The sequence below is a fragment of the Protopterus annectens genome, chromosome 3.part1 (assembly GCF_019279795.1).
Source record: "Protopterus annectens isolate FY-2018-M chromosome 3.part1, PAN1.0, whole genome shotgun sequence".
In the NCBI taxonomy this organism is placed as follows: domain Eukaryota; kingdom Metazoa; phylum Chordata; order Ceratodontiformes; family Protopteridae; genus Protopterus; species Protopterus annectens.
Window position 1 is genome coordinate 1,124,085,577 of NC_056732.1, and position 72,089 is coordinate 1,124,157,665.

Consider the following 72,089-nt stretch of genomic DNA (forward strand, 5'->3'; position numbering starts at 1 on the left):
CAGTGCTAACTTTACACCCCTCTCACACCCTAAAGGGCCCATATCTATACAGGAATGATGCAGAGTCCCTGCGATCACAACTACGTAGTTCAAAGCTGCACTCTCTAAAGCCAGGAACACAGCATCCATGTGACCGTACAACATCCCAGGCTGCGATTTCCATGAACTTCAGAACTAAATGGTTCCCCACTTGGGTACCATATTCACTAATAGCCTTGCATCAGGCATTGTGGCCCCTGAATGGCACACAGCAACAGTTATCACACTCCACAAAGGTGGCGCCACAATGGACCAGGGGAACTATTGCCCTATACGCCTGACTAGACTGTTCTGCAAGGCTATGGAGCACATCATCATGGATCTCATTCACAGAGACATTGATGGCCTCCAAACCTTTGATCCCACCGAGTTTGGATTTGTTAGGGCCAGACCATGCCTCCTTAACCTGGTGGAGACCTTTCAGACAGTTACCAAGGCAGCAGATGAGGGTAAGAAGGTCCACACAGCCTACCTTGACCTCTCAAAAGCTTTCAACATCATTCCCCATTCTGGTATTATTGTCATCATACACATCCACCTGCACATTAACCCCTACATCATGTGATGTTTTGCAAAGTGGCTCATGGACAGAACCCACACAGTGAGGGTAGCATACCCTAGTTCCTACTGTAAATCAGTTACAATTGGCGTCTCCCAGTCCTCGGTCATAGGGCCCCTCATGTTCGGTATATGCTTCTCTGAAGTACAGGCTAGCACAGGAGGACTTACCCTGAATAGGTTTGCAGACGACTGCAAACTAGGGGCCATGATTGATTCCCCAGCTGATACAGACACCCTGCATAAGGGTGTCACTGGGATGGATACCTGGTGTCAATAACATGGCCTCAAGCTGCATGCCACAAGGTGCATAGACATCCCCTTTGGATTACACCAATCACCCACAGACTATCACATAGGTGGTAGTCCCCTACATACATAAGACATAATAAGGGATCTTAGAACCCAAGTAGATAGCATTCACTCCTTTGATAACCATATTGCCAAGGTGGTGTGGATATCCTTCTATGTGGCCACCCTAATCTCTAATGGGTTTGTAGCCAGAACAAAGGCAGCCATTGTGCCTCTCTACTCATGACTTATGAAACACATTAAAGGGTACAACACCCCATTTGGGATGTACCTTATGAGACAACAGCAACGGCTTTAAATACCACAACATTACCACACCAAGAGGAATACTGACCTCTGAAGGATGACATATGCAACCCAACTAAAGAAACCCCAACAGTACTCGTTTGCATACCGCATACTCAGAGGTGATCTATGCTGAAAATACAAGGCCATTGTCCAAAACAATACTGATGGATATGCTCCACATAAGCAAAAGCCACTGAGATCCACATGCTCTGGGATATGTACCTAAATGCAGTGATGACTAGGACGTGCTGGAGGGATACATTCCTGACCCGGACACTCACCATGCTTTGGAACATGATTCCTATGTACATCAGGCAGGGACCCTCACTAGCACTCTTCAAGAGATACCTCGATGGGTGGATGGGAGACAGACATGTACACCAGGGATCACTGCAGTGGCTCTGCTGTACAGAGGCACAGGAAACAAATGGCTCTGCTGTTCACAGGCACAGGACACTAACCTAGGGAGGTGCCGCAAGTGAAAACACTGTAGTTAGGCTTACAAATGGCCTTGGCCAGACAGCATAGTACCTAACTATGAACCTATGAAGCTATTACATGTCCTTTGTGCATGGATAATTGACTATCTCTTCCATTTCAATTAGCTATCATGCTGATACACTGTCTGGTGACTACAAGTCATATGTATCCTGTTATTGTGTATTGTACATGCCAATAGACATACCTGATGTTTGCATAACATAACAGTAATGCTGATGTTGAAAAATGTGGTGATGATAGGAACATTTCCTTGTGGAAAATGCTCCATCTGCCAATATATTATGACTAAAATAGATAAGATAAGTACAAAAAAAATTGATACCTTGGGAACATATTCATGTTTAAGCAGGGGAGTAATTTATGTTATAATTTGCCCTTGTAAAAAATGTTATATAGGAGAAACAAAAATGTCTTTGGCTGAAAGAATAAAGGAGCATGTGAGAGATGTTAAAAATAATAAAATTATTAGTCCCATAGCGGAACATTTTAATAAAGAGCATAAAGGGGAAATAGGTAACATGAAAGTAACAGTGTTGGAACAAATTTCATTGCAATATGGAAATGTGGAATTGTTAAAACATGTATTGAGGTATAAGGAATCAATTTTGATTATGAAATATAATGCTTTGTTTCCCTATGGGTTGAACAAAGAATGTAATTGGCAAAGTTTTATATAGCTGTGCTTTACCTTTAACAGGAGATAGAATGTGTTTTATTAATTAATTGATTGATTGAAATGTGTTTAAATGAGATATATAAGGAGAAGTTTTTTAGTAATCAGGTTTTTTACTCTGTAAAGGCTACGGCCGAGGTGCTAGAGAAAGTGTTTTATAATAAACAACTTTTGTTTGGAAAGTAGAGCTGCTATTCACTGGTCTATTTTGATTTGGTCGTTGCTTAATAACAGTAATGCTATTTAAAATGTTAGACATATCTTCCTACAATACTGTACATTTCACATTTTTGCCACAATATCCCACAATGCAAATCATAATTGCACAGCAGGACCACCTTAGACATGTTATTCTCAGTTATATGCCCATACATATGCCTACTGTTACAGTATATCAACATATACTATCCCCTGTTATGGCACGGACTTGTTGGACAAACCCTGCCATTGACAGTGGCTGGACTGAAATTGTTGTGTTTAAAGTCCTTATATAGCATCCCTTGTGGTGTATGAGGTGTTTACCTTGTGGCCCACAGCAGTACTCACAATTTCTACGAGCGTTACTATGCTCAAGAATACATCACTACATAATACCTTTTCCCACTGTATGCATTGCGTACACTTTAATTAATACAGAACAGGTACTACATACACTAACATACTGAGTGTTCTACATACCTTATTAGTATCCCAAGTTGATGATAATATAAGTCCTATTCGTTTTCTGTTGTAACGTTTTTCTTGTATGTACATATGGTTTGAATGTATGACAAGCAATCCTTCTATACTTAGATATCATTAACATGTGGTATCCTGCCACCAACTGGTGTTCCGGAGTAGATGATTACATGCACATCAGCTGTGCAGCTACTCCATTAGCCAATGACATTGGCAACAGTGGGGTATAATTGAATACTCCACTTGGGCATTGTCCCTTTGCCCTACCTTTGAGGAAGACGGCCTGGATGTGTTGTTTGTGATGAATTGCAACAGCTATATGGAGACACACAGAGATATATTAACTTCATGGCCCCTGTGGATTGTGTGTAATGGCTAGAGGATGTAGTTCTACATGTGAGTCTAGCTGTTATATCAGCCGTCTAATACAGGATTATTGCAACCAACCCTGTAACATCGGTGTCTGTTCCATTGTACAACAGCAACAATTTCGCATAGGGCCATTATAGTGTGTCTCTCACAAGGTATGTTAAGGCTTCTGCAGATGTCATAGAGTGAGTGGATGTTTGTGATGTGATTACAGTCTGTATTGCTTTCGGGTGTGGGGGAGATGTAAGTGGGTGTACATAGCTGATGCAGGTGTGTAGGAACTGCATTTATACATATTCGATATGTGTGTGAGGGCTCCTTCCCTATTTGAAGACCTATCCTTTAGTAGACTAATACTATGGTAATTGCAGGCTTATTCATTAAGCCATTGTTAGTTGGTTCCTGGATAGCATGCAGGTGATGTTGGTCCTTCAATCCCTTCGGAAATACATCGGTATGTAATGAAATGTTGCTACATGAAAGCTGTCTCGTGTATTTCTGTTACAGATATTTGCACTCATTGGAGTTGTGTTGGTGACTGAACCTCTTTGGTTTGGGTTGCCACCTTTTCAAATGGCCATAGTGGGATATTTTCAGGACACACATCGGATTTTAGAGGCCGACACATACCCACAGTTAGTACAAAGTATAGAACTTTACATATATGCCTATATAAAAGCTTATATTCTTGTAGTGGTTTACTTGCTTATCCTGTTTCTTGTTACATGTAGGTATTTTAGATACAGATGACTACTTTATGCAACCATTACATTAACTATGGAACATGCAGAATGTCTCAAGATTGTAGGACATTAGTATTTGTACTCATTTTGGTCAGGACACTACCGCACATAGAGAGACTGCCCCTTGCAAGGTGGGACAGGTGGTAACCCTATCTTTGGCTCATGTCCATAGCACATATTTGTAGTAGTGTATAGACATGTATATCTCCATATCCTTTGTTCATAACGTTCGGTCGTGGCAGAATGTGTGATTGCTATGGTCCATGTTATGCACATATTTGAAGACTTCAACTGCTGTATACGGCATAACCATGGATTCAGGAATGCACACACTTCCAACGACCACATTACCGTTCCCAGACTCCCAAACCCCTCAATACCGAACAGTCAAATTCGTGACAGTCAAACTCACGGAACTAACACAAACACAGAACACACACATGCACACACAGACACACTGCTACCCATCACATCCAAACAAACCATCCTACACTACGTATGGCCAGGTGGCCATGCCCCCATACACACTCCATGTGGGTTGACTGCACCCCCCACACCACACCCACTGTAATAATCTACCTCCAAGATAGCACAAACAGACACATGAAGCAAACCCACATACACACATTACAGTCCCCCGGAAACACACACCACACTCAGAACCCACACTTACACACACTACAGCAATCAGAAACACACTTAAACACAGTACCTACCTGGACTGCAGCACCAGAAGCACTAACTAAATGTCCCTTAACATTGTGATAATAGTACTCGCAGTTCTAGTGTTCCGGTACTGTGGTCTTTCGGTCTTTAAGCCTCACGATTACGCTTGTTGGTATGTAAAGCATTTGGTATTTGGTAGTATCCTTTTTATATGTACCTGTTGTTAACCTATCTATATATTTTCATATATATGTATATCCATATATATATTGACATATATCTCTCTATCACCTTTTCTCTCTCTATATTTTATATATATATATATATATATATATATATATATATATAGAGAGAGAGAGAGAGAGAGAGAGAATACACCTTTCGTTGGGTACATGGCGGTGTATACTATTTCCTGAACTCCGCCCTTTTGTGTTTTAACCTGTCACAATACACACCTGCCATTGGTATATCTCAGGTAGCTTAGTGGTAGGTTATTGTGAAGATTGTGTACATGGTTGAATGTTATACTCCTGACAGTGGTTGTTTTACCTCTCAGAGCAGGCACTATTAGTACAAGGGTAAATAATGCACATTTCAGCGGTTCTGGGCAGCTTTGCTCGTGATCTGCACAATATTCAGCAAAGGTTAGACCTGTGTTGCGCATATCCATGTAGTCATGTTTAAACGACACTTACTGGCACTTACCGGCGCAAAAACCCGCTAACATGTGCTTAAACGTGCTCTAATGACCTGCATCCAACATCCTTTATTCGGGACATCAGAATTACGTAACAGCCCTTGCAGGTCGTGGAACTGGGACCATGCACGAGACAGTCAGTGGCTTTACCACTGGGGCATCTGGGATATGTACAAGTGTTATGGTGTTTAGTATGTAGACTGTACTATGACTGTTCCTCCATACTGGAAACAAATGTGTAACTCAGTTACTTTACATATGGATGATACCTATTAATGGTATGTCCAAGTGATGCTTAATGGATGTGCTCCAGCTATGGGAATCCATGTCACAGTGAGCCGCACACTGTAATGTGCTACACCCTCCTCAACCATAACTGGAGAATGCTGGGGTGACAGATACCTGTCATGGGTACTCCCCATGCTTCAGAACCACATCCCTGATTACATTATATGGAGCCCCTCATTAACACACCAGGGAATCCTTGCAGAGTGGGTGGGGAACAGTGGTTACACCCCAGGGATCCCACAATTGGCTCTGCTCCACAGAGGGACAGTTAGTTAATCAATGGGGTGGCAACAGCTGGCACATTTTGGCTAGGCTTATGAATGGCCTCTGACAATTAGGCATGTACCTACCGATGTACCTAGGAACCTATACATACAGTATCAACACATGCTGTTAGCTTAATTTACTGTTCGGTTGTTGACTTACATTGTGCCAATAGCAGTTGTGTGTGCAATAGTTGAGGGCTGCCTATGTAGGATGCACACAGTAGACCACCTATACATGACAATTTACAGGTGGTCGTGTGTGTGTGCCATCCATTTTACTGTGTGTACAGGTGGAGCAGTGTGTCAGTCCAGAGGGGCCTACACTGTCAGTGTATGTGATATACGTTCCCTCTTTGCCAAGGCATGGGCATATTGGGCATGCCTCCATCTGCCTAGTGGGGCTGGCACAGGGTGTTCATGGTCTGAATCCCTCTGTGCTTGTGGTGCCCTTGGCAATTGTGGTGGGCTGTGAGGGCCTTCACCATTATGTCTCTGCTGCAGCTGTTTCCGTAGGATCATATTATGTAGCATGCCACATACTATGAAAATGTGGGCACATGTGCCTGGAGAGTACTGCAAGGCTCCACCAGATATGTCCAAGCAATGGAACCATGATTTCAGCATCCCAAACGCACGCTCTATGATGATTGTGTGCCTCATTATGGTGTTCTTGCATGGGTGTGTGTGCATTTCTAATGGGAGTCATCATCCATGGCTCCAGTGCATAGCCAGCATCCCCCATAAGGTGGCCATGTGGGATGTCCCCCCTGACAAATACCTGGTACAGCTGTGAGGCATGCCAGATGTGGGAGTCGTGGTAGCTTTCAGGGCAGCCAGCACACACATCCATGATAATGACCTGGGCATTGCACACAACCTGGCAGTTGATGGAGTGGTATCTCTTGAGGTTTATGTAGCGCCTACCATGCTCACCGGGTGGTGACTTGATATGTATGTGCATGCAGTCTATTGTATCCAGTACCTCTGGGTAGTCTGCCACATGGTGGAAGAGGTGCATATTGCTGGCCAACTCCTCCTGAGTTTGGTGGTAGTATATATGCTCATTGGCATGTGGCAACATGGCATCCAGGAACTGGTGGAGTACCCTGGATGCTGATGCCTGTGAGATCCTCATGATATCTCCAGTTGGCCTTTGAAAGGTACCTGTGGCTAGTATTCTCAAGTGTACACATACCTTCATGTCCACTGGGATGGGTTCCCCTCTGTTGTTTCTGGCTCTGAGGTGTGGCTGGCACAGCTCAACAATTTGCTGTATGATGTCCCTGTCCACCCTGTAACACTCTACTATCTCCAGATCATCTAGCCCCTGGTAGGTTACCCTTGGTCTGAACACTCTTCTCCTCCTCCGGTGTCTGAGGTGGTTGTCAGCATCATCTTCCACACCACCTTCAGTCTCCAACACATGCTGATGAATCACAGCTATGGCAGCTTCCAACATATACATTGTAAAAGTTCCCCATCTGTTTACACCGATGGTGCAGTGTTTGGGAATACACGAGTGTGTACAAAGTGCCTTCACACTTTATACTATTGTGCTTTGGAAGCTGATGATGTCATAGGGTGTGTATGTACAATTCGAGCTGCAGGGTATCTTATTTATGTGTTTTACCACAGGTACTGCTATTGTGGTGCCTTTGGTGTTGAATTGCATTTGGCTGCCATGGATCACCTCTTGCCCTTGCCTTCACTTTTCAAACCGATTCCCCTCACATTGTCAGACATGCATCCAGCAGCCTGCTTTCTTGTTTTGTACTTTCCCAGCCCAGGATTGTGTTGCGAAATGTGTTCTATAGCCGATCTACTGCAGGTTTGCTTTGCTCTGCTGTGACAGTTCTCTTTTCTTTGCAATCCGGCACCTCCCCTTTCCTGTTCTGCAGGTTGCTGCTAGCAGCCTTGTTAGCTACCGTCAATGGCCCACTGTGAGTTAATAGGTGTTAATTACTCAGTTGTACTCCAATTACCCTACTGCAGCATTTCCTTATTGTCTTCCCATAATCTTCCTGTTTCAGCTGTGGTGTGCACCGCGCACAGCCGTTTACCGGGTTTCGAGTGCGTTGTCATCCGCATACACATGCGCTTTTGGTCACCTTGTGTGCTCTCAGCTAAGCAAAGCTATGGCTACATCCACACCCCTATCCTGTGGCTTTGCTTAGCAACAGGCAACCTGGATTAGCAATGCTCCAATGTGCTTACAGCTACTGTGGCACACCCCTCTGCTGATGTCATGTATACCTCCAGGCCACTCCTCGCTGTTATACTGCTACACCGTGTGGTACAGCCTTATGCCGGAAAGGCGTTTGTGACTCAGCATTACTTGCCTCATTTGCATGGCAATGACTACTAATTCATAGTTACTGCGCCAAACACTGTCACAGACCCTTAGCAACCCTTGCACCTTGGTTGTGGTGTAGCATGCATACCATTGACTATTATGGCGAAATCATGATTTGTGTTACATTGCAATTTTATGACATCTATATATATTTTCCTTGTGTTCCCATTTGCACACACATGCCCTGCGGTTGTACTTTGAATTAGTGTGGCCATGAAATTAAATGTTATTTTTTATGTGTTGTGCATGTTTTTTATGCCATTGGCTGTATATTTAGCCATTGGCATATGTTAACTTTGTAATACATAAGTTTGGTCCGCTTTCATGGCTCCGATGTTCTGTTTGCAAAAATGTAAACCGTTTTTTTGGTTTACATTTCTGTATGCTTATGCTACGCCTGCACCACTTCATGAATCGCTATGTACCTTCATTTGCATGCTGCACTACTGCGCATGGGGTGATTAGCATACATGCACCAAGAGCTGCACAGATCTTGCGTATGCTGGTAGTGCATGTGGAATCGGATCGTACCTGAATTGCTCGGCAGACATATTTGTAGTTAGACCGCCTATGCTATGCCTGCGCCTGGCACAAGCTTCATGAATCCCGGGGACTGTGTTTACTGTGACTTATAAAATTTGGTTTAAGACCTAGAATTTAAAGAATGCTACCACTGTAAAATTAGCTTGTGATGAAGAGTTTGCCATTTATACTTCTTTCATAACCCCTATGGTTCCAGAAATATGAACATTTGTTTGAAATATGAAGACATAATTTGAATCTGTCAAAAGGTTTAGGTGACCCCACCAATTAGAAGCTACAGTGCAAATTTCCTGAGACCCTTAGAGTGAATGAGTTAATTTAAAGGAATGCATACTGTTCTAACACATTTTATGAAAATGTAGTCAGTGCAGAGTGGTGACCAAACCAGACTGCATTAGAAATATGTATTCATAGGAAGTGTATGCACTGAAAAGGGACACACACATGAATTGCAAGAATGAACACAGGGGAAGGAGACAGATGAAATGTGGTAATGTACAGCAGATGAGGCAATGCCAGTGTAAGTACTCCAAAAAGACAAGGCAGTTGTAGCATGAACAGTAATTATATATCTGCATGATACAGTATGTACTGCTGTGTGGGCAAAGTCATATCATTACACAGTTATTGCATAATATGTGACTGTCACTCATGGTGACTTATCAGTGGAGAAAATATTTCATGATATAGGCATCCTGACATGACCACTGTAGAGGACATTTATCAAGGATGGTATATACAATAGGACAATAGGAGGCAGGAGCATATTGTGAAGTTGTGCAAAGTGAGTTGCCTGAATATGAACGTAATGTAAGCATAGGTCTCAACCAAACATGACACATAGCAACTGGGCCATGTACAACAGTAGACAAAAGCATGTACAATCATGAACAATATCAGAATAATACCACCATTAATCTGTGTCATTGACATAACATATGTTATTGTGATTTATTATACATGGTTCTGCAATAACACACTTATACAACTGTCATTTGTTTTTTCAGCAATCTATGAGGGGACACAAACACTCCTTCCTCAAACATTTACATATTTTGGAGGTGTTAAGAGGAACACTGTTACACCTGTAGTTGAAATTATGAACAATCCTGGTTAGTTAACAGGTTTGCATGGCATATATATGCCACAGTCCACACTTTCAAGAAAGTAACCCATGCCATCAAATGTTGTCAATCAGCTATGTATTTACTGCATCACAGAAACACATAACACACATGCATCTTATATAACACATTGAAGGGAGATCTGCACTGCCAACTCCTGATGGTTATGTATCATAAAGAATACATAGGTATGGCCAATGAGTTGTTTGGGAGCTTATTGTGGCAAAAGTGACACACTTGAGTAACTCATCCATGGAAGATGTGTTGAGAGATACATGGAAAATGGTGCATTGTACTTGTATTTATTTATTTATTTTTTACATTTCTTAACCGGGCTAGTCCAGATGGATATATTTACATTTTCAGTAGAGGCCCAGGGAGAAAAGCTGCAATAGTAACACAGCAATATAGTAACACACAAATATGTCATGCAGTATTATACAAAGAAAGGATGTTAAAATAATTAAATACAGAGTATTAATGAGAGGACAATAACATTTGTTACTTCTAATCTAACAGGATAGGGTAAGTCACTTTACAGTATGAAATCTGAGGTAATTATACAGAACATTAAAATTTTCATTCAGGACATAAGTTAATTAATTATCTAGTGATAGCTGCTACTTGTAGAGTGGTATAAAAGTATTGATTGGTGAGAGGAGGCTGTATAGAAGTAGCGGTAGAGAAAGCAGAGAATTAGTCAGGTTTGCAACAGGGGCATAACCAGTGTGTCTTGAGATGTTTCTTGAGCCTTTGTTTAAAGAGCGGCAGGGAGGGTTGTAAAGTTAGATCAGGTGGTAGAAGGTTCCAGTTTTTTCCAGCAGTATTGGAGAACAAGGAGTCACCAGCCAAGTTATTAGACTTGCTTATGCTAGCAAGAAGTTTGCTAGAGGAGTGTAAGTAGTTGAGATTACTATAGGGGGTAATAAGGTTGGAAAGTATTGGGGTGTTGTTTGGTTGGTAAAATATCTTATGAACAATGGTAAGTTGGGAGAGTAGCAAAATGTTTTTTAGTTTGAGCCAGTCTAGTTGCTGAAGGTTCTGACAATGGTGAGTTCTAAATGGGTTCCCAGTGGCGAATCTGGCTGTATTATTATAGGAGTTAGCTAGTTTGACGAGATTACTTTTTTATGTTAGTATATATATGGGTGAAGCATAAAGAAGAGTCAAGATTAAATGGGAGTGGACAACTGTAGTTCTGGATGTAGGAGTTAAGAAGGATTTTATTCTATATAAGGAGCCCATTTTTCTATTTACTGTTTTAATGGAGTTATTAATATGGTTATCAAAGGTGAGGTTATTGTTAATTGTGATTCCTAGCAGTTTGGTGGTAGAGTCTGGGGATATAAGGGTGGCGTTATTGGATATGAGTGAGAAATCTATAGGGGAGGACTTGCTGTTGGGTGTAAAGAGTAAGAGCTTGGTCTTTTTGGTGTTCAAAAGGAGACAACATTTCAAGAACCAAGCTTCAACTGTGCTAAATACTTTCTTTGTTAGAGAATGCAGTTCAGTTATAGAGTTGGCAGAGCAAATGAGCGTAGAGTCATCCGCATATTGTATACAGGTGGCTTGAGGGATTGCTACATGTAGGTCATTGATGAACAATGAGAAAAGAAGAGGTCCTAGAATGAAGCCCTGAGGGACTCCAAGGGAGATGGGCAGGTGGGAAGATAGCTTATTTTCCCAGAGAACTGCCTGTTGTCTATTGTTAAGGTAGGACTTGAACTAGAGTACAGCCTTGGTGTCTAGAGAGAGGGATTCAAGGGTCTGTATGAGTAGGGGGTGGTTTACCATGTCAAAAACTTTTGACAGATCAATAAAGAGTGCTGAAGAGAGGCTATTGTTATTATGGTTACGGTTGATGGAGTCAGTGAAAGAAAGGAGTGCTGTGGTGGAACTATGAAATGGTCTAAAGCCATGTTGGCAGTTAGCTAAGATGTTGTGTTGGGTTAAGTGGTTTATTAGCTGATGGCGAATGCATTTTTCCATAACTTTAGCTAAGGGTGATAAGAGAGCTATGGGTCTGTAATTAGAATAATCATTAGAGTTGCCATCTTTGTGTAAGGGGATTATATGGGAGATTTTCCAGATGTCTGGGACGATTCCCTTGTTTATGGTTCTATTTATAAGGATGGATATAGAATAGGCAACTGATTTAGCTGCTTTTTCCAAGTATTCTGATGGTAGTTGGTCTGCAGAGGGGGTACATGGCTTACATTTTTGGATGATTTTTAGTATGTAAGTAGTAGCAGTATTTATTTATTAGTATGATGAGGGTTGAGAACAATGGGACTATAATGCCCTTTGATGTGGATGTTCTGCATATACTAAGGAGCTGTGCTACTTGCAAGAGATTAGTGACCACTGTGGGCACATGCTGATAGACATTACACATGCCATTTTCCTGAGTACACAGGTCACATACCATTTGTTCTGCTCATAGAGGTGTATCGTCTATATTGTTTTGAGTTTGTGTATTTTCTTTCACAAAGGAAGTAATTCCCCCAAGATTTGTCAACATCTACTGTGTTTCCATGGCTGTGACAACAATTCTTTGTGTGTTAATAATGTCGGCATTATACCAATGCAAGACCTGTATTCTATGATTGTCCACAATTTGCATTTCTCCACAAAGCTGGTTAAACAAAGGTTGTATGAGCCTTGATGTCTGAGACTTAAATACTAAACATGAAAGGGCCTAGTACATAAACCTTATGTACGGACCTGGCACTGGACTCTAGATAGAGATGACTACATATACTTTGACATTATCTGTCATGCATGTGATCCAGTTGTCTTCCCATTTGGTTATGTAGGTGTTTATACCCATTTGAGAATATTTATATGTAACATTTGAGTGTGGTTTTATATCACATGCATTAACCAGGTCAATTTATGCAGGATGATAATGTTTTCCCCATGCATACCCTTGCTGATCTTCTTAAAGACATAAAACCGATGTAATAGGCATGCTATAGCCTTAACAAATAAAACATAGGTTTGGTACACAGTCGGGAGTTTACCTGTGTCTTTTTTGATAAGGTCCATAATGACTAGTTGGTCTACCTCACAGATGAGGAGAGTCAGGAGTAAGTGACTTTAACTCTATGTATCAGGTGATGGTTCATCCTCGGTCAGAAGGATGCATGTTGCTGTACACCTTTATATGAGAACATAGACTGTCTAGAGGCTGTGTTGAATTAGGAATCCAATTGTGTCTGTTCGTGCAAGTGTTAAGTCATGCTATAGTGAACCTGTGATGTCAGGGCCCACTGAGTCTATGTTATTAGCCATAGAGAGTGCAGATGAGCTACCCTCCTGAGAATAAAAACTGAGTAGTGTTTGCATGTGTGTATAAGTTGATGACCAGATGCAACAGTGGCATGAGGTGTGTGACAAACTGTCAGCTAGCAGATTGTCTATATTATCCAGTTGAGTATGTCTGGTGGCATCCACAAACAGCTCTATCATCAATTGCACAACATATGCCCATATGTGCTTCATGTGAAAGCTGTGTTTGAGCAGCCTAATGCCATATAAGGCCACATTACAGATCAGCTGTTTGTGGCCCTGCAGAACATTTTCTGACACAAATGCTAACAGTCACACAATGGTGCTGCTGACCATCTTGATAATCCTTGGGAATAACAACACAGCTGCACATACAATGAATTTCACAAGGTTGCAATTGAAACAAAACATATGATATTGTGTGTATCACAGCATTACAACATGTAGATGAAGCAAGACTTATGGGTGTACCTGATAATATCAAAAGCCAACATCACTGAAGATGGATTCATTGAGATGACATCCACGAAAACCCACTTCATTGACAGACCACATGAATGAAATCCTTCCCAGGGTAAGTACTAAGTCATCCAAACAAACAGTAAACCAACACTGGAGCACTCAAAACCCACCCAGGTGGAGGCTATGCCCCCCACACCCCCAATGTGGGGGGTGCATCCCCCAATTAAATATACCAACTCCAAGATCGCACTACAGTTTGGGAAAGGGGAAAGTTCACCTTCACAGATATCAGGTTACTTACCCTAGGAAGGATTTCATTCATGTGGTTTGTCAATGAAGTGGGTTTTATTGGATGTTGTCTCGATGAATCCATCTTCAACGATGTCAGCTTTTGATATTATCAGGTAGACCTGTGCCCAAGTAATCAGTATGAATTTATATTGATGTCTGTCAGAAAGCATTTAAGGATGGTAGGTAGACACATGCACACCTGTGCCATACTGCAAGTTTCTCTGTGATGGTGGAATGAGAATTGTTTAGAATGTTGACCTGCCTCACTACAACACATGCCTTAATAAGCCAATATACCTAACATTTTATCATACCATGTCAACATTTCTCAAGAGGCATATTACAACAGCTCTTATAGAAGGAGCATGTAATGCACTGGCAGCAGTGGACATTGATACATTAGCTCATATCACAGATTGTAATATCTCTTGTAGGCATACTATACATCCATACCTCAACAGAGCACATATCAATGACAGCAACATTGAAATGTCCAATGTTCATAGGGTCATAGGACATTATCAAGCTAACAGCCAGCATCACATACATCCTAGCCATTATTACACAATTAAAAACAAACTCCCTTATATCTATATGATGTAAGATAGTAAGAGTATTGTGCACATGTGTGCATTTGTTGGATTGCATTACATACTGCCACTCTCCACATGGGATATGTGGACCACACCATGATAGACTTAGCAAATATGCATGCAGTTGTCTGGAGAAGGTTTGCAGGGGCTTAGGGAAGGACCCTGCTTCATGATGTGTGTGTATGCATATTTGACATTAGGACATCTTCCTCTGCAGGAAGGATGTCATATGGCCAGAGGAAAAAAGAGGATAGGGGATGCATGGGTCTATGGTAAAGGTTCTCCTAAGTCAAGGTAGAGTGATTCAAAAGATCATACAATGACCATAATATACTAATAAACACACATACACACACCAGTAGACTGGATTTGATTTGAACATTACACCTGCATAGGTATAGAAGACGAATGTGATGAAATGTAACAGTAGCAACACCATATATTACTGACTTTAACACTGTCACATTGCATTTTATGGAGTATGATAGCATCATTCTTTGCTGACAATAACATATTGGGAAGAGTGTCTGACATGTATGTTGAGTTGTATATCTGTGTTAAATTGTCTCAAAAGTGATATTTGGATGCATGCACTCAAGTTTCCAGTTGTCATATTAGAACCCCCATATATCTAGATACAATAGCTTAAAAAACACAGTATTTTATGTTACTGTCACAGCACAGGTTTGACATGAATATTGTCAAAGTGCATGTTATATAGGATGGTGTCATCAATGTGTGTTACAAGAAGATGTTTGGGGCAGCATCTGACATAGCTGTGGACTCACATTTCAATCTAAAATTGGCACTTTACTGATTGTTGAATGCACACACAAACCAGTTGCCAAAGTGACAGTAGAACACCTACCTGACTATCTACAGAGTACTTAATGCAAGCACCATGGCACAAACCTGTCTTTTATAGTGCCAGACAACACTTTATAGCTGATGACATCAGCATTATCTGTTGAGAAGAAGATGGCAGTAGTAGTGTCTCCCACTCTGGTCTAAAATGGTCTCTTCAGTGTCTGCTAAGTGAGCACTAACAGACACACATACAAAAGATGACTGCAGTGAGAGTAGAATCCCTACTTGGCTATTTACAGAGGGCAGTACTGAATGTAGGTGCCACAGCACAAGTCTGGCTTCTGTAGTGTCAGACATCACTTTAGAGCTGATGACATCAGCAGTGTTTGTTGAGAAGAAAATGGTAGTAAGAGTGTCTGACATGCTAGACTAAAGTAGTCTCTTGAATGTCTACCAAGTAAACACTGACTGACACACCAGTTGACTACAGTGAGAGTAGAACCCCTATCTGAATATTTACAGAGCACAATATTTAAAACAAGCACCACAACACAAGACTGGTTTCTTTAGTGTCAGGCATCACTTTATAACTGATGACATCAGTAGTGTCTGGTGAGATGAAGATGGTAGAAGAGTGCTCCACATGTTGGGTGAAAAAGGTCTCTTGAATGTCAATGAAGTGAACTCTACCAGGCACGGATACACCAAATGACTGCAGTGAGAATGGAACCCCTACCTGACTATTTACAGAGCACAGTACTTAACACAAGTGCCATGGCACAATTATGGAATTTACAGTTTCAGAAAACACTTTATAGCTGATGACATCAGCAGTGTCTGTTGAGAAGAAGATGGTAGTAGGGGTGTCTCACATGCTGGTCTAAAACGGTCTCTTGAATGTCAAACAAGTGAACACTCCCAGCCACTGTTATGACTCCATCATAGTCCATGTTAGTGTGAATGACTTGAGGTGTAACTCACTGGGCTATATATAAGAAAGATATGACTGAGCTCTCGGACTATGTGTCTCGGGCAGGTATTCTTAAGCAGCATTTTACCTTCCCCTAGAATGATGCCTCAATACAAACAGAAAATGATTGACTTCAATAATAAGTTCAGTTTTTGGTGTCATTCTAAGGGTATCCAGTATCTGTCAGCCTTGGATGACATGATCAATAGACCTCAATGCTTTGCCAAAAATGGTCCTCATCTGTCACCCCTGGGATTTTGGCTACTGGCTAAGACTCTTGCCACCCCCATAGTGCCTTTTTAGGCAGTCACGAGGACAAAACCCCTGATGTAAAAATACCAACCAAAAGCAACCACAAGGTCATGCTGCTAAATGCTAGGAGTCTTAACATGAAACTGCACTAACTGGAAGCAGTTTTGGAGACTTGGCTCAAGCCTGGTATGAGCACCTCAGCCATATCGGGTTACACCTCCTTCCACACATTCAGACCACAAACAGAAGGCAAGAAAACTAAAGGAGGTGATGTATCAATATTCATCAAATATAAATGCATCTTTAGATTGGTTAAACAGTATTATGCCCTAAAGATATTTCAGGTGCAATTAACTGTTGATAGGACAGCTGCTCAAGTTACTGACAGCTACAAAACCCCCTCCATGAATCAGGACACCCACTCTGCCTATTTGGATCAACTTGAGTCTATCAAGAGACATCCGAACACCATGCTTTTGGGTGACTTTAACTATCCTAGCACTGACTGAGTGAATTACTCATGCTCAAACTCACCTGCCCAAAGGTTCCTTCACTTTGTCAGCTCCAATAACCTGGAACAGCTAGTTGACACCTCCACTAGGGGTGCCAACTTCCTGCATCTGGTGCTTACAAATATGTAGAGACCAATGTAGCACCACCACTGTGAGTTCATCCCTGGTGAGATCTGACCACAGATTAGTCTCATTTGAAGTAACTATCATGCCATAACCCCTCCCAGCAGCAAATATACTAAAAAACTTCTCCAAAGCAGATTATAATCTCTTACAGGATGGTATAAATAACTTCACTGCACCTCCCTCTTCAAATGTAACCAGTAACTATGCCAAGCTCTACATCATTGCCCTATACAAGCACCTGTATAACTGTATTGACTTGGCAGTACCTGTTAGGACCAAAACATGTTCTTCAAGGAAGAGCAAACCTGCCTGGTGGACAACCACCATAAACAGGCTTTACAATAAAAGGAAGAAACTGCTGTCTAAGAGAAAGAAGGAGCTGGTTTTAAACTAGAGACACTCCTTCCTCAGCTTAAATAAGCAAATAAGATTTCTTATGAAGTCTCCTCCAAGGCAAACTTCGAATCCAACCTAGCTTCCTCAACAAAGGACAACCAAAAGGCATTCATTACATCCATAACCTAAAAGTCAATGCCCAGATTTGTACCGAATTGGTAGCTAATGGTAGCACATATCCTGATCAGATGGACATAGCTAACCTGTTAGCTGACAGGTTTGGTGAAAACTTCATTCACCTGTCCATATCACACATACTTCATGACATCCCTACCACCTGTCCCCTACCTTGTATCTCTAAAGATCAGGTCGTAAAATCCCTCTCCAAGGCCAAAAACACCTCATCAATGGGACCTGATAACATCCCAGGCTGCTTACCTGACTCAAAAAATTAGCATCACCGTAGTTGTTTACTCAATCATCACAGTAAGCAAGCACTGGCATCATCTGTGTATTGGTGAAAACCACTTATATTATCCCTTGCACAAAGGTGGTGTTTCCACTAACCCTGGGAACTACAGACCTATTAGTCTGACTAGTCTTATCTGCAAGGCCATGGAGAGAATCATCATGGACCTTATCAACAAAGATATGGGTAATCTCCAAACAGTAGATCCTACCCAGTTTGGATGTCAGGGGGGAGATAATGCCTGTTAAACATAGTGGACTTCTTCGAGACAGTCACCAGGGCCCCGGATGAAGGGAAATCTATGCATACAGCCTACCTAGACCTAGCCAAGGCATTTAACACTATCCTTCACTCAGGCATCATTTACAAACTCTCCCAGCTAGATGTCAACCCTTATATTGTAAGGTGGGTTGTGAACTGACTCATTGATAAAACCCATACAGTCAGAAAAAGGAATCCACCTCCAACAACAGACTCGTAACCAGTAGCATTCCACAGGGATTGGTCCTGGGACCTCTACTGTTTGGAATCCATTTCTCCGAAGTACAAACTAAAACCAAGGGGTTGTGACTGACAAAGTTTGCTGATGACTGCAAACTGGGTGTGGTCATAGAATCTACAAATGATGTCAATATCCTTCAAGAAGGTCTTACACAAACAAATGACTGGTGCCAAAGTCATGGCCTCAAACTCAATGCAAAAAATGTATTACCATCCCTTTTGGTAAGAGCGATGTGCCTGCAAATTACCACATCGATGTCAAGATCCTAAGTATGCACTCAGTGTTGAGAGATCTGAGCACTCAAGTTGACAGCAACCTTGCCTTTGATCATCATATTTCCACAGTGGTAAGAGGGGGATTCTATATGGCTCATCTCATAGGTAAGGGCATTGCCATGAGAAAAGGAGAAATGATTGCCTCCCTGTGTTCTTCACTCATTAGGCCAATAATGGAGTACAACACCCCTTTTGGTATGTGCCTTTCAAAGCACCTGCAGCAATTGGAGAGACCACAAAGGTTTGTCACATGAAAATTCAAGGTATTCAGCAACTGTATTATGTGGATCTGCTGAGATCACTGTCACTTTTTTCTATTTCATACAGAATACTCAGAAGTGATCTCTGCCTTGCATATAAGGTGATTCCTGAGCCTGCTTTACTGGAAATGCTGCACATCTGCAAGTCAAATGGCACACGGGTTACTCACTCTAATGAGCTAAACCTGGTATGTGACATCAATAGAACCTGCTGGAGGGATGGATATGTCTCCCAGAAGTTACCACACCTTTGGAATAGACTCCTACTTCATGTCAAACAGAACACCTCATTGGCCCTCTTGAGAAGCAATCTGGGTGATTGCATGGGTAACCTTAAATTCAACCCAGGCATTCCACCTGTGCCCCTCTTGGACAGGGGCAATAGGTGCTGATCATGGTAAGAAGGGTAAATTTGGCTAGGCTTGTAATGGCCCTCAGGCCATTAGCTTCATAACTTCTTATGATCCTATGACACAGGCACACCAGTTGACCACAGTGAGAATAGAACCCATACCTAATTAAGTACACTAGCTAGAGAATGCAATATTAATGCAAGCACCATGGCACAAGTTTGACTTTTGCAATGCAGTTGGACAACTTATAGTGCATGACATCATCAATGGATGTTTGAGAGATGTTGAGAGGCCTGCATGAAATGGATGGAAAGCCATATATGACTGTCAAAATATTTGCACTCCAGGGGACTGGCTTGCTGACAGTAGGATACACAGTTATATTCTTTTGAGTGCACACACACACAAACACACCAGTTGACTGTAGTGAGATTAGAACCCCTACCTAACTCAGTATAACACCTAAAGAACAAACCACTTAATGCAAGCACCACAGCACAAGTCTGACTTCTTTCCTACTGCTGGACAATTTATAGTGGATGGCATAATCATCGTTGGATGTTTGAGAAAAGATGCTGAGATGTCTGTATGAAATGGATGGGTAATCATGTATGACGGTCAAAATATTTGCACTTCATAAGACTGAATTGCTCACAGTATGATACAAAGTTATGCTCTTCTGAAGTATGTATTTGTTTTGTCATAGTGGTCTTTATAGATGATGCCATCATCATTATATGATGTGGATAACATATCCTGTTATGAGCGTGGTATACAAAGTGTGTATGTACTGTTTCCTGTTGTGTTTCCAATGTGCAGGCATACTGTAACAGACAGCTTGTCAAACTAGATGAAAACAGCTGTCATGGATGCATGTAGTAGAAATGAGGCATATGCAGTTGTTTCCCAGGATGTTGTGTAGATTACACACTTAAATTGTCATACATATTTTTGTGTTCATATTTGTAAAGAATTGCTTTCAACATTAATACAAGTATAAGACAATTTGAATGTGTACTGTCATTATAAAGGTGTATGTGTTATGCAACAATGCAGTTATTGTATTTATTTCTGTATTGTAGTTGATATTTGGGAACAACTATTGAGATGGACCCAGCTAACAGACACTATGGTGGTCATAAGTAGTTCATATGGAGTGAGTTGTGTCATAAATTGTATAACCTTAAAAAATATTTATACTGCTTTCCCCTTTTTTGCATAGTTAAGTGAGAGTAAAAGCTGGTCTCTGTTTCATTCAGAAAAATAAAGGAGTTGTACTGGTTCACTTTCCTCTGAGCTGATATGCAAGTGAAGAGGGATGGCAGTCAGGACGTTGGACAATATTGAGTGAAAGAAACACCTTCTGCCTACCTGAATCTGTGGCAGCAGGTGTAAGAGCACTGCATTCTTATTTTAAGCCCAGAGCATAAAAGGTTTGAATCCAGCTCTATCTAATATTTTTACATATATATTCAGGATGTCATCAAATAATTACATGTGATAATTATTGAAAATGTCAGAAGCAATGACCACAGTGAAGTATTATGTAAAAACAGATAGTACTCATGTGATTTATGTCAACAGTACACATATGGATTTATATATTTATACAGTCATCCATCTAAATAAATATTTTATATGCAATTTTAATATGAGTGCCTGTATTCTACTTTAACTGTGTGTTTTCTTAGTGCAGGGGTTTAAGCAGCATTGAGCAGAGGTAACGGCATCATGCCATAGGATGTGAAGTGCCATTCATTGTCACTTGGCATTGGTGAGGGAGGCCAAAAACCTAGCAAATGCAGAGGACAAAAAGTGAAGAGTTTCATTGGGGATTTATTATTTATGTGTGGGGTATGTGATTCTATTTTTGATCAGATTAAAGGTGTGAAAATGGGTTAGATAAGAAAGTGGTGAAATGGGGGGCAAGCAGGGAGACACACAAAAGGAAAGCATTATAGGAATCTGCAGAAGAGAGTTAGGCAAGAACCATAGCGATCCACTTCAACAATGTAAAATGAATATGTATAGAATATTGGCTGAATTTGGACTGTCATCTCAATGAAGAAGGGTAACAACAACAGAATCATGTAGTATAGCCAAATGGACTAAATCAAGTGCATTGAGAAAACATGTGCAAAGTGGAGAGCTATGTATGTGACAGTATTTTTTTGGGTGGGGCAGATGCCCATTTTTGAGTTTTTATTTCAGTAAGAGAGTAATGTTGGGTAAGGGACATAGGTATGTGAGGGTCAGGTAAGTAGGGTAGGTAAGGAAGCAGATGCAGACAAACAGGACTAACAAGACATTAGACAGGGATATTGAGGGACAGAACAGGTTGGGGGATGCCATGATTGGGGATAGGGAGGTGACATCGGATGCCCATGCCTTTCAAACATGGGAGCAGTAAGAATCTAGTCCTCATACTCAGAACTGTCATCATCTTCCCCCTTGTCAACTTGCTGTTGGAGTGCTTGACATTTTCATTTGCCCAACATTCTGGTGAGCATATTCTCCATCTAGCTAAGGCGTGCACTAGTGGTCTATACACAACCTCACACACCATGCCTGGCATCTCCTTGTGGGTAACAAAATCACTTGTTGTTTGTCTTTTTGGCTTTTCCTGGTTAGGGGTTGCCACAGCAGAACTCTAGTCCGCTAATGATTGGCAGTAGATTTTTTATGGTGCTGAGTTGCCAGCCCAATGCCCAACCTTCAGCAAAGGCACGCCCATTCATGCATGTCTTTCGGAGGCCACTTGACCATGGGGAGGACATGCAGACTCCACACAGAAAGCACTCCAGCCGAGAATTGAACAGGAGAACCTCTTGCTGTGAGGCAACAATGCTACCGCTATACCACCATGGCATACTCCCAGAGGTGCCACTGCACCAGCTGCTGGGTTAATGCTACCTGATGTGGAGGGCCCAGGTAGTGCAGGAGCTACATAGGCAGTACTGCCAGATTGGGTTTCAGATGTGATGGGTGTTGATGCAGGAGACATTGGAAGGGTGTAGGCTGAGCCACACTGGTCGGCTTGCCTCCCTGTGCTGTAAATCATTTTGTGAATTGACAGAAATTAATAACATCAGAATATTGTGACCACACATAAAAATAAAACAGAGAGATAAGGGGTGGAATAAGAAAAAATAAAGAAGATAATTAGTAGCATCGTATGTGACATAACAATAAATTACTACAATATAAATAAAATAATGTTGCTTTTACAGTAACTATGCTTTTAAACAACTACAAACTATGACTGATAATTGTTCCAGGTAATCCTTCCATTATAAATATATTGCAAATATGCTTGATCAAATGCAATACCTCTAAATTATCATACTATTTTATTTGTTACTGGTGGGATTTGAACCCACAACATCTAAATGTATTATTACAATTGACTCCTGCAGTTGGCTTGATCTAAAAACTGAAGCAGGCATGCTTGATTTTACAGTTAAGATATGCATGCTTAATTTGCTAATATTGTATTCAATAACAATACTTCAGCTAAAATAATTTTATTATTTTGTGCTGCATACATCCTTGCTTCTCAGTCTTTCCAAATGCTCAGCCTGGACATCTCTGTTCACTGCAATCTCCTGCAAGGCTGAAAGAAAAAAGGGGAGAAAAAGACAAGAGTATTATGCATATCAGTCTTGGCTATAGCTGGCTTTCTATCTAATTTTAAGTATTATTATATGTATACTTACACAACTGTAAGATGTCAGCAGTCCTAAACACATCCAGTCACTGCTTGCACATTTGCAGGTCATTATAGTGGTATCTGCATTGTTTTCCCATGCATGGAATGCCTGTTGCATGGAAGACAGACTTGGCCAGACTATTCTAAGCCCCTGATTTGTACTGAGATACAGTATAGTTGCCTGCAGTAGCATATAGCTGTGGTGCTTCATGACAAGTGCAATGAAAGTTCTGGAGTCCTCCACATTCCATGTTTGAGCCCTAAATTGGGCACCTTCCATTCTAGCTCCTGCCATGTCTGTACAGGTCCAACAACAACAGTTAGATTGCTTTCCTGCCAATTTGAGATATTGCATTTTACAGCTAGTGTGTAAATTGGAACAACCATGCCAATCATGTTTGAGCAAGTAAGTGGAGAGCAACAGTGCCAAACAGAGGAAGGCAATTTATGAACTAGGAAGAGTAATGTGGCAGTTGGCATTAGTTTTTGGTTTGGATGCTGCTGTAACTGTTAATTGATTTAACTTTACAAACATGTATCGGTGGTATAAATTATATGACCTGAGACATTTTTTGGTGTCTTTGGCACTGATAAAAGTAAATTGTTAAATGTGGGATTCAAACTTATGTAAAATAGATAAAACGTATTCTTCCATGTAGACTTTTTTCATCTGTGCTACAGAAGTGTTTGCCAGATATCCATATTTTTTATCTATCTATCTATCTATCTATATATATATATATATATATATATATATATACACACACACACACACACACACACACACACACACACACACACACACACACACACACACACACACAGGACAGAGTGTGGGGTTGACCATGCATGTGTGTGACATGACAAGGTCCTGGTTTATACATTCATGTGTGCATGACTATCATTGAAGTATGAAGTCCATCCAAGTCCAGAAAAGATAATTAGAGAAACACAATTGCCAGTATACTGTCAGTCACACATATAATTCATATGAGCTCCAGTGCTGCAAATACTTATTGTTATCTATAATTATGTTGACATTGTTCTTTATTTTTAAAATTGAGTAGACAAGCATTAATAAAATCATGAGTGTGCTAAATTAAAACCCTTGCTTTCCTGTATTGTGAGGATTAACTTATATCATTTGCCACAGGGAAGGCTGGGCTACAAGTATATTTTTTACATTCATTACTGTGCAGACTGCTGATTGCAACTGACACCTTGTTTGTTGGACCTACGCTTTAGTTATGCATATACATTACAGAGTTGAGTGCTTAACCATGTATGTGTGTAACATGAAAGATCAGAAAATAAATGTTTAATTGTACAACCATATTTCTACTGATACATACATTTACTCATTTAACATTATATCTGATATCCCGTGTATGCTCAATGGTCCTGGACATGCAGGTACTGTTGGCCATCGCACAATGCCACTTAACAGGTTTGCATGATGGTAAGCAAAAGCTGAAACAATGTATTCTTTTCGAAATTGTCAAGTGTCTGCCTATTTTCTGTAGATGTTCTGGACCAGCAGTTGTTGCAGACAGTCACACAATGCTGCTTAGGGTGTTTGCGTGATGGAAAGCAAAAGTAGTAACAATGTATCCATTTTGAAATTGACAATGTCTGCTTGTTGTCCTGGATATTAGACCATGTTTGTGCAAAGGTGACTGACGTGCAAATGTGACAGGCAAGGTTAATCATTAAAACCTAAATGTGGAACTTGAACCATGATCTAAATGTAATATATACTGCATGCTTCATTGTGTTTATAAGTTATGCTACAGACACACACTTGATTCATAGCTGTAATTTATGCAGTCTTTATCATGCAAGTTACTTCACATTAAATTTAATGTATTTATCTGTTTCCCTGTGTTTTTGCTAAGCCACATGCTGCCCAAATATTAATATAAAAATATAGAGAAAAGGAAAAACATTACAAAATACATTTTTTTACACAAATTACAGAGTTTTACATAACTCTGGATTTGAAGTGTCAGACTACTGAGCCTACAAAGGCACAGTAAGGGGGTCTTATCTCTTTTTAAAACAGAAACAGCTTTGCAGCAGGAATGAAAGTCATTCTGCATATAACCAAGTCACATTAACACCACAGTATTATAAAGGCATATTAACACTTGTACACTCTCAGTTGTTTGCACGTGTTGCTTGCATATTTAGTGCAATGAATGATCACATGACCATTTATGAGAATTGTTTGCACCAGTGCAGCTGTGTCTTCAATTCATATTGTATTCATTCTTATCTTATGTGTGCTGTACTCTCATACATGCAGTCTATGTATCACTGTCCTGCACAGAAACTGAGAAATGTGTTCTGTTCTCTTCCATCTGAAAGATTGCTACACTTACATCTATGTTTTGTAAGTGTATCCTGGCTGGCACACCGACTGCAGGTAGGGAGTCTGAATTGTTGTTGTGTATTCCTTCTTTATCCCACTAATCATTCACATTTGCAGTCCATTAGCAACTGACACTGAGGCAGTGCCTACACTATGTTTATATCTGCTACAGAAAGTCAAACATTTGCATTTCAACATTTCTAATGAGTTCACACCTCATTTTCATCTTCCCCATGCTCAGAGGCCTGAATTTACACCATAAATAGGTAACCATGTTGTAGCTAGGGAACTTGAAGATGAAGGAGACTTGTGTATTTGTAGAACACAGATGACTGATATTCATTTTGATTTATCTGCACAGAAGGCTTCTAATGTTGCTGAGATACACTTGTATTTTTCAAGTACATGCTAGATTTGTTAACACATTACACAGAATGCTTTTATGAGATTAAACTGTTACTTTTACAGATAGAGAACCTTATTAACTGTCATTATAATTGGTATTGTTAAAACTGGTTACCTTACAGTCTTCTATCTTATTCCATGGAAATGTAAATTACTTATATTGTCAATAACACGGGTGGCCCATAGACACCACCAGGGGAGTGCTGGGTATAGTGAAAGGTGACTAGAAATCGTATACAATTGACTTTTGGACTGTAAAAGTATACATATTTTGTGAGAATTATGTGGAAAGCATTTATAACAAGTGCATTATGTGTTATTCCTTGGCTTGTATAAACTGTAATTTCCCATTGTTTTGGAGGTGGGGGAGGCAGCTACTCTTTGTGTGCTGTCACAGCAGAAGTTGAGTTTCAAGAGTTTTGCTCTTGCAGTTGTGCAGGCTTCCTGGTAATGATGTGGCAAACAGTACAATACTCCACTGGTATTCTTGTTTTGGACATAGCATTGGTTGTATGTGAGTGTGATATGTTACAAACTCAGCAACCTTATATCACACACCTTATACTTAGTTACATCAGCAGGTAAATATATGCAAGGCTGTGCCATTCATTTGTGTTCTTAGACATTTATTGTCATATTCCATGTTCAACACTTAACTTGATAGTCCAGCAGTTATGAGAGTTTTACTTCAGGGCTGAGTCTGTGTAATGCTAGTAGTACACAGCTGTTATACGTGTAAGTAATGGTTGTGAGTGTTGCCTGACATCAATGTTAACATATGTATGTCCATGGGATGCAATTTTTACCCCCTTAAGTGGTGAGCATGCATGCTATCCATTACCTCTTGACCAGGGTGATGGCATATTGCGCAAGCCTACATCTACCAACACCCACAGTGGCTGGTGCTTCACCCTTTTACTCCTCACCTGCATGTGGCTGTTGTGACCTTGCGAGTGGTGGTGGGATCTGTACCCCTTCCCCTTGGTGTTCCTGCTGCAGCTGTTTTCTCAGAATAATATTATGAAGGATGGTACAGACAGTGAAAATTTCAGCACAGTTAGAGGGATTGTACTGCCGGGCTCCTCCTGATGTATCTGGGAATGGAACCATGACTTCAGCAGCACGGACACATGCTCTATGATATTTCTTGTTTGAGCATGTGCCTCATTATAGAATTCTTTACTGGGTGTGCAATTCTGATAGGTGTCATCAGCCATGGCTCTGGTGCATACCTTGCATCCCCCAATGAATGACCCTGTGGGATATCACCAGTGGAAAACCTGGCAGCTAATGGAGTAGAATCCTTTTCTGTTTATGTACATCCTTCCTTGTTCCCCAAGTGGTGCTTTGATTTCAATATGCATGCAGTCTATTATTGCACCTAGGACTTCAGGTAAGTGTGATACAGAGTAAAAATCTTGCATAGTTGTTGCTCTGTCCTTATATGTATATGGAAACTGTATATAATCGCTGGCATGTTGTAGCATAGTATTCAAGAAATGATATAAGATTCTGGATGCTGATGCCTGTGAACCCCCCAGTATATCCTATGCTGGTCTCTGAAAAGTTACTGTAGCTAATATTAGAAGTGCTACGCATACCTTAGTCTCCACAGGTATTGGTTGCCCCTCAGTTTGCCCTTGTTGTCAGCTGTGAATGACAGAGGTTGCAGAGTTCCTGTAATATTTCTCTATCCACCCTGTCGCACTCTATGATTTCCACATCATGCAGACCATGGAAAGTTAAACAGGATCTAAACACCCTTCTCCTTCTTGGCTGAGGTCTATTAGCAGCAAAACTGCACAGATTTGGTCCTGTTGCATGTATACATGTAGAAGAGAAACAGCAGCCCTTAACATTGTTTCTGTATACAGTAGTTTCTGTGGCTGTATTCTAATAAGTTTTGAAATTCAAGGCCAAGACATGCACTGAGTATACACGATTACTTTATAGCTTGTTGAATAGCTCCCCCATCTTGGAATGGTTAATTAACATACAATTCAACTGCTTATGTTGTAATTAGCATGCTGCAATGTTTACTGTGTTTATTAGGCTCTATGTGGCATGTAGAGCTGTTTACTCTATACAAATCAGAGTGCTACTATGTGATTGTCATGCTATGACGTGCACAAAGATTTAATGAGATGTGTAGGCATTACTGAATCTGTACCCTGATCTTTTTTTTTTGCATATATTTATATACATATAAAGCTTTTGGGAATTTTTTCTTAGCATTTTAGTATGCATATTTCACTGTATTTGCTTATTTCTGTCATTGTGTGCTTCGAGTGTTTTACTTTATTCATTTGTTGTCCCCCTACACTGCTTCATTTTATTTTAGGGAAATATGCTGTCAATTTCAAAAAGAGGGATTTTTTTGCCATTTGAGTTTCATTTTAAAGTTGTTGATTAGGCAATACATTTACCTTTGATTTTTTAGTGCTCTTATACCTAACCACTGTATTCATTCTGTGCTGCAGTCCAATGTTTTGTGCTTTTCTTCACTTTATGTATACGCAGATCTGTAAAGGGATGACAGGGTGATATAACACTCAAACACTGTTATGGCCAGCCACAGAATGACATCATTTTAACTCTCTTCTAGAAAATGACAATACTAGAACTTTATATCTGACTCAAAAAAAGTTAAAACAATAACAGAGCTGTTGTTTCTGCATAAAGCAGTCTATAAAAAAAGATCTAGATCTTGTGGCAATCACATGCTCTGCTAGGACCCAATGTTGTTAGTGCATGCAAACATAAATTATTAGTAATGCATTATATTTGTTTCCCTGATCCAGCACATAAGAGCTCTAACTTACCTCTGAAAGGTTACTACCTACATTAAAGATTTGCTTTGGTACGCTTATTGTTTAGGAGTCATGGTGAGAAAATGCATTTCAAAGCAAGGTGCTCCACTCCCTCATATACATGGAATAAGGTTTCCTAAAGGAACTGAGTGTGATGTATGGTCAGGCTAGGACAAAGAATGAACCTGAAGACTGGAACTTCTTAAACAGAACTAGAAGAGGTTTTTGTGGATTGTACATTCATTGTCATCATGAAACTGCATGCTTCAACAGTGGACTTTGTAACAACCAGGAGCACACAAAACCCCAATCTTTCATTTTTCTATTAAATACCTTATTTCTCCATAAATAAAACCTAACCAGAGAATAAAGCCTAGCATGGTTTCCAGGGTGGTCATGATATAAGCCCTACCCCCAAAATAAGCTCCAGTTAAGATCATCAACACATGATGGGCGTATTGAATTATAAAATAATAATATTATTGACACCTGTTGACTGAGGTTATCCTACTCTGCTTGCCATTTTTGGACCATTCGGACACCCAACTTCTTCTCCTTGCAGAAAGTCATAAGATTCTTTCCCCAGGAGTGCTCCACAATTCTTACTGTAACCCTAATCCTCACTCACACTTGACATTTGAGATCCTTGGCCCATAAACACTGGCAAATGTACTTTGGTCAAAGTACAGACAATGCACATAAAACGTGAGCACTTGATAACGAACAGGTGTGGTTGTGTCTTCTTAACTGTCACCATTTTTGTTGCTACTCCTGTCTCATAAGTCTTCAATTAACCCCCCCAGACAAGATGAGTGCAAAAAGAAAGAGCTATTCCATCGAGTACAAGAAAGGAATCATGGAGGACTCCCAGGGAAAGAATCTGATGGCTTTCTGCAAAGAGAAGAAGTTAGATCTCCGAATTATCCAAAAATGATGAGCAGAGTACGATAACCTCAGTCAACAGGCGAACTAGGGAAATGCTAAGAAGTGCAAGTGTGTATCAGGTTGGCAACCATTATTTCCTGAGCTGGAAGGCATCATCTGTGAATGGATTGCTAACAGGAGAGCAAAGGCTTTGGTTGTGTGCAGGGCTGATATTCAAGAATTTGCCCTTGCAATGGCACCATAGTTAGAAATATCCCCAGAAGAATTCAAAGCATCACAACATTGGCTGGATGGTTTCTTCAGCAATGTGAACTGTCTCTAAGAAGATCGACAAGACTGTTCAAGCTGAAAGATACTGAATTATTAAATGTGCACTTGCATTCAAGTCCTTTGTTGATGGCATCAACTTTTCTAAATACCAACTCTCCAACATGATTGCTATGGATGAAACTGCAGTGTTTATGGGCCAAGGATTTCAAACAACAATTGATCAGAGGGGTGCCTCATCAATCTACATTCCCTCCACTGTTATGAAAGTGCACATGTCACCTGTATTTTGGCAATTTATCTAGATGGAAATAAAACCCCACCTCTAATCATTAGCAAGGGCAAAAAAGATAAGATTGAATGTGTTTCAAGCATTTACATTCTTGAAACCAAAAAAGCCTGGTGCACACAAGCAGTTATAAGGAAGTGGGTCAATGTAATGCTGCCACTTGTTTTGTGAGGTGGCGAACGAGGTCTGCTAATGTGGGATTTAGCCAGCACTCACCGCACTAAAGACATGAAGAACTTCCTTGCACAGAGAATATATCAAATAATGATTTCCACAGAGATGCCTGCCTATCTCCAGACTCTTGATATTGCAATAAACAAGCCATTCAAGGACCATTTGCACATGGAATTCAATGACTACATTGAAAGTAGAATGGAGAGAAATCAGCATGGAAACTTTGTGGAGCCTAGCCTTCAAGAGGTCATCACTTGGGTGATAAATTCATGGGATAAAATCACTGACAGCTGTGTTGCCAATGCACTATGAGCAGGCTACATGGACAGGCAGTGCTCATTTAAAGAGAGCTCTATCAGTAGGCATGACAGATTGGGGCCAATGGTTCTACAGTTAATGGACTGCCAAGAAATTCAGGCTGGAATTCAGAGGTTGGAGACTTATGACGTTCCAGAAGAAGATGACATGACTGTATTTGAATAACTTTTCCGTTATTGGGGCAAGAGAATCAATTGCTTCTGCTTTCAGCTGCCAGCAAGCTCTTGTCATTTTTTTGTCTTTATTGTATTGAGGTAATGTTACATTATCAAGGGGTAATTACAAAGTAAGGCCACTTGTTCCCAGGCATCATTTTTATGACTTTCCATCATTCTTCTCTTGCGGTTTGGGGAAGGAATAAAGAAAGCATCACCACTCAAAAAGTGGCAGTTATTCACCTGTTTTATTTCCCTCCTCCAATAGACATGCAATGAAATTTTGCTGCACTTTCAGTTAAGCATGAAATATTGCACTGTGAAAGCCAAGGTGTAGATATTCTGAAGTTGAAATGTTTGTTGCACTGTTTATATAGAATTCTCACACAACTGTTAATGCGTTAACTAGAACTGTTGCCCAATAATGGAAAAGTACCAAATAAATGCCAATTTATGTAGATGAATAATTTTGATTTGTGTACATGAATAAATGTTGATTTGTGTACATGAATAAATGAATAAATGTAGATTGTTGTACAGGGGGGTAAATAAGGCATCTCCTGATAATAAGCCCTAATGCGTATTCCGGTGGGGGAAAAAGTATAAGACCCAGTCTTATTGTCAAGGAAATACGGTAAGACCACTCCCCTAAACCAACTGTCTACATGTCACTTTAGTCTTGTTCTCCTTCTCTCAAATCCTTGTTTTCTACTGGCCCATAATTTCATTACTTCATACTATGTAAGCAGTAGTGTTTCAGTGATGAAACTGGTGTTATTTACTATTTGTCACTACTGGTTTACAGCAGATGTAATCGGAAGGAGAGGAATGAAAGGATTTGCAATGTAGCAGTATATATTAAGAGCAGAAAAGTAAACAAATGTATTAGTTGTTGTGAGTACTAAGTACTGTCAGAAAGAAGCTATATATGCACTAAACCTTGAATGTAAGTAAGCCTTAACTCAGGAACAGAATGGCTAGTGTATTTAACATTTAACTATAAAACATCCTGCTCTGAAAGCACACAATTAAATATGAATGGCTGAAAACACAAATGACTACAGCTGCTACAATTGCAAACATGTCCCTATGTTTTAGACTACTAGCAGAAGAAATAATATTGTGCAGAGTAGTGGAAGTTAATGTTTCCTCATTAGTGAGTTAACTTGTTGACTTGATATACATCTGCAAAAAATAGCAATACTGTCATTGCATATTTAAATCCAAAGGATACTAAAGACAATTGGCTATTACTGATGCCAAAATCTCTCTGTATTATCAACAGCATTAATATTACATTCATCAGCATAACTTATCTCATCATAACTTACATTTGATACAAGCTTAATAAAATAAAAATCCAAGAAAAGATGCCAATTCTGCTACAATTTTAATGAAATAAAAGAAAACTACAAAATGGTGTCTTATCTACAAAGCTCTTACTTGCTGCATGCCCTGAGACTCTCTTGCCAGACTGTTTTTCCGTAGAAGATGGTTGAGGTTCATACCCACTGCATCTCGTTGTACTTGGCTTCATTTCACTCACCATCAAAAACTTTTTCTCAGCTGCCTCCAAATCATTAAATTAAAGCTAGGTATGCCCATCTCCTCCACATTTCTTCCTACAGGAAATTTTGTTGCAATGAACTCCATTGGTTTCAACAGACATTCAAACATAAAATGTTCACACTACTATTTTTATTTTATTTGCAGTTTGTTAACCGGGAAAGTCCATTGGGCCATGATGAGCCTTTTTCAATGTAGGCCCAGGGACAAAAGATCCATGTACACACATACAAATCAAAGTAAAGAATTAAAACAAACTTAATACAAAAATGAATACAAAATTATACAGACATTATTGCAGGGTAGTGCAACAGCAAACAAGTACAGAAATTATTAACAAAATGTTTCCAACATAAAAATGAATAGGCATCTATTGATACAGAGATAGGAGTAGTGGTATGATTTGTGTAGTGTGCCATAAGTTTAGATGTTGAACCCTCGAGAGATAAAAAGCATTCTGTTATGAGAGCAATAACAGATACCTGTACTATATAAGGTGTAAAAGGGAGAAGGTAATTGTCAGAGAAAGATGAAGGAGGAAGAAAGGATGGCTGGAGCTGGGTAGAGTTTTGAGAGAGAAGGATAAAGGATGTGGGACTACTATTACTACCCTGTTGTACTTTCCAAACATTTCTCCATAAAAACTTTAATCCACTAACATTGCTTGCAGATACGCAGCTAATACTCTGTTTTTCCATTATAGTATTGCAACATACATACAATATATATATATATATATCTATACACACATATATATATAAAACTATATATATGTATACACACACACACACACACACACACACATGTATATATACATATATATATATATATATATATATATATATATATATATATATATATATATATATATATATATATCTATCTATATGGGTCCCATTCACATGGTCAGCATTTTATAAAGTCGAAGACCATATGGCCAAGACCATATGATCAATTTTCAAAATGTCGACCGCGTGGAACAGGCATCTCTGTATAGTGCAGAATGGAAAGATTTCCATCTTCCGCACTGTAGTGTGATCTCGGAGTTGGTGGTGGGGTGCAGGGAGGCTTGCCCCCATGCTAGCAGTGTGGAGGTAAGTGATTGTTGTGTTTTTTTTTTTTTTTTTTACATGTTCGACATTTCGAAAGTCAACCATATTGTCTCGGCCATATGGTCTTCAACTTTATGAAATGTCGACCATATATATATATATATATATATATATATATATATATATATATATATATATATATATAAACACACACACACACACACACACACACACACACACACACACACACACACACACACACACACACACACACACATACACAAACATATATATATATATATATATATATATATATATATATATATATATATATATTTATTTATTTATATTTGTTGACTGGGAGTGTCCGACTGGACGTAGGTCCATTTTCAGCAGAGGCCGGGAGAAAAGCTGCACAGTTAAAATAAACAGACAGTAGTTACATTGGATTACATAGCGATTAACAATTTACATAGCAATTACTCACAACATATTTACAGATGAAGAACATAGTACATCAGTAGACAACTGGAATCTTTATCTGTGAAGTACATAACAGACATTAACAAATGTTACAAGAAGAAGTTCCTGCTGTATAATAAGTACTGGCTTATGAGCATCTGAGCTTGCTATAATCAAGGTAGTTAGTGGAGTGGAAAGAAAGGTAGTGGTTGGATGGGGAGTGTGATATTAGAGTGGGAGTTGCAAGGGCATAGCCAGCATGTTTTTAGGTGCGCTCTTAGTAAAGTTTTGAAGTGGGTGCATGATGGTATAGAGGTAATTGTGGGTGGGAGGGAGTTCCATAATTTGGCTATGGTGCAAGAGAATAGTGCTTCACCAGCAGAGTTATTGGCTTTAGTGATCTGCAAGTGATTTTTGTTGCTGGATCTTAATGGTCTGGTGGTGCGATAGGGTTGGAGTAGATTCTGGAGGGATAGGACATTTAGTGGATGATTTACTAGTTGGTGGGCAAGTGAGAGTTGATACCATTGAAGGAGGTGAGGGAGTTCAAGCCAGCCCAGTTCAGCAAGTGAGAGACAACAGTGAATACGGTAGGATGCCCCCCTGGCGAATTTGGTGATTTTGTTGTAGCAGGTCTCTAGCTTGTTTAAATTATTGCCTTAGGTTGGTCTATATTGGAGAGGCATAAAGTAGGGTGGAGATAAGGTGGGAATTTGCTATTGAAATCTCTGCTGCTTTGGTGAGAAGTTGCTTATTTCTGTATAGCACTCCTAGTTTATTGAGGACTTTTTTTATGGTCAAGGATATGTGAATGTCAAATTTTAGTTTATTGTCTATTTCCACTCCTAGCAATTTGGTGTGTTCAGTTGGGTATATAGTGGTGTTGTCTTTTGCTGTGATGTTAAAGTGAGAGTTGTTTTGAGTATGTTTGGTGGGTTGGAAGATGAGTAGTTTAGTTTTGTTTGGGTTGAGTATTAATTGGGCATCGGATAACCATGTTTCAACAGAGGAAAAGGCTTCCTGTGTGACTTTTTGCAGTTTGGGTAGGGACTGGGCTGAGCAGATGATGGTTGAGTCATCTGTGTATTGTATGAGTGTGCCATGTTTGGTGGCAGAGGCTAGATTATTGGTGAAAACAGAGAAGAGTAGGGGTCCAAGGATGGATCCTTGGGGAACCCCTATGGAGACAGGTAGTTGGGGAGAAATGTCATTCTGCCATACAATGGATTATTGGCGGTCAGACAGGTAACTCTGAAACCAGCTGGTGACCGATTGTGAGAAGGATAGGTTATTGAGGACAGAGATAAGTTGTTTGTGTGGGACCATGTTGAATGCTTTAGATAGGTCTAGAAAATAGCAGAGGAGAGATAGCCATTGTTTTTATGTTGAAGGATAGTGTTAGTAAAGGAGAGTAAGGCAGTGGTGGTGCTATGGTTTGGTCAGAAACCATGCTGAGTTTTGGAAAGGAGGTTGTTAGTAAGGAGGTAGTCTGAGACCTGAGAGTGTATGCATCTCTCTAGTATTTTGGAGAGTGGAGAGAGAATAGCTATGGGGCAGTAATTGGTTAATTCTGTGGAGGGTCCACCTTTGTGGAGGGGAATTATATGTGATACTTTCCACAGTGTGGGAACGTAACATTCTGACAGAGATTGGTTAATCAAGATGGATACTGGGTATGCCAGAGCATCAGCTGTGAGTTGTAGGTATTCACTTGGGAGGTTGTCTGCTGCTAATCTGGTTGGCTGAAGTTTAGTTAAGAATTTTTTTATGTTGGAGGTAGGTACAGGAGAAAAAGAGAAGGCAGTGGGGAGATTACTAGTTGAAGGTGTGGGTTGTGTTGTTTAGCTAGTGATAGTATGGTTTGTGTGAAATGTGTGTTGAATGAGGTAGCAATATTTTCTGAGGAGTGAGGGATGTTAGGAGGAGGGGTACTGACTTTACCTGGGTGGAGGATGGAGTTTATGGAGGACCAGAATTGTTTGGGGCTGTGTTGAGAGGAGTCTAGGGCAGACTGGTAGTATTGGAATTTGTCCTGTTTTATTAGCTTTTTGACTCTGTTGCGTAGTTCTAGAAATTTCTGTCTAGTTGAGGGGGTTTTGGTTTTGCACCAGTGCTCCCAGGCTTTATCCCTGTTTTTCATTTCTGACTTAGTGGTTTTCTGTAGCCATGGGAAGGGTTGTGTTTTTGATTCTGGAAAGTCTTATGGGGGCATGGTAATTAAGGATGCTCAGGAAGGTAGTATTAAAAAAATCAACTGCGTCATCAGGGCTGAGGTAATTTAGAGTATGCCAGTTACATTCTTTGAGGGATGAGATGAATGTGAGTGGGTTAAAGTTTAGTTTTTTACGCATTTGACGGTAGATGATAGGTTTAGCTTGGTATAGGTATTTTTTGAGTAGGAATGTTGGGGAGTGATCACTGAGGCTATCTGATAAGCAGCCTGTTATATATGACTGGGGCCTCTTACTGACTAGTATCCAGTCCAGGGTAGTGTGCTTGCTGGAGTTTTTATTTATCCTGATTGGCGACTAGACTAGTTGGGTGAAGCCATGAAGGTTTACATGATGGGTTGGATGTTTGCCAGAACAGGATTGCCAGTCAATACTGAAATCACCTAAAATTATAGTTTCTTGGGGGAGATGGTGGGTAGACCAGCTGAGGAGGTTTTCTAGTGGAGGGATGTTTTGGCCAGGTGGGAAGTAGCATCCAATTATGTTGATGGTTTTGTTTTGGTTTATTTTGAGGTTGGTATATATTATTTCTTCATTGCCTATTTGTGGAGCTGATGATTTTAAGATCTGGATGTTTAGATGCTGTTTAAATATTATAGCTACACCGCCTTTCTTCTTTAGCCGGTCTACTCTTAGTATGCCATAACCTGTGGGGAGTATTTGCTCACTGGTAATGTGAGGTTTTAGCCAGGTTTCTGTCAAGATGACTATATCTGGGGAGTACAATTCTATGGTGGCATGGAGTTCATGGACTTTGTTGGATATACTTCTAATATTTAGGCTTAGTAGAAGGAAGTCACTTGGCTTTCTATTGGCTGTAATATGGGAGAAGTTGTGGTTTCTAGTCTGATTATGAGGATTGGGGTTGGAGATGGTAGGGCCAGGGTTGGGGTGGATATCTCCACTTAGGGCTAGTTTAGATATGCATGAGGTTATTAGTTTTCTCAGTTTTGAATGTGTTTGTTTATAAGGGAAACTTTATGATTGTGCTCTTTGGGTAATAGGTATGGTGGGAGGGTTACTGTGTAAAGTTTTAGGGATGCTTTATGCTTGAGTAATATAGTTGGTAGAATATGTGGGGGGTGCATAGGGATGTTTCTTGAGTTGGTAAGAGGGGAGCAGAGTGAAGGTGAGACATGAGTGGTGGTGTGAGTAGTAGTACAGTGGTAGTGGTTGAGTGGGGGAATGATGGAGCTTTGGTAGGATGTAAGATATGCAAGGAGAGTGCATGCCGTGAGCATAGGTAAGGTATGCTTGTACATGTTAGTTGAGGAGGTGTGATAGTAGTGGGAAGATGGTGGAGGTAGTGTTGGGTTAGTGCTCTGGTTGGCTACTGGAAAGATGGGAGGGGTTTGTGAGTGTAATAAAGGTGGGACCACTGGGGGCGGGAGGGAATAGGAGGCAGGGTGGGGAGTGAAGCGGGTAGAGACCCTGTTAGTTGCTCTTATGAGGGGGCTGGAAACAATCAGCTAACAGAGTTAACTGATAAATGAACATATGATAGTGACAAGGGTGGCTGTAGTTGTAAAAATGGTGCCTGCCACAGGTAATATTTATTAACTTTGGGATTGTCTTAAGGTAATAAACAGGGAAGGGGGAGGGGAGAACAAGGGTGTGAGCAGGCAGTTCTTTGTACTGCTGCTAATGAGCCAAAGCAAAGACAAGTTTGTGTTTAAGAAACAATCACAATTGTCCAAGGACTGCTCTGAAACTGTAAGTCATTTCTTAACCATTTGCCAGGTGGAAAAACAGGATAACCTTGTATAAGTAGGCTACTGTGGTCTCAGTTTAAATTAACAAACACACAGTATATATATATATATATATATATATATATATATATATATATATATATGTGTGTGTGTGTGTGTGTGTGTGTGTGTGTGTGTGTGTATGTGTGTGTATATATATATATATATATATATATATATATATATATATATATATATACACACACACACAAAATCAGTGTTGAACATGATCATGTCTTCATGATGGGCACATTAGGGCTTCAGCAAGGGTCTGCATAATGCATGTGGCCTTATATTCTTTGTATGACATACTGTTGTAGAGCTGATGCAACACTGCAGTGTGGAATTTTTATTAAGTAGCACTGATATACATGTATCTGACAGTTTGCTTTCAGTGGTGTTTCAGGGTATGGGCCCACTGCAGTGGGCTGCTAGGCTGCCTGATGTTGGGGACACTTCTGAATATGATGATAATGGCAGCCAAAACACAGCACATTGATATGATGTAATGCCACTGTCATACATGGGTACCAGGTTGGGCACATAATTCCCCACCTTTACTGGTACTGAGACATTCCTTGTGCAACCCAGCTTTCAGTCCCAGGTGACCCATTTACAACATGAATTAGCTAACACAACAACCTAAAATGCACCAAGTCTCTTCACCGTAGGCAACAGTGGGTGCTGGCCCTCTGATGAGCATGCAGACAGCAGTAGGGGGGTGGAACACCAGTGGATGAAAATGTTTTGGTTCTCACCCCCATATCTATGGCCGTTACACAATGGATATGTAGGACAGTGATGTAGGTGCATGCAGGTCAACAGAAAGTCCGCAACCATGGAGCTTATCAGTGCAGAGTTTGTGATTTGAAACAACATCAGAGAGGGCTTTGCATATTCAATTAATTCATAAGAATTTCATGACCATCTACACCCTTCCAATACCAATTCTCAGCCTTTATACCTCCTTTCATAAGGAAGAAGAGGCCAGTTAGTCATGGAGTAAAGTTGAAGGTACCCATCTAGTTGTATTGGTTTAGTTTGAGGCTTGAAGGAAGATTTTAAATTTCTTTGCTTAACCTGGCAAGGATGTTTATATCAGGGAAGGGGAGGGGGGTTTCACTGGGTGGTAAATCTGTCTTTCCATCTCATTCTGTGTATCTTCTGGTGATGGTTCAGGTCTCTCGTTGTTGTGTTTGCTTAGTTCATAATGTTACTGAGATATAACAGATCAAGGACAAATAGATCTCTAATGTCATGGAAAATGAGGCACAGATCACCCTGCAGGAGTCTCTAGAACACAGAGGACAGGGTTTCCAGCCTCACCTGTTAACTAAGGTTCTTAATACTAGAGATATTTTAGTTAGGGACCTCTGAGGCTTTTCAAGTTTGCTGATATGTCTGGTGAGGTATTTACTCTGCAATGAGTCTAATCACTGCTGTATATAGGTGAATTATGCCATCAATAGAGCTGGACAAAATGCCATTTTTTATTACTTTTGAAAAGAGGAAGGATTAAACAAGAGAGAACTATCAGCTCAAGTGTCCTGTTCCATGGCAACCTTTCTGATTGGCAGGAGAGTGATATCTATCCTGTATGCTATGTGGAATTGTTGATTTCCATATGAAACAATCCTACACTTTTGTGCATTCAAATTAAGCCTGTTATCCATATGCCAGGTATTAACCTGGGTAATATCTTTCTGGAATGTGGACTCCTCTGGATACATAAGCACTTTTTTTAAAATTTATAGATATGTCTGCGTGTGTGTGTGTGTGTGTGTGTGTGTGTGTGTGTGTGTGTGTGTGTGTTTGTGAGTATTTGTCTAAGTGGGCATAAAACTCCTTGGTGTACTTTGTTGCTGTGGCAAGCTCAGTGTTGGCAGTGCCATAAGTAAATTTAGAGATTTCATCATGTAATTGTATAAGTTTCACCCTTGCAAAATCCTTAGGCTTGAAGATGTTGGTTACAGGAGTATAATGCTTTTGATAGCCAAAATTGTGAAATGCATGGTCCAACTATATTGAAGAAAGATAAACTAGGGGAGGGGGCAAGTAGTGGCAATATTTGTGAAGACTGGGTGAAGTATATTTTCGACTCTAGTGAGTTTGCAAATTAAATGACTGAGGGAATTCCTATATAGGTGCAAACCTCATGTATGGAGGAAATGCTTTTGTTACATAGACAAGTACTAGGTTAGCTACACTTGTGGATGATTTTAAGCCTAACCAATTTCCACTTACTGAGACTCAAACCCTGCACCTTTTGTCTGTGAAGTAAACACCTTAATGACTATGCCAACCCCTAATCATTTAAGCCATGTCTGTATAACTACATAAACATCAACATGTGCCAGATGCAAGAGCACCTTGATGTCTATGTAGCTTTTCTGAAGAGCACCGGGAGGAGTGTATATCCTCCAGAGACTTGTCTGCTGCTACATGATGGAGATGCCACCATTTATGTGGCTATCCTTCTTGTGTTTACAGAAGGAAAAGTCACTGTGGGATAGCTATGGCACAGTTAAGGTCACATAGTACCATGTCCTCCATGTGTACTGCCAGCATCAGGGGCAGTACAGCCTGACAAAGACACACATGCATATGAGGTGTATGTGGTGGATGGCCCCAAGGCATGGCTTACCATTACAATCAAAAATCACATCATCCTCAGTTCCAGACACTGACAGTACTAGTGGCATTCATTGGAAGGTGCACCCTTATTGATGGGGAGTGTATGGTTTGTGAACATATCTAGTGAGTGCAGCCTGGATATGTCACAGAGAGTCATGCACAGTCCTGCAGCATCTGCAGGGTTTGTATCTATCCCCCACATTCTGATCAACCCTCACACATCTGCACAACTTTCTCACCCTGGAGACACTATCTCTTCCCTATACAGTCTTCCAGGATGCCCTCAGTTATGACTGCATTCTCCTGCTCAGTATAGTCTGGCTGCCATGGCATGGCACCTGGAAGACAAATAGGGGAACACATCACAGGACCTCAGACATTGCACAGACTTCTTTACAGAGACAGCACATGACTAATTATCTACAGTGCACACTACATACAAACACATGCAATGCAGCACTGTATGAACATGCATTGTACTCCTGGTTCTATTGTGTCATATTCCCCCCTATTACAGCCAGTACATGTCATAAACCACCATTCACATTTGTATATAAGGGAGACAGTATCTGTGTTCCTTGCAGATGGGCTGTCAAAGCTGCTCAGGCTTAGCTTACATACAGTATGTAATGGAGCTGGAAGCATATGTCTGAGTTCATGTAGGATGCAGACTAGAATTTTATGAGTCCCCAAGGTGACTTAGTTTTATATTTCAGTGGGCGGTTTTCACCTGATCCATGATGATGATGGTAGGGGTGTGTGTGGTGTGCATATCCACCTATAGTGATGTTGAGCCAGGGAGGTAATGTTTGGACTACACGTGCCTGCAGCAGGTTGGTGTAGAGAAGTGGGATTGTCAGACACCTGAATTAAGTAGACAGGAGTATAAGGGGATGGGGTGCATGGCAAAGAGAGTGGTGGCAAAGGCTAGGGATGGTGCATCTGAATAGTTGTATGTACAGTTGGACAGCAAGGATGGAGAGTTAGGACCTGTACCAATTGGCTAGACAGAGGCACGTAGATAGGAGGGATGTGCAGAAAATAAGTGTGATAAAGGATAATGTTGTACTCACAAATGAGGAGAGTGTGTACAGCAGATGGAAACAGTACTTTGATGGTCTGCTGCATGAGGATAATGAGAGAGAGAGAGAGAGAGAGAGAGAGAGGAGGTTGCATGATGTGGGTTTGGTGAATCAGGAAGTGCAACATATTATTACAGATGAAGTAAGGATTGCTATGAAGGGGTGTAGCATTGATAAGGCTGTTGGTCCACAACACATACCTGTGGACACCTGGCATTATTTAGGATAAATGTCAGTGTGGACAATGTGTTTTTGTACTGATTATGAGAATAATGGTGGTGTGTAGTAACTACAGAGGGATAACACTGATCAGTCACAGCATGGGATAATGGTAAAGGGTGGTGGATGCTAGGTTAAGAAGGGTGGTGAGGATTCCTGCAGTATGGTTTCATGCCAGGAAAGATCAGTGGAGATGTGATATTTTCTATGAATGTGTGGATGGAGACATACAGACAAGGTCAGAAGTAACTGCATTGTGTCCTTGTGGACTTACACACAGAATATGACAGGATTTCTAGAGGGGGTTGTGTTACTTTATAGGGAGGTCAGGAGTGGCAGAGGAATCCATAAGAGTGCTACAGGATATGTACAAGGCTAGTGTGACAGCAGTGATTTTTGGTTTGGGAGTGATAGGTGCATTTAAGGTGGAGGTGGAAGTAGATCACGGATCAGTTGTGAGTCCTTTTTTATTTACATTTGTGAATGTATGAGGCTGCCAGGTAAGAGGAAAATGGGAAGGCCTAAGATAAGATGTATGTATGGTTTGATAGCGGACATACAGCTGGTTGCTATGAAAGAGAAAGAGGCAGAGAACTGGGAGACATGTAGTCAGATTAACTGCTGTGGTGACCCCTAATGGGAACAGCCAATTAAAAAGTAAGGGGATGTTGTAATGTCAGTGTTCATAGGTTGCCAATTATTTGCCAGACATTACACAACTGTTTGAGTACATAACCAGAAACCTGCACACATATGGGCAGTATGCATAACACTGGACAGTTGAATGGTATGAGCTCAGTATATGATATGCAGTTCAACGCAGACAGCTGCAGCAGTATTTCAGTATGCCAGTACCCTGTACAGGTCCCTCACATTTCTGATACACACATGTATATCATGCTAGTATTGACAATTAACATATGGATATATGCGACATCCCAGTAGCTGGCCTAGGAGTGTCACAGTCAGTATTGTTCAACACACACTCCATTAGTACTAATATGTGCATATCGCAGGTGTGTGAGCTGTGTTCTATGTCAGTACAGACAGACACAGATGCTAGCGCCATAGGTTGTGATCAGCAGTATATCAGTACAGCAAGTGGTGTTGAGAGATATTCGTTGAACTTCCTATTTACCCCTTTTACATACCCCTACTATATTCCATTGCATGATTAGTTGTTTCACATACTTTCTTTTGTCTGTTTCAATTGCTGTATTTCCCATTTAGACAGGTGTGTCTCACAGGTTGTTTGTTATAGTTTCTTTGTGATTATTGTACTGTTGGTTCAGTTTCTTTCTCTCTCTCTCTCTCTCTCTTTCTCACACTCTCTCAGTGGTTGCTGGTGACTTCAAATCAAAGGGGGGCTGCAGGAGACAGCTGAATGGGTGGGGCCAATGGGAAGGGGTATAACCAACTAGAATGGGGCAGAGCTATGCTCAAAGCCACAAAACTGGGACTTTAATTAAATATGCTGCCTTGAGTGCCAAACCATCATTATGAGAGTACAATCAAGACAAAATGAAGTGGAGAAGAAAACAATACATTTCAGTGCACTGGCTACATGACAGCTTATTTAATATCTAGATGGAAACAAAAAGGTTGTGAGTCATGAAAAAATGAATTACTTTTTAAATACATTACTGGAATGCCAGTTGAAGTAAAGTATAAGAAAAACAAGCAGCACTCAACTCAAACCACTTCTCCTTGCACTGCAGTTCTAATTATAATTTATATTCAGCTTTATTAAAGTACCAAGTAACATGCTGAAAATAGCAATCTCTGTGATACCGATTATCCCCACTTGTAAAAATGTTTCTGACCCAAAAAAGACCTGCTGCGGTGCTGCCTGACAATAACTATCTACTTGTTTTCATGAGGAAAATATGACCAAAGTAAAAAATGAACAGCAAACAAGAAACAAGCTCAAGGTAAATTGCTTAAAGGATTACTGCACAGGTTATAGACCACACATGATAGATTGGCATTCTGTTTAGTTTACAGGTAAAGCCTGCAAAGATGACTGCAAGTCTCCAACAAATGTAATGAGACTGAAAATACTGTAATCATGTCCTTTATTATAAATAATGTCATATGCATTTCAATACCTAAGGCTTATACATTATCTAGTTATGTAAATATTCTCTACATGGCAAAAACAAAAAGCTTTTAACGTTAATAATTCTTTAACAGTATGTTTATTAAAGCTTACTTGTGTCTTACAATTTCAGACAAGCTTACCTGATGGTCATTAAACACAGAGCAACAGGCACTGCAACAACATGCATTTTCTGAATAATAAGAAGCATAAATCAACAGTATAAAAATATGACAGAAAACCAGAACATTCTGCAAAATCAAGGATAGATATAAAGCCACTGTAGTACTTGTGTCTACCCTGGATGGGGGGGGGGGACTTTGCACACTTACACTGCATAACTGCTCCTTGCCTTGTTTGGACACATACAGAGTCACTACATGGGGAGGTAGGTACAACAAGTATGTCACAATTTTAAATGTCTCTGGCTAATGGTGATGGCCCTGACATATTTGTTATACCGCTCAACCTCAGAGCAAGAAATATGGAAAAAGACATAAATAGGAGTGGGACAAAGGCCCAAAAATAAGGATATTTTTTACATATTGCTCTTATAAACTTAAAAAGATAATAGAATAGTAGGTCTTGCATTAGTATGGATTTTCTGAAGGATGTGAAATCTGAAACTCAAATGTCTGTTATTATTTTCTAACTTCAATCTTTAATGATTTGCCACTAATTTGTCAGAAAACCACAATTTTATGAAAAATGGACCAAGAATGTGATGCAAAAATATAAAATAACCACACAATACAGCTAGGAGCCTGTCAAAAAGGGACACTTTTTAATATTAGTATTGTTAAGTTGAGCAGCTGACAAAATAAGCGAATCTACATGAATTTCTAAAATAAAAGTAATCTGTAACACTGATCATTACAATTATTTATTAATTGTAAACCCTCCACGTTTCTTCCAAAATTGCCATTTTGCAGAGGGATTATTAGAGGGAGAGCAACATTTTGAACCAAAATTGGGGACAGTTGAGAGGTTTGGATATACCTAACTATATAAAGTGATTTATTTACACATACCTCTCAACCTCTTAATGCAGGAAATCTGGACAACGCCAAATATACTGGGGGAAGAAACAGACAGTACTAAAAGTTGCCCTTGTATAAACTTAGACATTTGATAGAATAACAGTTCTTGCTTTAGCATGCATTTTTCTGAAGGATGTAAAGTCTGACACTCAATGTCTGTCATTATTAAGTAACTTCAATCCTAAATGATTTGCCAGAAAACCACAAATTTTATGAGGAACAAACCAAAAATAATAAGAAAAGATCTGTTCATTCTGTGAAAATCTGGGCAGTTAAGAGGTATAGTTCAGCCGGGAGAATTGTGTGGCAGAAATCCTACACAACGAACTTAGCTCCCTAGGTGTGGACAATAATTACCCCCCCCACCCAAAAAAGTGAAGATCTAAGAGAAGTGATTGCTTCAATCTGGCTTCATCACCTTCAGTAACATTCAGACTCAGTGAAAATATTCAGTAACAAAAAAAGTCTGTGCTTTTAGACAGCTGATTTAACTGGTTCCTAATCAAACACATCCAACCAAGAACTGGGAGCTGATCTGATAATCAATAAACACCTTCCTGATTTGTATTAAATTATATTCCTTGTATAATACAGTACAGTTGATAGAGGGCATTTTAAATTTATTGTTTTGAACATTTTTCCAGTAAACAACCAAAGAAAATGCATGCACCAGTAATGACAATACTGCCCAATTCAGAACTTTTCCATCATAAAAATCTACTCAAACGTCTACAATCCACCAGTATCAGTAAATATGCATAATCTCTACAGAAGTAAAAGTAATCTAAATAATTCCACATTAAAGAGATCTGTAAATAATGAAGAGGTTGCTGCTAGCAAACAACTTTATATTTCATTGTTTCATTTACAAATAAAGTGTCTGTTGCCCTTAAGGTATATATTGCCTATGTTACAGTAAAAAATGCTATGCTAGTAATATTGCAATAGGGAATGGATGGCAAACTGATAACAGGTTCATAGTTACTAGGTATCTCCACTGAAGAGGGCATGTTCAGGACTGCAGCATCCACCCGCTTTAAAAGTACAACACAGTACAGTATCAATAACACATTTACATACTGTAGGAGTAGAACCCACAGCCTGCTGCATCAAAAGCAACTACATTACCTATTGTGTTATTAACAATGCACGTTGCTTCAGCATAAGCAGCACTAAATTTCTCTTCAAGTTCTCAGCTCCTTGTAAAATCCATTTGACACTCAACTGTATCTCTCAACTTTGCAGTACAAGAAATCTGGAAAAAGCCAAAATTTATTGGGGGGGGGCAAAATCCCAAAAAACAGAAACATATTTTAAATATTACTTGTATAATCTTGGAAGGTTGCTAGAATAAAATGTTGTGTTACCACCATGCATTTTACTGCTAGGTCTTGAGCCCAGGACCCTATGCACTACAGTCAGAGCAACATACCACTAGCCTTTATATACTGTTTCTTGAACGACATGAAGACAGAAACTTAAATGGCTATCATTTAGTGAATAGCATAGCATGCCATAGCACTCAATCTCTTAGCACAAAACACCTGGACAAAGCCAATAATGGGGGAATACAGTCCCCAAAATATGGACAATTTTCAAATGTTGAACTTATAAACTTAGAAAATTGCTAGAATAAAAGGTTTTGTGTAGTGTTACCATGTATTTTCTGAAGAATATAATGTCTGAAATTCAAATGCCTGTCATCAGATTCAAAACAAATGTATGAGGTATGAAGTTTGAAATTCAAATGCCTATCATCAGATTCAGAACAAACATATGAGGTGTGAGGTCTGAAATTCAAAATGCCTGTCATCAGATTTAGAACACATATGGAGGATAGCAGCAGATTTCTTCAGCTCCACCAATTTCATTACACTGACAGGAATTAATTACTTAAAAAATAAATTTTTGAAGTAATTTTATTTCTAAATAAGTTTGTTTTATATAGTTCTTGAACTATATCTAAAAAAGAAAGGAAATTTTAACAATATTCCTGTCAGAAATCACTTTGGAAATTTTCCTGTCAGTTTATCAGTCTGAAATGAGTTCCAGTAAGACAAATTCTCAAGACTCCAGCATCAAGAAAGAACTTCAGTCTCTGATAACTATAATCCAGCAACTTACTGCTAAGATGGATAAAATGGATGCTAAAATAGATACCTTCATAGAAAAAACTACAAAACAAATAGACTTGTTACATATAGACCTGCAACAACAGAAGATCCAGATGACAGGCATAGAAGAAGCTGTGAATGACATGGAAAATAGAATCCAAGAAGAGGAAATCAACATTGAGTTTCTGCTGAAACAAAATACACATTTACAAACAAAGCTTGATGACCTGGAAAATAGATCTAGGCTAATAACATTAGGATTTTTGGACTGCCAGAAAATATTGAAGGTAACAATATTACTTCTTTTTAACAACATGGCTCCCTAAAACTTTAGACTTACCAGAAGCATTCTCTTTTGGTATCGAAGAGCACATAGATCTATAGCTAATACTAACTCTAACAAAAACTATCCTAGATCAGTTATAGTTAGATTTCTATCATCTTTTGATAAAGAGATGGTTCTTAAATCTGCTTGGGCTAAAGCTCCTGTTAAGATTAATGAGACAACTGTGCGTTTTGACAATGACTATTCTTCCATGGTAATAGCTAAAAGAAAAGTTTTTCTGCCACTAATAAGGGAGCTTAAAAAGCACAGTTTAAAACATACCTTCTGTTTCGTGCCAAGCTTAAAATCTTCCTTCCTGATGGTCCTAACATTTTGATGACTTAGACTCTGCTTTACTGTTTATCAAAAAATAAGATTTTGCATAAAATACAGGAAATGCAATGGGCTAGTCCTTCATTAAAGAGACTGACAACTGAAACTTCGTGGAAGACTTCAGAGAAGAAGAAGAGACTAAAAACAAATGATTTGTTCTATGTTTTTTTCTCTCATCATTTTATTTCATTATTGATCTTTTTAAATATAGTTCCTGCATTTCCAGAAAGCCACAAATATTCTGAAAAAGATTTAATCCAAGTTATTCTCTATGTGCAAAGAAATGTTTTGTTTCATAACCAGTCAAAATATCTGAAGAACTAATAACAAGCTATGATTCAATTTGTTTCTCTTTCTGAAAAAGAGAAGTAAGGTCAGTAATTTGATACATTTTTTTCTTTCTCTTTTTTTTCTTCTCCTTTTCTTCTTTTCTTTGTTTAAACAATGACATTTTATTTAGATTATGTAGTGGGTAAAAGGTGGGGGAGGGCAGGGAGAGAAGAGTAATGCAAATATGATTAATAGAATAATAACATATTTATTCCTTGTAAAAAGTTTATATGTTCTTCAAATGCTATTCCTAATTATACTTTCTTGATTATACTGCTTATGCTTGTTTGTAAATAATCTGTCATGCTTTAACTAATAATAATTAGAACTAAATAATAGTAAATAATATGTTTTATTTTTAACTCTATTAATATAAACAGTAAGCAATATTCCATTGCATATACTTCTTATAGCTTTCTCTTACATTTTTTTTATCTCTGCCTTCACTCTTTTATTTTCTACTCTCTTTTTCTTTTCTTTATTAATATATAGAAATGCTTTTGATCATATAGACACAGTAAATAATAAGATTTGCATAAAAATTGAGTTGGGACAAAAATATTGAGTTTTATTACTTATTAATAACTTTGGGCTTAATTTCACTTACATAGAGGCTGTAATAACCTGTAAAATACATCGTAAAGGTTTTGTCATGTTTAGATGCATTTACACTGCTAAATGAATGTTTGTCACTAGTTTTTAATAAGTTTCCCACCAAAATATTAAGGGAGACAATCTGGGATGTGGGCTGTCTCATGCTCAGTGTCCATGAGCTACTTCAAAAGCTTCAACTCTCAGAATTCTCACAGAGAAGCTGAAAGCATTCAGTCTAACCTTTGACCTAGATATCACACTGACACATCACAGATTCAGGAAGAACACTCTACCAGGAAGTAGAACTGATGCAAATGTGACTATGTGAAGGAAAATGAACTCTTTAACATCTAAATGTGAGTTATTTTATATAATTATTAAATATCTATGTTATAATTCATAAAATATGTCAGTTATAATGAGTTTAAATGATGCAGTTTCTTGTAGTAAGTAAATGTCTTATTTTAGAAGGCATAGAAAATGAAACATTTATTCAAGTGTTTTTGAAAATCTACTTAACAGCAGCATAATAATTTGTGTTAAAAACTTATGTTCCAAACATATACATTGCTATAACTCATTTAATTCATCTGATTGACAACCATAAATAATTTTATAACTCTATTCTGAAAGAAATTGTCATGTGATATATTTTAAAGGAGTAGTATAGCATGGTTGTAAAATCTGGTTACTAAAATGTGTTTGCTGTGCATTATTTTGTATGAAGCAGACAGATTTATTGTAGGGACAGCAAGTAGGATAGTGCTCAGCAAGGACACAACTCAGTGAGATCAGATATATATATATATATGTGTGTGTGTGTGTGTGTGTGTGTGTGTGTGTGTGTGTGTGTGTGTGTGTGTGTGTGTATATATGTGTGTGTGTGTGTGTGTGTGTGTGTGTATATATATATATATATATGTGTGTGTGTGTGTGTGTGTGTGTGTGTGTGTGTGTGTGTGTATATATATATATATATATATATATATATATATATATGTATGTGTGTGTGTGTGTGTGTGTGTATATATATATATATATATATGTGTGTGTGTGTGTGTGTGTGTGTGTGTGTGTGTGTGTGTGTGTGTGTGTGTGTGTGTGTGTGTGTGTGTGTGTGTGTGTGTGTGTGTGTGTGTGTGTGTGTGTGTGTGTGTGTGTGTGTGTGTGTGTGTGTGTGTGTATATATATATATATATATATATGTGTGTGTGTGTGTGTGTGTGTGTGTATATATATATATATATATATATATATATATATATATATATATATGTGTGTGTGTGTGATGGCTTTTTTTTTTACAATAATGCAAGTGTTTCTGAGAATCTGCATAACTATGCAGTATGATTTATAACAATTTCTATAAATACAATATTTTATTCTATTGACAATAATGAGTATAAGTAAAATGCTCATATACAAGCAATTCAAGGTTTATTTTGGAAGCTGTTGACTGCATTTACATGACAGAAAATAAATGCATCTTAATATATGTAATGTCTGAATCATATTAGCCAAAGTTTTTGATTTAAATGAATGTTAGAATTTATTTTTCTCTCCTCTTGATTTCTAACATCAAGATTATTTGAATGCTATTTGAATACAAGTGTTTTATATTACATAGATGTATATAGTAGTATGAACAATTTTTTAAAAAAAAGTTTATTTTAGTTTATATGATGCTGTTTTACCAAATGTGTAGTCTTGTCTTGCTAGATAATTGAATTGAAAACTGTTAACCTCAGTTAAATATAACTAGTATTAAATTGATAAGGTGGTAGCTGAGGTACTGCTGCTTAGGGTAGGGGGTTAACTTGAGTGGTAAATACTACTCTTAGTTGGAGTTTATAACTCCAGGCTGGATGCAAGGTTTAATCCTTACATTATTTTCACTTGTTCATTGTTATATGTATATAGTTTTGACATCCACAATATATTTTGTACACTCATTGTCACTACAAACAAAATTGAATCTTATACAAAATCTCATAAGAGATTCAATAAATACAGCTATATTTAAAGGTACACCTAAAGGAGGAGATGTAACATTACTTATGTTGTTATTTGTTATTTTGATCATAAGATTCTTAAGTTTTAAAAATGCCAAATGACATCTTTAAAAGGAATTTCTTTAAACATTAATGGATTGAATAATCCGTGTAAAAGGGCAAGCCTAATAAGATACATTAATTTACATAAGGCCAACTTAGTCTTCCTAAAAAAAACCCATCTCTTGAAAAAAGATATCGATAAACTAGCCACAAACAAATATACAGTATTGGTTAGTTCAGAGCACACTCAGAAAAAAAGAGGAGTGGCTATTTTATGGAATAAAAGTATGCCCATTCCTAAAACCATTAAGTCTTATCAGAATGACAAAGGAATGTTTTGTATGGTTACAATACAAATTAATGGGAAGACTTACACTTTAATTAATGTATATTGGATACCTGGAATTGGTATTAATACAGTGAAACATCATCTTGATAAGATCATATCATTCTCTATAGGAGATATTATTTTAGCTGGTAACTTTAATTGTATACTACATGAAAGTGATACTACCACTATAGGAAAAAGAAGAATTACATCTAATGCAAAACATTTAAATGATTTTGCTAATTCTTATCATTTGAATGATATTAATAATCAGATAGATTCAAAATCATTACCATACACCTTTTTTTCTAACAGATACAAAACTTATTCAAAAATAGATAGGGTCTTTATTTATAACCAGATGGTAACAGATTTAATTAATTCCAAAATCATTTCATGTCCTATATCTGATCATAATTCAATTGTTTTTGAATTCATGATAAAAAATACTCATAATGTTCAGATCAAAAGGATACCAGCATACTTAACTCAACTAAAAGACTATAAAGAAGATATACTTTCAGAAGTAAAACATTTTTTAGACATAAATAATACTCCTGAAGTCTCCATTGTCTATGTTTGGGATGCCTTAAAATCATATCTATATGGACAAAGTATCAGATGGTATAATAATAAAAGGAAATCTTGGGATAAGGAATTGTTAGATATTCAAAGTAAATAACACTCTTATAAACATAATAATAAGGAAAATATTATGGACAAGAAAGTTATTGAAGAAATAAACAAACTAAATGAGAAATACAAAGAAATTTTAACTCATAAAGTTAAAATAACTTTAGAGAAATACAAGTTTTTGTCTTATTCAATAAGCCCCAAATACTTACATAGACTTAAAAATAAAACAAAAAGGTTGAATAAACAAAACCATATCAAAGAAATCTTTTCTCTAAGGAAAAGAAGAATGTTTCTAGTATACCAGAAATACTAGATGAATTTAGAAATCACTTTCACAAAATTAACCATAATAAAATTAACATGGAACCTAAAGATAAAATAAAGGAGTTTATAACCACAAACATGAATAAAAAGCTTAATAAACAACAGATGAAACTATTGGACAAAAGTATTTCATATACAGAGGTTATTACACAAATAAATAAGCTTAAATCAAACAAAGCACCGGTAATGATGGTATTATACCAGAGATATATAAAATCCTTTCTAAAAGTACATATTCATTAATACATAAGGTTTTTATTTTGGCCCAAACTGAGTTAATAACCCCCCCCATCTTGGCAATATACATTTATTTCGCCAATTTTAAAACCTAATAAAGATCCAACTAGATGTACTTCATATCGACCCATCTCATTACTTAATGTTGATTATAAAATGTTTATGAGTATTTTTGCTGATAGATTGAAGACAATCATCCCCGGCATTATAGATATAGGTCAGACAGGCTTCATTGTAAATAGAAATACTTTTGATAATATAAGAAGAACTTTAACATTAATTGATTTTGCAAATAGGAAAAAGAAAGATTTAACACTTATTAGTCTAGATATAAGTTCAGCATTTGATTCTGTAAGTTGGGACTATCTGTTTACCTTACTGAAGTGCACAAACTTCTCAGATGCATTTGTAAATCTAATTGAGCATTTATACAAAGGAACATTGGCTTATATTAAGGTAGGAACATATGTTTCACAAAAAATACCCATTTTAAAGGTACAAAACAAGGATGTCCACTTTCTCCACTATTATTCACTTTAGTAATGGAGCCTTGGGCTAATTTGATCAGAAACAGTACTGACATAGAGGGTTTTGAAATAGATGAAAATACAACATCCAAAATTCAACTTTTTACAGATGATGTTCTAATTACATCAGCAGGATCTAATTCTTCTATGCAGTCTCTATTTGATAAAATGATGAATTTTAAAAGTATTTCTGGTTTAATATTCAATGAAGCAAAAACTAAAATACTACCTATATATACACAAAAAATATTCTCATTAGTGATTTTACTAAATATGTACCCAATTCAGGTCAGATAACTTATTTAGGTATAATACTATCTAAAGATATTAAATCTATTATATATAATAATTATAATACCTGTTTTCTTAATATACAAAACCTTTTTAATACCTGGAATAATATGTTTTTACTATGGAGGAGAGACTTACAATTATTAAAATGATAATATTCCCCAAGATTTTATACTTAATACAATCAATAATACTTCCACCTACAAAAATAATTATCAAGAAACTGAATACACTAATGTTAAATTTCCTATGGGCACCTAATAGACCTAGGATTGCATTAAAGAAACATACTAATAGCTGGTCTCAAGGGGTATTCTTTTCCAGACTTTAATTTATATACTATCTCTTCTATTGTAAAAGTTATTACTTTATTAATAGATCAGTCATATGTCGCAAAATGGAAATATTATTGGGAGCTAATTAGTATGCACTTCATGAAAATCTCCTTAACACATAAAAATATGATTGTAAATAACTCCATGTTATGGTTACTAAAGGAATTTTGTACTTCACCTATTATACCTAAACATATGGTTTGTTACCCATTAAATATTATTATTAGATATCGTAACTTTATATTCATGCACCCTAAGTATAGGGAATGGAATTTTATTATATTCCCTATAATGTATACTCAGGGTATGCTTTTGTCATCTACTTCTGAAGGAACTCATTTAGCTATAGATAATGATCTAAAATACTGGTATCAGTTGATATCTGATAATAAAGTTAAAATCTAGATTTCTTAAAGCAAGAATTTGATCTAAGAGAAACTTGCTGGTTAGAGGTTCAGACCTTTAGACAACATCTCATTAATAAAATAGATCTAATGTCTATAACAGTTAAAGAATCTATTTCAACACTGATTGATTACTTGATATTAAATTTACAACATAAAGTTTCTGATAAAGGTAAACTTTCATACATACATAAAATTATCAGACAAGAAACTTTTTACAGTGTAGATACATACTGGAATTATTTCACTTCTATTAATGGGGACCCACCAAATCAACAAGATAAACAATATATATTGGAATCTGCCTATAGAACTACGTCTTCCATTGTCTGGAGACTTTATACATGGAAATTTTTACATAGATCTTTTATACACCTTTGATGATGAATAAAATAAATAATAAAGATAATCTATGTAAGAGATGTAATGTAGAAATTAATGCTGACTGGGCTCATATTTTTTATGACTGTATAAAGTTGAAAGAATACTGGAAGTCAATTAATGAATTTTGCAGGCTCTTTTACAGATAATTTCATTATTTCTAAATCTCTTATATTATTCAACACACCTGTACCTCAAAGTGTTAAAAAGGTTAAGCTTCCCTTGTTATGGTCTATTCTAGCAGTAGCTAGGAAAATAATAACCAGAAATTGGATTTCAGATACACCTCCTTCGTTCAATGAATTTAAAAATGTTATGAATATAGTGTGCCATATGGAAATAAACACAATTAGGTCAAGAACAACTAGAAAAACATCTTATTATATTGTATGGGATAATTTACAAAATTTGTTAAAAAAATTCTAATTTCAATAGCATGGTATTTTAGTTTAATTAATTGATCTGATTGTAGTGGATGTCTTTGTAAATACTTTAGTTGTTTTGTTGAATATTATAATAATATCTATCTTTAATTATTTGTATAAAATTGTTATGATATTTCTCTTATATGTTAAAACAATAAACCTGTTTTGAAAAAAAAAAGATTTAGAACACATATGGATCAAAAATCGGCTCTTGCTACCAGTATCCAAGGGTCAGGGTTTGAGCCTGAATAACTCTAGCCACCAGGAATATTGAATTGGGGCATTTTACACACATAAACTCATAAAGTACACACACATCAGTCCAAGGTCATTCAGAGCTTCTGAATTACACATACATCAGTTCGGGGTCATGCAGAGCTTCTGAATTACATGCACATCAGTCCCAGGTCATGCAGAGCTTCTGAATTACACACACATCAGTCTGAGGTCATGCAGAGCTTCTGAATTACAGCATCCTCAAACAAAAATTCTAGAGCCACCATTACTCCCTTGCAGCAGCAGTCAGTCTGAGAGTGTGTGCCTGGAGCCAATAAGAGTGCATCAAATGTGAGCCAGGAGTATCAGCTGCTATGTAGACTGCAGACATTGCAGTCCATTCTCCTTGCAGTCTATGTAGTTTGTAACTGCATAGACTTCTGGGGCGTCTGATTGCCTTCTTTTTGTAATTCAGACTGGTTAGATGGCAGTCCATATGCACAGGACTTGCAGCTAGTTTTATGTTCTTTCCATTTTACAGCTGGGGGGGCTGCAGTCCTACAGTCCAATAGCATGAGCCATGCCTGCTCTCTTTCTCTTTCGCTCTCTTGTAGATGTACACAAATACATTGGTTTTGCATAGGCAGCAGCTTGACTTTTGTAGGTAATGCTTATGATCAGCTGATGGCCTGTGCAAGAAATGGCATCGCCCATTTGCTAATTACATGTGGAACAGCTGTGGTATCATTCCTATAGCCAATAGCATGGAAACACACTCCTATAACTAAGCACTTCATGTGGGCATTGGCCCTTTTCCTTCACTGTGAGCAGGACTTCATGTGGGTGTCTGACAAACAGCATCATAGGAGTAGTTGGAAATACCTCTTGCTATAAGCACTGTGGGACAGGCCGACAGACTGGAGGAGGATGTTCCAGACATGGGGACTGAATGTAAGTATTGCTGTTATACATTTGGAGTGATGTTAGGTTAACAGAGTTTGTGTGGATATGGCTGTTGTGCATGATTTAAAGTCTGACATTACGGTGTTATGTGGTTGACATAACTCTCACCTGTAGGGCTATCAGACTGGCCTGAGTTTGGCGTCTTACATTTGGTGTGTTACTTACAAATATTTTGTCTTTATACATTTAGTAGTATACTCTGAGGATTGCAGTCAGTAAATGGTAACATCCATGTGTGTTCTGACTTCATATACCTCAGGGGAGATATGTTACAGCAAACCCTGTTACACCAGCAATTTTCTCAGTTTATAACAGCAATATGTCACTTATGCCCCTGTGTTTGTGCCACTGTCCCCCAAGTCTGTCACCTTTCTCCATATGCCATGCAGTAAGAGGTGGATATGTACAGTATATCATTATTTAATGACTTCATTCCTGATATCAACCCAGTTATATACCAGACTGCCAGACATGTTATGTATAGGAGGCCTTATATTTGAGGACCAAACCTGGACATTCTTTTGGAGTCTGTACAGTAGTGAGGTCTGTGTACTTATGGCAATTGTTGACAGAGTGTCAGTATTGTTTAGCAGTGTATTGTGAATATGTTATTTGGCCTGTGTACAGAGTGGGGTAGATGTCAGTATTCATGATCCTTTTCTATCTGATGTTGCATGCTGCTCCAGTTTCTGGTAACCTATCAGTTTATATGTTTGTATGCCCAAACTGAGACATGTCCCATACCACAGTCAGGCATCAGACTACATTGTGAATTGGTCCAGTATATGTAGGTGTAGTGTGTGAGTGGCAAACATGATGATGGGTTTTGTTCACACAGTCCACATACTGCACTATGAAACTGGCTTACCAGTATGTCTCTGTGACTGTGGTGTGATTTGTTGTGGGTATGCACTTTCACACTGGTGTCTGTTACTCTGTTCTGTTACATTCCTGTAGTGTCATCTATATCTGCAATTACATGTGTGTTCCCCCATAGCAAAATTTGTGGGTTGCTGTTGCGTCGGTCTGCATGAAGTTTACACAGTGCTTGGTGACATGCCTAGAAGCCGAGTGTATTTGCACTAGTGTGATGTTATGTCCAGATATCTGTCAGATGTACTGTTGTCTAGCCACCATAGGTGTTGTGTATTTCTGACAAATCAGTGGGGGATGTGTAGATGTACATCAGTAACTAGTGTGAGTAAGTGGGCTTGAGAATTGTGCTCTTCCAGTTCTGATATGTTAAAACAGACAGGAGGGTGTGACTGCATCAACTGTGTCAGCTTAGCTACGTCAGTATTTGTAATATATCCCCATTTGCTTGGCTTTAAACCCTTTGTCAGGCTTGGTCCTGCTTTATTGCACTAAGGGGCTGTGTGTATACCTCTCGACTAACCAGCTTGTTTGAAACTATCCAGGATTATAGCTCATATTTGTGGTCTACACCACAGACTCATTACTGTGGTTTGTGTGGAACTTGCAATGCTTACATATTATGTATGTCCCCCTGCACTGAGATGTGGAGATGTATGGTGCTGAGGTATGACCCCACTACGTGTGTGTGTGTGTGTGTGTGTGTGTGTGTGTGTGTGTGTGTGTGTGTGTATACATATGTATATCTAGAATCCTTTTTATATTTATATATGTGTGTTATACACCTTCCCATATTTATCTCACCATAGTTATCCTATATGTGTATAATTAGAAATAAATACATGGCTGTTTCCACAGTGTTTGATTCAGAACAAGGTGGTAAACATTTCAAGTTGTAAATGCAGTCTTTTTTTCGCTACTTTTTAGTACCTGTACTGAATGATATATTTGAAAAATCAACAGACATTTGTACAACTCAGATGGTGTAGTGGTACATTGCTCTGATTATGGTGTACAGGGTCCTGGGTCTGAGACTTGGAAAGGCTGTTTTTTTTCCTGCTGGGCAGAACAGTGGCTGATGCAGGCAGGGTGATTAAAGCAGTTGTAAGCAGTCTTCCTCCACTTCAGATCAGCATAATGATGCCGGACCTGCTCACCAGTCTGAGGGATACCAGTAGCACTGGTGAGGTAATGTGCGAGATGGTCCCAAGCCTCTGCTTTGTACTCTGAACCCTGGTACTGGCTCTGCAGCAGTCTCACTTCATGGTTTTTCACAAGGAGTCTAAACATGACCCTAGACTCCTGGATGCCCCAGCATTGCTCCCTAAAGCAAAGACCCTCTCCATCTCCAGCCATGGTACCTGCAGTGATGAGCTACAACTAGTTATGGGCTGCATTCCTGCCTATGAGGTTTAAATAGGGCTGATTTCCCACACTTTGCTGTGATTGGATGATTTTGAGAATGCTGAGCTAAGCTAAGCTCTGGGCACACCTGCTTAGCTAGGGTGGGCACTGCTTAAAGAGGTAGCTGCTAAGTAAAGCTTACCAGTGTGCAAATCTACTTAGCTACAGTAATTCCTGCTTAGTATTCATGTTTCAGCAATGCTTACAGTGCCTCAGCTTAGCTGAGCATAACTTAGCATTGTTCAGCTTTCAGTTTTTGGACTATCATGATGGTGGGTTTCATTCACCATTTAGGGTAGCTTATGATATGTATGTTGACCTTCCATAACATCCCCCTATGTGCTTTTCTGACATTACATTTTGTCAGACGATGTCTATGGAACCCTTGTGTCTCTATGGGGGTTTCACAACTTCAGTACACTGATACATCACATCTTGGCCTACTACACTACTCTGGTTGAGAAATATGTTACTTAATACATAAATATACAAATAAATTAAAATTGTACTGATTTCACATACGAAATGGAAATGGCTTTGGTGGGGCTCAAACTATGAATGACTACACGCAAAGCATATGTTTTAACCACTACACTATTGCACTAATGCATATGGTGGATGTCTATTACTATTTAACTTCTTGTGCCGTTTAAGATGGGCTAAGCATAGCTAATCAATGGGCACACCCATGCAACTACTCTTAAACTTTATTGCAGATGTGAAAAAAAAAGAAACAATTTATTTGTTGGGGGCTGTGCTTTGCAAACATTGATGACATATAACTTTTCACAGTATGTCCGGATTTTTGCCTTATATTCTTGGTCCACTTTTCATAAACTTGTGGCTTTCTGGCACATCACTAAAGACTGAAGTTTGAAAATAATTACATGCATTTACATTTTAGACTTCATACCCTTAAGAAAATTCAGCTAATGCAAAATCTGTTATTCTATCAACTTTCTAAGTTTGTAATAGCAATATTTAAAAGTTGTCCCCCTATTTGTAACACTTTTTTATGGCTTTGCCCAGATTTCTTACTCTAACGGGTTGAGAGGTGTGATGAGCGACCTCACTGTTTTTAAATTGCTGTTCTGCAATTCTGGTGTGCAGCGGGCATGTGTATTGTGAGAGCACTGCTCTCAGACATGCCCCCTGCACTCGTACACATCCCAGTGTACGTATTAGAGCATGGCAGCGTGCCTTCATGAATGTGCATGGCGCACTGCCATGCTGCACGGGAACAGCCCCTTCCATGCAGGAATAAGCTATTCCTGCATGGAAGTTTGCTGATCCTGCGGATTGTCAATTTCAAAAGGGATACATTGCTGTAGCTTTTGTTGACCATCTTGCCAACATGCTAAGCGATGTTTTGCAATGGTCATCAGGTTTCCACAACACCTGCAGGTCCAGAACACCTACAGAAAACAAGCAGCCTTTCTCAATTTCAAAAAGGATAAATTACAACATGTGTGGTCTTCCATAGGACCCCAGGTCTAATGGGTTCTTAGGTCAGTGTGATTTTTTCTTCTGTATTTCTTTTACGACATTTAATTTTTAAATGGACACCTGTTTTAATTATTATTTTTTTTTGTTTTGTATTTTTTCTTATTTTTGTTATTCTGGGATTTCTTATTTGAGTTTTCCTTATTTTCTTATCCTGATACCTTTCTGGATCCCTCATGCCTCAGCTTCCATAACTTAAGTAATAAAATAGGCATGCCATAGGTATGCAGTGTGTTGCAATACTGTTCCACTCTTCCTTTCTTCTTTCAAGTTAGTATTATTTTTTTAGGGATATACACATGACCTCATCCATTCATATAAGCATTTTATAATCTATATACTGATAATAACTATCACATACTATTGTGTTACTATGTAAGGGCGGAACAGTAGAATTAGGTGACTTGTGGGACACTTGATAATAAAAAAAGTGAAAAGTTTGAAGACCTCTCCTTAATCATTAATCTATCTGTTGTTCCTGTTAGTATTCATTGTATGCCCAAACCATGGATAAAAATGTGGGTGTATGCTAGAAAGGACAGAAATAATCTAAACTTAACTTAATAATAGATAATAATATGGGAAGTGGGTCTTGTCTATCTCCCTGTTTATCTCCTGAGGCAAGGGGATCATTCAGCATACCACAACTTCCTTAAATACAGATTTTTTTTTTTTTTTAATGCTTAAATCCTTTTTTTATAAATTTATAAAATTTATTTATTTATGTTTTTACAGTTTTTCTCTAGGTCAGATCATGCTTGCGATGAGATTGGTGGCATTGTTTATAGGTATGGTGATGCAGATGATCTCAGAGCACCTAGCACTCAAAGGCTCGCTACAATGGTCTGTAATAGGCTCCTGGCCGAGGATAAAGTTGTTTTTTATTAGGTTTTTTATTAGTATAAGGCCAAGTATTATCCCTTAGGATTTTTAACCTCTGAGTATGATCATGAGTGTAGGAATCACTAGATCAGATCATGGAAAAAAAAAAGACTGGTTCCTCTCAAGATACAGACATTCAGCCATTGATTAATGGAATTATGGATCTCTGTTGAACCTTGGATTGTGGGCTCCACATAATACAATGAATGGCAAAACATATATACAGAATGGAGGACAGACAAGGGGTCTTAAGGATCTTTTCTTTTTTCTTTATTCTAAGCCTTGTGCAGAATGAGTTGTGCAGTCCGCATCCCTGTTTGGTTTTTCCTCTGTATGATTTGAAATCAATCATATGCATGTCTTTACATTACCATGTGGGGGCATGGTCTCTATCAGCGTGGGGTAATTACATTTAATGCAAATCATTTTTTTTTTTTTTTATATTTATATATGTTTCCTATTCTTTGTCAAATTTATTTATTCTATTGTTCTCTGTCTATCAGTTTAGATGTTATTATAAGGTTGTAGAAAACAAAAAAACAATAATATGACTACCCAAACAACAGATTGGCAGGAGCCTTCACTTAGCCTACATAAATAAAAATAATGGAAAGCGTGATACGATAACGACCTTAAACAATCAATCCATTGTACTCATAAAGACATAAACATAACATAGTGTCAGGTAAATGTGAGTGAGAGAGACAGATGGAAAAACAAATAAAGTAAACTCAAAAAAAAAAAGAAAAAAGGTGCCCTTCAACAAACATGAAACAAACATAATCAACAAACCAATCAAATAACACAAACACCATACTATACTGATATACTGAGTCAAATCACAAAAAAAAAACTACACTAAAAAAAATGTATAAAAAAGAAAAAGTAAGAAAAAATTTAATTATATTTGAAAATCTACAGGGAAGATACGAATAAGAGATTTTTCAAAAAGATGTTGATCAATAGCTCAAATCCATGTAGCTGTGAAACTGTCCAAACTGCTAACAAGTTTCTCTCAATAATTTAAATATATATATATATTATATTTCATCATCGTCTAAAAAAATCTCCTTCCTTGCACAAAAAAAATTTAAACTATGGCAATAAAGACTGTAAGGAAGGTAAGAAACGCTTAGGAAACAGATAAACAGATAGGGATATAATTCATCAAAGCATTACCTTATTAAAAAAAAAAAAAAAAACTCTTTACTACTGCAAATGAAAAGTTTGTTCAGCACTTAGTTAGTTATCCCCTGTTACAAAAAATGGAGGCAACACCAGATACTAATAACTATACACCACAGTGCAGTTACCCCTATCCTGAAAACGCATGAAGCTGATAATAACTCTTAAATTAAAGCACAGTAATCACACACTATAATTTCTTCCTAGAAGACAAACTGTGTAAAGACGTCTTCTCTTTCTTAATGATTTAAAACTGTATAGCACATCAGATATAGAGGAGCTCAAAGCACAACTGCAAGCAAAAAACTTTTTTTTCAGGTGATAAGAATGTCCATTTATCTTGATAAGTGCAACAGCACAGCAACTTTAAAAGCAGAAAACAGCATAGGAAAACATCAGTTTGGGACAAGAATGTGACATAAAGGAACTTCAGCAAGAAGGAGTGTATAAATATTTGGGAATGGATGCTCAAACACGCTAAGCAACATTGGGCGGCAGTCAACACACATACACAATAATGAATATGAAAATATGCAACTGCTGACTAGCTCTTCCTGTGAAAGCAGGTGTAACTTAAGGGCTACAATACAGGTGAGCCAGTGTTCTAATCCAGCAAAATATAAAATGTTATTAATGCTGTTTCACTTTACTTTATCAAAAAATTTACAACAGATAAAAATTACACATATAAATAACTATGTATACCAGGTGCATTGAACATATAAAGGATATCATATATATTAAATGCCTAACTCTGTGTATCAGTACAATTATGGCTCTACAATTAAACATTTATGTTATGCACTTTCATGTCAAACACATACTTGGTTAACAACTCATCTCTTTAATGCATATGTATAATACATACTTGGTTAACAACTCATCTCTTTAATGCATATGTGTAACTAATGAGAATGTCTTACAACCAAAGTCTCAATTGCAATGAGCACTCTGCACAGTAATGGCTGTAAAAAAATGCACCTGATGCTCAGCCTTCCCTGTGTCAACTGCCATAAGTTAATGTCTACAATACAGCTGAGTCAAGGTTATAATTTAGCATACTGCAGATTTTATTATTGCTTGTCCAGTCAATTTAAAAAAAATAAGAACAATGTAAAGATAATTATAAATATCAATAACTATGTATAGATAATATGCATTATATGTGTGACTAAGGGTATATTGACAATTATGTTTCTGTACTTAAAAGTGTCTTTTCTGCCATGGAATGGACTTCATAAATTCAATGATAGTCAGATACTCATGAATGCATAAACCAGCACCTTCTCAGGTCACAGACATCGATGGTTATCCATTCACTTTTTCATGTGTCCATATAATTAATGAGCATGTTTGACTAGCACTTTTTCTGTGGCAAGGATAAAAAACACCTATATGGAAGAATATGTTTACTCTCTCATCTCTGGTTGGCATTGTTGCTCTCCACTTAGCATCTTGCAAATGTGGTTGGCATCACTGTGTGGGTGTGAACACTAGCCTTAAACACAATAACAAGAATTGGTAGGAAAACACTTTAACTGTTGCTGTATGAACTCTGTGGACATGGCAGGGGCAAGAAATGAAGGTGTCCAATTTAGGGCTCAAAGATGGAGTGTAGATGAGTCCAGAATCTTCACTGGGCTCTTTGTAAAGTGCAACAGCCATAGCCTTTTGCAGGAGGACTATACAGGGCCTCAATATAAATCAGAGGCTTGAAATAATCTTGCTGAGGCTGTCTCCAGTGTGACTGGCATTCAACACACTGGACAGCAATGCAGGTACCACTTCAATGACCTGAAAAAGTGCAAGCATGAATGATTCAACAAGTAGCTGGATGAGTTTAGGACTGCTGACATCCCAGATACGTACATATACAAATAAAGATACTTTAAATTATAAAGAAAGCTGGATATAGCCAAGACTAGTATTTGCCCTTCTCTTTTTCCCTCCTTTTTATTTTACAGTCACCCAAGAGATTGTAGTGAATAAGGAAGCTCATGCTGAACATTTGGAAAAAGTTAAAAGAAGCAAGGGATATGTATGCAGCACAAAATAATTATTATTTTATGAAAAGCTTTGCTCTTCTATACATTAGTAGCAAATTAAGCAAGTATATCTGTAAAACAAAGCATGCATGCATCATTCTGTAGCTTAAAGCACTTGTAGTAATCAATTAAAATAGTGTATTTAGATGTTGTGGGTTCAAATCCCACAGATAATAAATGTATCATAAAATAATTTAAAAATAAATTACATAATTTCAACTAAATTGGCATAAATGCTATGCTGTTAACATAATCTCTATTATATGAAAAAGCATATGTGCAGTGCTTGGTGACATGCCTAGCAGCCGAGTGTATTTGCACTAGTGTGATGTTATGTCCAGATATCTATCAGATGTACTGTTGTCTAGCCACCATAGGTGTTGTGTATTTCTAACAATCAGTGGGGGATGTGTAGATGTACATCAGTAACTTGTGTGAGTAAGTGAGCTTGAGAACTGTGCTCTTCCAGTTCTGATATGTTAGAACAGACAAGAGGGTTTGACTGCATCAATTGTGTCAGCTTAGCTATGTCAGTATTTGTAATATATCCCCATTTGCTTGGCTTTAAACCCTTTGCTAGGCTTGGATATTTATATCATAGTAACTTATTGCATGCGACATATCATGGGTCTAATTATCTTTTTCTTTTTTGTCTGTTATCCCATCCCTTATTTCTCATTTTTTATTTTTATATGTGTGGTCATAACATTCTAATGTCATCAATTTCTAACAAATGGCTAAATGTCTTCCAGTACAGGGAGGTAGGCCAACCAGTGTATCTCAGCCTGCTACCCCTCCAATGGCTGCTGCACCAGCATCTAGCACATCTGGGACTCAACCTGGCAGTACTGCCTCTGCAGCCCCTGCACTACCTGGGCCCTCAGCATCAGGTAGCATTATCCCAGCAGCTGGTGCAGTGGTACCCTCTGGGGTACTGGTGGAGGGAGTGATTTCTTCACTCACCAGGAATGCCAGGCATGGTGTGTGAGGTCCTGGAAAGTATCATTGGTGCACGCCTCAGCTGGATGGAGTAGATGCTCACTGGAATGCTGGGAAAAAGAAAATGTCATCTGAGGAAGGGATGGTGATGACAGCTTTGAGGGTGAGGGCTACATTCTCACTGTCCCCATGCTTGAAAGGCATGGGTCTCTGATGTCCCTTCCCTATCCCCAAGCATGCTGTCCCTAACCTTTTATGTCCCTCACCTGCCCTGTCTCTGTCTTGTTTGTCCTGTTTGTCTGCAACAGCTTCCTCACCTACCCTACTTAATTAACCCAGACATACCTACGACCCTTACCCAACATTCTTGTCTTAGTGAAATAAAATTAAAAAAAAATGGGTACCTTTCTATCACACACACACACACACACACACACACACACACACACACACACACACACACACACACACACACACACACACACAAAATTGTCCCATACATAGCTCTTCACTTCACACATGTGTCTTTTCGACACACTTGATTTGGTCCAATTATGCAACATTAGTGCATTGTTGTCACCCATCTTTGCTAAAGTGACAGTCCAAATTCATCCAATATTCTATCCATGTTGATTTTACAGTGCTGAAGAAATCGACAGTTATGTTTCTTTTCTAATTCTCTCCTGCACATTCCTATATTGTTTTCCCTTTATTCTTCTCCTGCTTGCACCCCCATTTCACCACTTTCCTATCCACCCCATTTCACACCTATAATCTGGTCAAAAAATAGAATCACACATCACACACATAAATAATAAATCCCTAACAAAGCCCTTCACTTTTAGTCCTCTGCATTTCTGTGGAGTTTGGTATTGTGCACTAATGTAGAGTGATTGTGATTGGCTCTAAACATCCTACAGTATGGTGTGGTTACCTCTACACAATGCTGCTTAAACTCGCTGTGCTAAAGAAACACACAGTTAAAACAAAATAAAGGTGCTCATTTTAAATATTTCCTATAATGTTTATTGACACTGATGGATACTGGTGACATAAATCAATTGTTCTTTTTTATACAGTACTTCACTGTAGTCATTCCTCTCACATTTGCAAAAATTATCACATGTAATTATTTTATTACATCCTGAATACATATGCTTAAAAATTAAATTGAGTTGGATTCGAACCATGTACCATCTTTGCTAAAAATAACAGCTCACTGCTGTGGCAGCAGGTGTTTTTATTACACTCAGTACTGTCTAAAGTGTTGATTGCTGATTCTCTCCGCTAAGAATGTTTGAGCGGAAGAAGGCGAGCCGATAAAACATTAGTATTTTCTAGATAAAGCAGACAACCACATTTTCCTCATTGCTTAACTCTGCACAAATGGGGAAAGCAGTAGTAATAACCCTTAATGTCATAAATTTATAATACATTTGCAATATAAACTACATTATGAACACCATAGTATTTGTTAGCTATTTCTTCTCTAGTCCATACACGTAAGTACTTCTCAAATTCAAATAGTAGTCATTAAATGTGTATCTCATATGTGCAAACACTTTGCCATAGATTGCACAAAACTAGTTGCTCATTGATGGGCTATGGAAACAGCTGACTGCCATGCATCAGTAGTTTTACTGCTTGTTACTCTTCATCCCATTATAATCCATGTAGAAGCACAACCAAAGGGAAGGCACGTGTGACTGACTGAACACATATTTACTCAGACACATGTGCATCCTGCACCCACACACTTGAAAATGGAGTAGTAGTTCCCACATTACAGAAATTCCCAGATGTGAATACGGTGTACAAGGACAATAACTTAAAGCCAGCGGCAAAATTACTATCATTTATTTAAACAGTTTAGGGCTATTGTTCTTACTGAATGGAACTTTCTCAGAATAAACTCTACTAACTTCCACACACTTAAATACACAGTAAAAGTCATGTGATAGCCAACAATCAGAATAAATTGACTCCAATTAAACAAATTAAACATAATATTAACTACATAACATGAATTAAAATCATATAATTCTAAAAACCACTATAATATCTCGATTTTAAAAGTTGACTAATCAAACAAGCAACATTTAACCCCGAACTGTCAGTTGCATTTAAATAAATTATAGTAATTTTACTGCTGGCTTTAAGTTATTGTCTTTATACACCATATTCACATTTGAGAGTTTTTGTGTGGCTCTGAGTTTGTTACATTACAGAAATGAATAGCACATCTGCATTGTGACATCATATAAACCTTAATATAGTGGGGTGGCACAAATAATCCTGGAGAAGACAGCAGGGGCCACTGGGATAGTTCTCTTTTCTTTGTAAAGGGCAGGGTGCCCTGGAATGGGTCCTCCCTGAGAGAGGAGCCCATGCCCTGGAAATCATAGCAATTCCAGTGGCATCAGGTGAGGTCTCACTAGCCCTTAAAAATCTGGGGGAGAGGATGTACATCTCATTCTGGGCTGCACCCATATCTGCAGCAGTTTTCCATGGTGAACAGCCACTGATATGTTAGAACAATATAGACAAGGGGAAGTCAGCAAGCCAGATCCTTAACTTCGGGATAAGGATTGTCTCTAATGGCTAGATCAGTTGGGCTCAGGTTTGAAGAAGGGCAATAGAGCAAAAGGGTAACAAAAGAAAGTCATATGCAACAAAGGATAATTTTTTATTAAGTACAATCATAATGGAGAACTGTAAAAAGGAGGAAGAATCTAAGTATGGCATGGATAGACTACAAAAGACATTTGACAGTATCCCACATTCATGGATAAAAAGTGCTTAAAAATCTATAAGGTACACCCTACACTGATCATTTACATTGCAGTGATCATGAAACAGTGGCAAACCACTTTGCAGTTAAGCCATGGTAAAGGACAAATTATTATTCCACAGATAAAAATTCAAAGGGGGGTATTCCAAGGTGACTCTTTGTCACCTCTGCCTTTTTGTCTTGGCCTTAACCAATTAAGCTATCTACTTAACAGATTAGGTCATGGCTACAATTTGGCTCATAGAAAACAACAAAGTGTAAAGACTTCTCGTCTTCCTTTTGTGGATGATTTAAAACTGTATAGTTCATTAGATGAGGAACAGAAAGCACAACTGCAAGTGGTCAAAACTTTTTTCAGATGATATATGAATGCCATTTAGTCTTGCAACTTTTAAAGTAGGAAAGCTGCAGCACCAAGAAAACATCAGCCTGGGATAGGAATCTGATGTAAAAGAACTTGAGCAAGAGGGAGTGAATAAATATTTTGGAATTGAAGGATCAACAATGAAACATGAACAAATGCAAGTAAAACTTAGTAAAGAATATTTTAGAAGACTAAAATAAATACTGAAAACATCTCTGATATCCAGGAACAAAGTCCAATTTATAAACCAATGTATTCTTCCTGTCCTAACTTGCAGTTTTGGAGTGATTGACTGACCTCAAAAGCTACTGGATTATTTGGACAGGAAAAAAGTAAAATGCTTTATACTTATGAAATGATTCATAAAAATCACTGTATACCAAGAATATATATTCCCCATTCTGAAGGAGGTATGGGCCTCTTCAAAATTGATTACATGTATAGATATGCAGTTATAGTACTGCATACATATCTGCTGACCCCACAAGACCCAAACATAATGAAAGTTTTAAAACATGAGGAGAATAAGTCTAACATTACTTATTTGCTTAGTTTAGCAGAAGTATATTGGTGTCAAGTGGTAATGGAAATAAAACCAGAAGTAGATAAAAATCAGGCAACTGAATTTGCCAAAAAAACTAAAGAGAGAATATAAAGTGAAAGATCAGATGAGAAGGCAAGAAATGTGGAAAATGCATTAATATAGTTGCAAGTACCAAAAACTCTTGGAACAACCTCATGTCAATCAGGACCAAATGCAGGCATGGTTAAGGAGAGGTGAATTTAAACCAAAACACAACAGGTTAATTTTGATGGTCCAATATAGTGAACTATGTATACTTTTTTATAATGTCCATGTGAGAGAAACAGAAAAATGCAGGTTTTGTAAAACAGTTATGGAAACAGTCGCTCGTCCTGTTGCTGGGTGTGATACACTGTCAAAAGGACTGTATACTGAAAGGCATAATAATGTTGCAAGATTGTTGCATTGGGGATTCTGCAAACATTATTATATTGAAGTAGCTGAAAAACATTGGACTCATGACCACAAAGTATTTTAGAAGATGATGAAGTTTATATTACATGGGATCACACATTACCAACAGTTCAAAAAATAGATGCGAGAAAACCAGATATAGTAGTCCATGAAAAGAAGACAAAAGTAGCACTGATCCTTGAAATTGCTACACCCAGTGACTACAGTGTCTTATGTACAGTGAGACACAAAGTCATAAAATGCCAGGATTTACTTGCAGAAACTATGGCAATGTAGAAGAAGGATACTCAACCAGTTCCAATAGTAGTAGGAGCAACAGGTCTTATAAACAATAATTTTCAAATGTACTTCAGTGACAGATGCATGTAACTCCACATGAATTGCAGAAAGATTCACTTCTGGATGCATTGCAGGTCCTGTGAAGATCACTTCTGGCTAACATCAAAGATTAAAACAATACTAATTTCATGAACCTTAATCATACTTTGACTTAGAAATGAAGTATATTCCTGTTATAATATTAGAAACCCAAGAGACTTGGAGAAATTAAAGCAAGAAACAATACATACTAAGACTGTCTTATATATGTATAATTGTGGACATCAGTTCTTCACAAATATGAACACAGGTACATACACAGTTGCAGCCATCCTGATCACAATATATCTGTGTGTCTGTAAGTGACAATAACTGTGCAATGTACGCAACATACTGAGAAACAGCTGCATATGTCTCAGTTCTGCTGCATGCATTTCCAACAGCTTTTGCTTCTTGTTTGAGAAGCTTTCTTTTAAAGTATATGTGCACATTGGAACCACAACAGGAAATAACAAAATCCACATTTTGCAAACCACTCTCATAACAGGATATGCTACCCACATCATATAATGATGATGGCATCATCTATAAGACCACAATGACAAGGCAAAAACATACTTCAGGGATGATGCAATCATTAACTACTGTGGTTTGCCGATGGAACAAAATGCGTACATATGGGTTAAATTACCACAACAGACACATTATGTTTGTGCCTCTATGTATGTGTAAGTGTGTGTGCATAGCCTGTTGGACATCAATCCAGGTCTATGCAGAACTAATATATGGACAGTTGTACATGCCTACCCAGGTATTTCATACAGGCCTCCCAACATCATCTCACAAACATCCAGTGATAATGTCATCCACTAGAAACTATGTAAAAGTCAGACTTGTGTTGTGTTCTCTAGCTGGTATAAGTAGTGAGGAAGGGGTTCTGATCTCACTGCAGTTAACTGTTGTGTGTGTGTGTGTGTGTGTGTGTGTGTGTGTGTGTGTGTGTGTGTAGTTAGAAGACCATGAGTCAGTGCATGAGTTTGTATCCTACTGTCAGCAATCCAGTGCCATGGAAATCAAATATTTTGGCAGTCATATATGCCTACACATCCATTTCATACAGGCCTCCCAACATTTTCTCTCAAACATCCAGTGATGAAGTCATTCATTAGATATTGTCCAGCAGCAGTGTACAAGTCAGACTTGTGCTGTGGAACTTGCATTAAATACTGAGTTCTGTAGATAATTAGGTAGGGATTCTAGTCTCACTGCAGTCAACTGGTGCATGTTTTCATTCAAAAATCAGTATTGTGCCAATTTTAGAATGGCATGTGATTCCACAGCTATGTCAGACACTAGTCCGAACATCTTCCTGTAACATACACTGATGATGTCATCCTGTTTAAAGTACATTCTGACATTATTCAAGGCAAACTAGTGTTGTAGCAGTAACATTAATAACTGTGTTTTTCAACTTCTGCAATCAGATATTTAGGGGCTGTAAGCTGACAGCAGGCAACTTGAGCGTTTATACATTCAAATAATTTTTTGGGACAATCTTACACCAAAATGTGACTCTACAACCATCTCAGACACTTGTCCAAACATGTTATTCTCAGCATGCTATGATGTTATCATACTCCATAAAGTGCAAAGTGACAGTGTTAAAGTCAGATATATGTGGTGGGGCTACTGCTAATGTTCAGATCAGACCCAGTCTACTGATGTGTATGTGTGGTTGGTGGTAGATTATGATCAGGATCCTTTGAATTACTTTTAATTTCAATACCATTTAGGAGATCCTTTACCATAGGCCCATGCTTCCAACATCCCCTTTTTCCACTCTGGCCACATGATATCCTTTCTGCAGAGGAGTGGAGGATGTCCTCATGTCAAAGATGCATATGCACATTGTGAAACAGAGATCTTATATGACCCTCTGCAAGCCATCTCCAGATGACTGTATGTGTGATTGCTAATTCTGTCATAAGGTGGTGCACATGTCACATATGGAGAGAGGCAATATGTAATGCAATCACAGAAATACACACATACACATATAGCCTTACTATCTTCCATCATATATATGTATATCTCTCTATATATAGCTATAGATATATATTTATATGTATATCGATGTGTATATATATATATATATATATATATATATATATATATATATATATATATATATATATATATATAGTGAGTTTGCTTTTAATGTTATAATAATGTCCATGATTTTATGTGATGTTGGCCGTTAGCTTAATAATAACCTATGACCCTATGAACCTTTCACATGTCAGTGTTGCTTTTATTGACATATGCTATGTTGAGGTGTGTATGTGTGGTAGGCCTTTGAGAGTGTATCGCAAACTGTGATGTGAGTCAACGTACTGATGGCTCTTGCTGCCTTTTCTCTACATGTTCCTTCTATAATATCTGTAGTGATATGCCTCCTGAAAAACTGTTGACATGGGATGATACTATGCATAGTGTTAGTTTATTAATGCATGTGTTTTTGTAGTGGTGCAGATAAACATTCTAAGCAGTTCTTATTCAACCAACAGCCATACTCAGCCAGAGAAAATAGATAGTCTGCTAGCTGACAGTTTGTCTCACACTTCACACATCCCCATCACCATTGGTGATTAGCCAAAGTATACATGCAAACATTACTCAGGTTATCGTCTTAGGAGAGCAGCTCATCTGTGCACTCTCTAAGGCAAAAAACAAAGAATCAATGGGCTCTGATGACATCCCAGGGTGCCTATAGCAAGACTTAAAACCTAGCATAGCAGACATAGCTGGATCCCTACTTACACACAGCCTCCACACAGCCTATATACTTTCAGAACA